This window comes from Vigna angularis, chromosome 3 (genome assembly GCF_016808095.1).
Source record: "Vigna angularis cultivar LongXiaoDou No.4 chromosome 3, ASM1680809v1, whole genome shotgun sequence".
Classification (NCBI taxonomy): Eukaryota; Viridiplantae; Streptophyta; class Magnoliopsida; order Fabales; family Fabaceae; genus Vigna; species Vigna angularis.
The window spans coordinates 8,420,631-8,477,203 of NC_068972.1; the positions used below are offsets into that span (position 1 = coordinate 8,420,631).

Consider the following 56,573-nt stretch of genomic DNA (forward strand, 5'->3'; position numbering starts at 1 on the left):
ATAATTTTCATATGTTAAATACTTAAATAAACTAAATATAATTTTACAATTAGTACTTAGATAATTTTACCATACTATAATTATAATTCAATATTAATTAAAAACTATTTACACACTTCGTACATTTTAATTAAATTTTGATAAAAATATAGCTTAATTTTAAGCTGAAAATATTTTATATGATCTGAACTTTTTGGTAAGAATTATATTACTATTAAAACATTTTCTATTTTTAAAAATTCCCATTTTCTAATGTTTTTTACAATAATAATTTATCTCAAAACATATTTTATTTTATATCTTTCTATGTTAAAAATAGCTATTTTGAATCAGGTATTATAACTGGTTTAACTTATCGATCCATGATAAGTTATAAAAGATCAATATTGCTACCAAGTAAACTAAATGGATCAGATTCAACCCACACTAATTTGATTCATTCTGACATCTATATAAAATAAATCTAAGATAACAAACATCAAATTAAGCAAAGTTAGTATAATTTTCTTTTCTTTTAATTTGAACTCACTTAAGTTTGTTTTAGCTGTATAAATTCTCTATAATACTTTTACTTAGACTTGAGTTCATCCTTATTTTGGTTGTTCTAATTTTAGTTAAAATAATATATAGGAATAATTAGTTTTGTGATATAAGGTAGGAATATTACCCCTAAAAGGTTGAAATCTAAAAAATATCAAATTAAGCAAAAAATAAATTTTTTATTGTTTGTTTCTCCATAAGGTTGGTGCAGAGTGTGGCGTGCCTTATTTTCATTTGTTCAATTTCTATTGTTAAAAAAAATAATAAAACTAATTTAAAAATAATTTTTGGGTGAAAAATAAAAGTGAGAAGAGAAAAGGATAGGAAAGAAGAGAGGATAGATAGGCCTGAGAAGAAGAGACTGAGAGAGAGAGGTCTCTCAAAAATGGCTACTGCCACTGTTTCAACTCTGTGCGCTACATTCGGAACCCATTGCGCCATTTCTCATAACCCTAAACCTCTATTTTCTCCACCTTTCAATCTCAATCGTTTTCCTTCTCACTCTTACAATTTCACATTCTCGCCTCGCTCACCTCTCGCACCCGTTCCCAAGTCCTCAGAATCTGCGGTTGCCCAAACCGAAACGGAAACCGGTTCGACCGAACCAGAACCGACCCAGATTGTCTCGGCTAAGGCACCCTCATGGGAGCCCGGTCTCTTCGCAGTCGTAATGGTGAGTCCTGATTAATGAATTGGGAATAGCTTTCTTTTTCTGAAGTTGGGTATGAGATTCAATGACCCAGTGTGGAAAAGTTGCAAGCTGCGGTTTAAAATTGTTGACCCAGATGAGTTTTCTGGCCAAATGCATTTGTACTCCAAGATTTGAGGCTGCTAAATGCTTTTAATTATTGCTTATATATGTTTTTGGTGCTATTGTAAAGTGGCGGCCATCGATTAAAACAGTTAATTCTGGTTGTTTGAAGTGTTGTTTTATTGTTCCACTTAAGTTTGATAGGATATTTTTGTGGTTTCTGCTAATATTATCTTCTGTCTTGTGTGATTCTGAACTTGTTTTTGTTGTATTGTCTAGATTGGTTCACGCCAATATATTGTTCACCCCGGGCGAAAGCTTGTTGTTCAGAGGTTGTCAGGTGCAAATGTTAATGATAAGGTGCATAACTATGATAGCTTGTTTACTTCTTAACTTCTGCTGTTTTGGAACAATATAAAACCTTTTCTTACTAGGTGGAGTTTGCTACATGGATCAAATGATGTTGTAATATTCTATTCTGAATTATCTCTGTAGACAAACCCCTGATTTCTCAATCCGTCATGCTGATGTTGTCTGTAATTTTTCTCGGTCGGTCTCCCTCTAGCTCAAGTAATAGATACGCTTTAACTCATCAGCCACAGTTTTGTATCATTCTTAAAACTCTTTCAATGTTTTTTTTTCTGTCTTTGATTATATGCTTCGCCAGCTTACTACCATCACTTTCTCCCCAAACATTATTGCTTTTAAAATTTCTGTGATTTGAGCGTGATGGCAGCTGGGTAATAAGCACTTGAATAGTGAATATCAGAATAGTGTTTATGTATGCGAAAGTGCATGAATTACAGCATGTCATTTTTTAAGGGCAAAATACCATAGTATGTTATTATTATTGATGTAATTGGTAGTCACAAGAAAATGTATCTGCAACAGACAGACAATATATTTGGAGAATGAAGTTCATTGACTAGTGTAATCATATATCGTGAAAATTTAACTGATTGTAGATTTAGGACCTATTAATGATCTGAACCATGGTTTAGGACATGTAGATTTAAAGGTTCTGACAAAAAAGTCTGTTTACGAAACTTGGCCTAAGTAAGCTGAATAAAGTTATTTTTACGAGTGGTTCGGGGTGATGTTGATGCCATCTCAAGTGATAATGCTATATGAACAACTTCTGTAATTTCCAAAAGATTATTTTATTATCAGTTTAATTTAGTTGTTGGTAACTACAGATTGCCTTGCACAAAGTTTTACTGGTTGGCACTGATACATCTTGCTACATTGGGAAACCAATAGTTACAAATGCTGTGGTATATGCAACGGTTGAAGAGCAGGTACACCTTTTTCTTTTCGTTTATCTTCTCTAGATAATATTTTTAAAAGAAATCTTCTACCTACCACTTTAATTTTAATGCAGGGTTTAGACCCCAAAGTAATTGTCTTCAAATATAAAAAGAAGAAGCACTATCGCAGAAACATTGGACACAGACAGGTACAACAGTTATGCTTTAACTTGTGCAATCAAATTATTTATCAAATATTTTGCAATTGAAATGTTGGTTTGCATGGCTTGGGAGAGTGGTTGGGAATTATTTATTCGTATGGGTGAATTCTCTCGTACTTATAGTCTCTTGAGGGAGCTTGAAAATGAGTCCATCTTCTTTGTGTGTACAATAGCAATAATGAGGTTTAAACCTAGCATCTCATGCAAACTATCACCCCACCTTTCTTAGACAGTTTGGTGGAATGATCTGTCCGAGCTTTTGAGGAATGTAGAAGTAAAATGACCAAGTTTGGTTATCATGAAAATAAAATTTCATGCCTTTGGAACCATAAATTTGGGAACTAGACATCTCCTTCCATGGCAGTCATCACTTCACCATACTTTTTAAGTGGCTATAACTAATTCCACTTATTATACTGAGTGGTGCAAGATTACCATGGCATTAATGTTATGCTACTTAAATCATACAGTGACTTATCAGAAACTGAATAAAAATTAAAAAATCTTGTGACATCTCTCCAAATAAAGCTTAGTTGAAAATATGATTTCGTCCCTGTTATTGAAATGCTTGACATTGTGTTGATTTCAACATGTGACAGCCACATACACGTATACGGATAAATAGCATTATGGGCTATGAGAACTACCCAAAAGTTACTATGGACGATATCAAATCGAAGGATTCCGAATCATGAACATCTTGTGAACTGTCCCTATACTGTAGCTTCTTCATCTCCAATTTTATGCAATCATGCCGTCTTTATTAGTGTTGCTTTAATTACAAATGTAATTGCATATTGTAATTTTGTATTATTGTAATCTCCCGTTTCCAAATACATTGCTATTTCTCTAGCTCCAAGTTACACGTTCCAATTTTAGCTCATAATGTGCTTTTGTTTGCTTGGAATTGTAGTCAGTTTTCTTCTTGCCTTCCATAGAAGAATGGCTGGAAGAAATTTAATTTTAAGATTATAAGTAATTGGCTTATCCTCTTTTAATTAGTTCCATTCCTATATGCAGGAAGTAAAAAACTTAAACACACGCCAAACATCAAATGGTTAATAAGAAAGAAAACTGTGTTCATTTTTTTTTCTGAGAAGAGAGTACGGGAAGGAAGTATTTATTGTTTCATTTGGTTGGTTAAAAAGAAAGAAAGAAAACTAAGTATACAAAACTTCGAAACTTTTCCTATTGTTCTTTTGAAAATCTAGAACTTCCTCACCTTTCTCGTATGCTCTCTGGAAACAAGTAATGCATTCAAATTTGTCAATGTCCTGTGGATTTTTCCTTATGTATTATGAATTTTGTTTGTGTGTGACTGACCCAAAGTGTACTCGAACCATGCAAAAAGAGAAGGGTTAGTAGCACACTTAACCTGATTAATATTTCAAGATGTCTTGTTATTTGGTAATTCTAAAAAGAATTTTACCAAATTAAGAAACTTGCCAGATTTAGTGAGTTTATGCGAAATTTTCTTAACACAAATTAATATTTCTCGTACCAAATTTTAGTAAGCAAGTTCAATGTTGATATTTGCAAGTAATTATATTTTTCTATACTCTAAAAAAACAGCAGGCAACATTTTAACTAGCTCCACATTGACCTTCAAATTGTAATGGTTCAGTGCCACATAAGCATATCATTTCCATACAAACATAGATTTCCTACCTCAAATATCAGTCGTATAAAAATAGGCTCAAATCTAAAACGATCCGTTGTTATGTATAATTTATGTCGTAAGGAAGATCCCAATGCCTATTAATACTATATTTTAATATAACAAATAATGGAACAAATTTTTTTATGCTCAAACTGTTCGTACTCATTTGATAGTATTCTTAATTAAAATACAAAATAAATGTCAGTTTTTATGGAAACATTCATTTGAAAATCGAAACGACTTAGTGTAAAATGCAATTGGTTCACAAGTAATTTTAGAACTGTTCTGACTTAACTATGCCTAAGCTTCGTCAGCTAATGCAATATTAACTTCAAACGTGATTGGCTTTTAGCGATATTGACATGAAATAAAGTTTATAATTGAAGTTATGAATGACGAAAGCAATGGAATGGAACTAAACACCAATTCTTTTAAGTGCAGATTGCAGTATCTAGCTGATTTATACAAACATCAGTCCGTTTCATCCTAAGTTTATACGCAACATTGAGATGACTTCCTGTTAGAGAAAGAGCATTAAATTGGATAACAATACCAGAGGTGACTCTAACGACAGGAAGAATAATGGTTGAAGTTCTCTTCTACAGATTGAAAAAGCAACACTAACGAATAAAAGTCAGATCCTATATGGTGCGGAGCAAGTATGCATACTGCATCGCTAAACAAACACCACAACCTTCTTGATGACGTTAATGTCAGTATGTGTAATTTAATGCTCCAACAAAGCCTGGTAACCGTAGCTCAATCGATTGTACACCACTCACTCAGCTATGTTTACCCTTGCTCTCTCCACACAACCAAAATATAAAAAGGGAAACATAAAAAACTTAGGCTCCACCACAGAAAATAAAATGGAGCACATGCTACTGTTTAAGTTAATAACAATACACCCTTTCTCATTGATATCTTTCTTCAATACTATCTTCTCTGATAACGTAACTTATCTTTTGACAAAATGTATAACGCAAGCTAGGCTCGCACAACTTCATTCGTATACTCTCTTTCTCTTCAGAAGTGTTGGAACTATGGAAACAAAACCAATGAGGAAAAGTACCGATAATGTCTTAAAATCATATAGATCCTTAATTGACTTTAGATCCCCAAGAGCAAGGCCAGCCTGGTTAAACAACAATAGAGGTTAGGAGTACAATAAAAGAAAAGCAGAAGATCATCAAAAGCATGAATATCATAGATGATATTTATCCTTTGCATCCATAAATTAGGAATTATATGCAACAACCATCCACGTTGATTGAAATCAAAATGTGACACGGTAAAAATGAGAAGAACATACTAACGTATGACCACACAGTCTGCATTAGCCTAGTTCAAATGAAAGGAGATGCAAAATGTACAAAAACAATCAACAAGGAACAACAGAAAATACACTCTAAGCAGTTAGGAAAAAGGATTTAGATGCATTTCTCAATGTAGCAGTTCTCAGTGGAACTAATAATGTGCCATTTCAACCGAAACATTGCTAGCATAATCTTTCAAATCCCCAATAGCCTTCAAGATAAATGCTGCAATAAATCTCTTAGCTTAATAATGATTTACTCTAGTTGTTCTAATAAGTAAAATATGAATGAATCATCTGTGTATATTCGCATATATGCATATTGGAACAAGAATTACTTCGATATATTATTGAACTGTTTCCTTAAGAATAAAAAACATCCCACTCCAATTTAAGCAGATCTAATTCACAAAGTTCCTTCATATTAAAAACAAAACCAGTAGATTGACATAAAGCTTATACCCCCGGAAGGTATCTTTAAGAAGCATTCAAGAAGACACTCCATCCCTGATTTCTATCTAAGAAGAAGAGTTTTCAAATGCAAAAGTTCCAAAATGCAAAAGCCGAAGTAGTCAAAAATCAAGATCTTATTCCAGTGTAGAATAAAAAGGGGGAGAGGGGGGAAACACTTTTATCAGAACATATGCACAGCTAAATCATACACAGAAAACAAAAATGCATTTAAATGAATATTTACATATTATAAATTAACATAAATAAAATAACCTTAAAATCACATTAATATTCAATAAAATATCTCAGCAATTAGTCATATGGTCCAGCTCCATCTAGCAAAATGTAGAGAACTTGCTGACCCAATAAAAAAAATTACCACAGAAATTGCAACCAAAATGAACGGAACAGAATTGAGACGGAGATAAAAAGAGTTCAAATGAAACCAAAATAGACAGGAGATAGATTTCAATGACATCAAGCGACAAGGAAAGAGATTTCAGGGCAAAATCTATGTTGTCTCTCAATTAGCTGGCTCAATCCAACTCACAAAAATAAACGAATCACGTGTTAGGTTTTGGGGCTCAAATTCACAGGGGTTTGCGATCTTCCCTAATGATCCTAGACTAATTCTACAGGTTGCAATCCTGCATATGTTCAAACATGGAGAAACGTGAGAAATAGTAGAGCAGTGCAATCTTAGGTGCAAAATCAGGATATCAACAACCTTGCAAACGCCTAGAGGCATGTATACGACACTCACTAACTAAAAGGAGCTCAAACAAAAAAATAAACAGACACACGTACAAAACAAAAATTTAGAATAGGAAAAAATATCTAATTCAGAGAAACCAGCAAAGCAAGCACACTGCAGAAAAACATCAACACCAGCACAGAAAGCTTACTCTGACAGTAATATATGCTGCCGGAACAAGACCAACCAAAGTAGCCAAAAAGAATACATGAAACGGAACATCAACAATGGGAGAGGCCAAATTGATGAACAGATTTGGCAATGTCGGGGTTATCCTCAGAAAAAGCATGTAATTCAGCAGCTTATCCCTACGCTTTGCAATCTGATTCAACCACCCAGAAAACAAAATTCCACATTAACAATACCCACCAAATTCAAAATGTTGGCAAAAACATAAAAAATAAAGGATACAAAAACAAACCTCAGCTTGGAAGAACCTTAGCTTCTCAGGCCACAACCAAGTAACCAAAGGCCTGCCAATTAACTTAGACAAAAAGAAACAGGAAGATGCACCGGCAGTGGCATTGAAAACAACCAATAGTATTCCTCGTACAACTCCAAAAAGCGCCCCAGCTAAAAGGGACATGAAGATTGTCCCAGGAATCATGAAAGTCTGCATGAAGATGTAGGTGGAGCAATAGCCAAGAATAAACTGCGCCGGATTGTTGCTCGCATACATCGAAAGATCTTCCCTTTAACACAATAAATAGACAAATAAACAAATTAATACAATAATGATTAATATATAAAAAGAAGAAACAGCATAGTTGTTATGGTTACGGTACTTGAGGAGACGAAGATCAGAGAGCGTGCGGGGGATTTTGAGGCTTGTGTAAGCGGCGGGGGGCATGGTGAGGTAAATGCAGAAGAGGCCCGTGGAGAACACGAAGAAGACGGCAACGGCGGCGGCAAATTCCCACGTGTTGAGCGGGAACCTCTCCAATTTGGGCTTCTTGGCGGAGGGTGAATCGTCATCCTCGCCCTTCTCTTCATCCCTCGTCGCCGTCACATTCCTCGGCGCCGCCATACTACGATCCAATTAACCAAATCTCATGGGAATCGAGTTGACCGGAGTTCTGGGAATTGGGGATTTTGAAGGGTCGATGCAATGGTCTTCTCTGTTTGGGTGAAAGCCCTTAGATTTGGGGCCAGGAAGAGAGAGACAGAGAGAGAGAGAACGGGTGAGGATCCTTCTGCGAAATTTAACTGCAATGCAATCGGATGGAGAGAGAGAGAGAGAAAGAGTTTTTTCAATTTCAACTTTGAAGAACATAAGAATTAACAAGACTGTGATTTTAATTTCCCCTTGTTGTTTTTATTTCTTGCAATTTTTCCTGGATGGCTACTTTGTTGCGGCATTTTTCTTATATTTTTAATAATGTTTTGTTTCTTTTTCTTTTTCATCTCAACAGATTTTAAAATGTTGATTTGTATTGTTGATAATATGGTTGGCTCGTGGAAAAAAAGAGAGGAGAAAATGTAAATTAAAATTAAAAAGAATAAAGAGAACAAATTTGAATTTTTTCAGAAATCAACTATTTTTCTTCCAATTTTTTAATTTTAAATTAAAAAAAAGGCAAAGGTGTTGATATAAAAAACAGAAAGACATATATCTTATCTTACTTTCAGTCCATTGATAAATATAAATGCTGTACTTAAAAAATATGGCATACATTTATTTGTTTTTATACATTTTTATTTATCTATTTAAAAATTGATATTGAAAAAGAATATAATTTATAAGGAGAACAAAAATGAAATTTAAATTATTTTATTTTACAATGATAAAAATTGAATTTAATGATTTCAAATATTAAATGTTTAAAAAAAAGTCAACAAAAATCAGAATTAAAACATTTAAGAAGATGAAGATGTCATCGTTATATTTATTATTATTTTATTTTACACAAAATATATCCATATACTTCATTATACTAACAGAAGTGATTAAAAAGAGAGTAGATTTTAATCAAATCAATGGATTAAATCAATATACCTTAATTTTATAATTATGGTAATTGTTGTTGTTGTTAGGGTTTTATTTGATTATCGTAATAAATAATAATTGATATTACCTTAAATACTAATATACTATATAATCTTAAATCAATAACAATCATTCTATTGTTTATACAATCACGTGTTTCTTGTGACACATTGTACTGTTAATTATTATTTTTATCTAATTATTTTATTGAAATTTACAGTAGATTCAAATCAATAAATTTTACTTGATATAAATTAGGTTGAATAAATAAAACAAATTAAGTTGATAAATGGTGTGGGAGGTGTCTTATGGTAAATATAATAGATTCCAAAAACAGAAGTATCCAACAAAAATTTGAAGAACAACTTTAGTAGAAGATGCAATGAAGAGACCCACTTATTACAATCATCATTTCAATTCTTAAAAATATATAAAAAAATTTTTTTATACAAAAGCTTTACAAAATTTCAAGTATCATTTTAATTTTAATAAATCTCGTGGTGCTAGATCATTTTTAAGATTCTCTTATAAATTTTGATCAAAATATTAAAATTTTCAACATTTTTTGCAAATAAAAATATTATTTTAATATGAGTATTATACAACTTTTTAAAACTAAAAAAATCTTATAAAAATAACTCGTAAATAAAAATTTGTAATATATATATATATAAATATTTCCTTTCTCTTAAATTTTAATATACCTATTTGTATATCCTTTAGTTGAAGTGTAAATCTAGTTTGGTGTGGTGAAGGTGATGTGTTTCATATATTGTTTAGTCGAACATGAAAAAGAAAATAATGCTTTGTGGAAAAGAATATTCGGAGCACAAAATTGATCGATCACAAAGACTGGATAAAACAAACCCATCAAAGATTTTATGTAAGTATACCCAACACTTTGATGTTTATGGTTTCTTATGTTTTCTCTAAGTATACCCCACCACTGTTTTATTTTTTACCAAACATACTTTTCATGAAATACGTTTTTGTCGTTCATAGAAGAAAATGGAAATACGAATGAAGGATGTGAGATCTTCCTGCAAAACAAAAACACATACTTCTTTCAATCATTTCATTATTTTTTAATATAAATTATTTAGTAAAAGTAATTAAGTGAATGATAACATAAACAATGTGTATATAATTCAATCTATTTTTAATTTTTAAATTTGATGAAAAATTAGAATTTGCTTTTGTATGTAAAATTTTGATATTCAAACTTTAAAAACAAATAAATAAATTTCTTTTAATCCAATTATGTAAAACTTTTTTTATGTGTCAAATTTTACAATTAACACATATTTGATACATCAAAAAATTTAATGTAATTAAATTAGAAAAATTATATTAATTCATTTTTAAAATTTAAAAAATAAAATTTATCAAAATTTCAAAAAGAAAAATTTTATGTCAAATTTCAAAAACTAAAAACTTATTTAATTCATATATATATATATATATATATATATATATATATATATATATATAAATCAATAAAACAAATTTTCCACTTGTTAATTTCACAACATAAATAATATATTTGTTTTATTATAATTTTTTTTAGAATTCTAACTAGAGTGAATTATTTCTGAAAGAATTATCAAATTATATAGATATTAGTACATAAAGCGAGGGTTTACAGGGTCAAATTATTGCATGCCACATTTTTTCATTATTAAGGCCAATTTAATTGAAAAAATTCGAAATAAATTAAGATATATTTCAAAATAGTGGAATTAAATAAGAAAAATTTAATAAATAAAGGGATATAAAAATTATAAATCATATTAAAATATTATTATAGTCTTCAATAATATATCTAACTCAACAGCAACTTTACTTTAATTATTTAGTTTATGGAGGAAACAACTTAAAATAAAACTTAAAGAATTCAGGTGCAGTCATTTAATAACAAAGAAGATCCAAGAAGTGATTGTATCTATATATTCATATATCTTATTTTTGGTTTTCTGTTGTAGAATTAGTTGAAACTAGTAAACATGCATTATCATCAAACTTAAGTAATTTTTTGTGATACAAACCTGACGTATACGACTATCGAGAATTAAATATAATAAACAAACTTTAGGTAGCAGAGGATTGGAAATATCATCACGGAAGCAATAAATAGAACTACTCTCTATTTCTAAAACAATATTAAATAGCTAATTAAGAAAGTTGAAAATAAGTGCCAAACAAATTCATGAAATTTTTGAAGTTCCAAAAAGAATATTGGAAAGTGATGTGTGTAAGGGGATGTAAATTTATAAAAAGGACCATTGGGCTTTATGTGGGGCAACTGGCCATCTCTCTAAGTCAATCTGACCTTAGAAAAGAGCTGAGCAAATTCTAATTTTCTGAGTTTCTCTCCCAAAAAATTTCAAGCCCTAACTCTCTCTGCCTTCTCTCTAAATTTCCAGCTCTTTGACCCTTTCAATCTTGAGTTGGAGGGTGCTCGTTCAAGGTTTCCTTTTGAACCGATCGCATTTTCGATTGGACCGGTGAGTCAACTTTTCCCTTTTCTGTCTCCATTCTCAAACCTAGAACATGCAATGCTACTGGTTGTATGTTACTAGGGGTTTTGTTTATAATTTTTGTTTGTTAAATCAAGCTCCAAGAGCTGTTACTGTCACCACCTTGGTGGTTTGTAGGGTTTGGTTGAGTTCTCATTTGGTAGTTCGACTCTGAGGTAAGGGGAGTTAGTTACAATTTTAGATGATGTATGATATGCTTGTCTGATTTATTTTGCTTTTTACTGTTATGCTGTTTTGGTGATGAACATGTTTAAATTGTGTTGGTTGAAAGTGAAGAAATTGTGTGATCATGCTGTACTGATGTTGATTTTACCTGGATATATTTGTTGGTTGTACTGACTGTTCTTGGAGAGGACTGGAGTATGTAATGTTGGTCTTGGGGTTAATAAATAGGTGTGCAGGTACTGTGTTAGCTTACGGTAAAGGGAAGTGAGATAAGGGAAATGGGGCAAGTAGAGTCTAAAACACTATAGGGCAGTTTGGATAACTTAGGTTACTGAATTGGGACTTGTTGAGAGTACTGTGTTGGTACCTGAGTTGGCACATCCCTGATCATAGAGTAGCCCTGGCCTGGTCCAATACGTTGTGACTAGTCATATGTGTTGGCGTCGAAGGTGAGACTGATGCGTTCAGACATCTGATTCTTCTTCGTTGACCAACTAGGTAGTAAAGAGTGGTTGGAATGGAATTGATGAGTTAGTCTTGTGAAAAGAGTAAAGGGTTAAGAGAGTAATGTTTTATACCTTTTGAGAGGAACTGAGGTAGAAGATTTGAGCCTAGGGAGTCTTGAGTGAAATTGGACAGTGGGGCTGGCTGGTATGAGTCTATTAGAACTGGTTAGGGTCATAAAATTGAGCAAAGCCATTAGCAACATGGTAGGATTGAAATTGGGTCCTGAGTTAATAAAATTGGGTTTGGGGTCCTCTACTTATTGAGTTTGATGTTTTGGAGTAGAAATTGAGTTGGTTTAGTACATCTAATTCCTATCCAAATGACCAATGCAATACTTTACTTTCATCTATAAACATGTTTCATATCAATATTAGTGTTACAGATTTGAAATTGTTCATTTGAATATGTCTAAGATGCACCAAAACTAGAAAAAAATCACGTTACTGTCACAGACTGATAAGAATAATCTATTATCTCACTTGATAATCGATTATTCTAGTCAGAGAGTTGTATCCTCTTCAAAGCTCTCGCAAATAATCGATTATCACATATGATAATCGATTATTGACGTCGAAAAATCATCCAAGACAGTTTTGGGTGGTTTTCGGGGCTCCGGATATCATTTTTGGACGTTCTCTAGGTCGTCTTAGGGGTTTTGGGCCTTTCCGAAACTGTTGGTGATGGTTTCAAAGTTATTTTCCTTGTCTAAGTATGATTTTATGGGGTTTTGTACTGTTTAGTGGTTCTCTTGGGACTATTATTGTCTGGTAATGTGTATTGGATTGATTAATGTTGTTTGCTTGGCAGAGTGTCATGTATGTTTATACATTTGGATTGTTTGATGTGGGTTGCTTAACAGATTATTGTGTACGTGTATGTATGATGATGTAAATGAATATGAAGAGGACATCTCAGGGAGAGATGACTGAAAGTGATGTGTGGGGTGATGATGTTGTTCTGTATAACTGTATGGAGCTTTGAACTGGTATGTCTATCCCTACACTCGAAGCACTGTTCATACTCAAATAGAGGAGAGCAGTGTAAGTGGTGAGAGTAGAGGGAGGTCCTCGTCTATAGTCTTAGAGTTTAGACATAGACAGATTGGGGGATTTACCTTGCATAGTGTTGGGGAGTGCCAGCTGAACTACGCAAGTGCAAAGACGACCAATAGTTCGACAGTTATACTAATCCGGATGAGTCGCGTGAGTGTTTGAGTCATGGTTTAAAGTGTTATGTATTAACTGTTTTATATGTACTAAGCATGATGATTATTAATTGATTGAACAGTATGATTATTGCCTGTTTATCTAGCTCACCTTTGCTTCTGTGTTGTGTGCTGCTTGTGTATGTTTTTTCTTTGCAATGATCATCCACTTGGATGGGAGCAGATGTTGTTGAGGAAATACCTTTGGAGCAAGAGCTGGAGGAGAATGATGCTGCTGCACAGTCTACTTAGGATTTAGATATTTAAACATTTGGATATTAAATACTCTAAACTGTCTAAGTTTAAAACTCTTGTATTATATTTTGGATGACTGTAATTCCGTATTTAATTGCAAGTCATACTCTAACTGTTCTTTTTATTGGGAATGTTGACTCCTAAATTATATGATGTGTTTACTATATTTTGGAATGTCACAATGTGTGAAAAGAAAAGAAAAACATATAAATAGGTTTGATAAAATATCTGTATCTCGATAAAAATATTGCAAATATTCATAGATAAAATTTGATAAATAGTTAATATTTACAAATAATATATCTATGATAGTGAGTAATAAGTATTTTAATATCTATTTTTATAAATACATCAGTATATAGATATTTATAATATATAGATATTTATGGGTATTTATTATTTATAATAAAATAAAATAAAATATATATTTTATTAAATTAAATTTAATTAAAATTAAATTTTAATTTATATTAAATTTATATTTTTTAAAATTTTATTTATTTATTTTAAATTTTATAAAATAAATATTACGAGTATCATATTTATAAATTTTAAAATACTTATAAATATTTTTTAAATAGATATTCAATCAATAACAAACAAATTATATATAATTCTTTTTATTGTAAATTAAATAATAAGCAAACATCCCACCGTTTTCATCTTATATATTAATGGATATATTCATGTGACAGTATATTAAAATAATCTATATCTTCATTTTCTCTGTTTCTTTAATTATTCTTTTTCAACGTTATTTATATTAAATATTGAAACATGTCAGATTAATGAATAATAAATTACTCACACTTGTTAACAACAAATATTAATTTTAGGTATTCATTTTTCTACTAGCAATAAATTTTATCCATAAATGTTAGTGTTAGTGTATTTTATTTTTAGTCGTTCGGTCCTCAATCTCAACACTATAGAGAATTAAAGTTTATAGCTAGCTAGGTATCTCATTCCAACGAAACTCAAGCCTGCGTTTTACAAAAAGAAAAATATTTATATTCATATCATAGTTTCGTTATTTCTACATAAAAATATTACTATTTATATTATATATAATTTGGATTAAATATGTTCTTCTCTAACTTATTATAAGAAATTTTGTTTTTTTTTTGTATAAACTAAATTATAAAATGTTTAGTCCTATGAGGTTAAGTATATTTTTCAGTAAACGACAAATAAAGTGTCTTTTATATATTTGAAAAAATATTTAAAATGACTTTCGTAAAATATACGAATGAAATACTTTATAATTTAATTTAAGAATAAAACATAAGTTTTTATAATAAGTTTTTGATAAAAAAATATATTTATCTCATAATTTTTTGTGTTATTTTTATATGAAATAGACTTAATTATGTACTAAGTTATTTATAAATTTAGATATACTATTTTATTTTTATAAAAGCACTTAATTTTTGTTTTTACAGTTTATTTTTTCTGTTAATTAAGCGAGGACACGGTTATCTTATTCCATTATTTTATTTATTTTTCTCTACTTAATACGAAATTTTATAGTTAACATAAAATAATATTGTTATTAATTAAAAATAATAAATGATTTTTATTATTTTAATGAAAAACATGTATAACAAGAAAATGTTGACGTTAAGTATATGAATGGTAGTGACGAATAGTATCTTCGTCAGATGATTAAAATATAAACAATCTGATATATTTTAATTACATTAAGTGCAATAATATAAACAAGTCTCTAACCAGTAGAAACTCATAAGATAGAATAAGGTCACATACTAGTTTTTTTTTGTTGTTGTCTTATGTATAACATTAATCTGTCTTAAAAATTTCACAATCACAACTATACTTGAAGTAATAATGCCGTCTAATCAAACGAGAAAAAGAGTAAAGAATGAAGATAGTGATAAACTGGAAACTCCCTCCTCTAATTAATTTGTATATATATTTATAGTCATATATTGATGAATTGCACACAATGCTCTCGAAAATCACTGACGAGGGCAATAGTTAAAGCAAAGAAAAAGCACACTATGCATGCAATTGAGAATGTACATTTATAGTGACATAACCAAGTAAGGACAATAAAAAGTTAAACTGGGGACCCAAAACGAAAAAAAAGAAAAGGTTGTGATCTTCTGAACTCTAAACAAAGGAGAGATTCACTCTTCAAGCGAATCTCCTTTATCACGAAAAAATATATATAATATCATCATCACCTAAAAAGCTTTTAGGTTCAATCTCCAGCAACTTCTAAATTAGCTTATGGTAAGATAACGGACAACTACGATATAATGAATATTTATCCATCATCTTACTTAGACTTTATTCATTAATTCACTATGGAGGATTATGGTGACACACAAGTTAACTATGAATCAGGGAAGCATCCTAGGATATGACTAGCTTGATCATGGTTATTATGGGGCATCATCAAGGGCAAGTTTGGATGTGAAAAATAAGCTGTGTCACTCAATTGTGACCCGAACAAGTTGTCCAAACTCTTCCAATCGATACCTTGCGCACTGCTATTGCTCCTTTCATCACTACAATATTCCTCATTTCTGAGGCCATTCTGGTGTTGTTGGTTACACTCCTTCATTGCAAAACTTGCAGTTGGACTATCTAGCTGAGGAAGCTCAATCAGCTGTTTGTCCATGACAGTTTGGTTTGGCAGAATAAAGTGTTGCTGATCTGAGTTGAAAGGAAGACTAAAGCTTGGAGCTTCTGCAGGGTGATGAGGCACATTTGTTTCATTCAAAATATCAGCAATTGATAAGGGTCTTGCAAAGCTTTGATCTTTGTAAAAGTGTTGTTGATGGCTACTACTACTGCACCATGCTTCATAACCTTGCCTGTGACTTGGACTAGGCTTTCGAAATGCTCGGCACACGACCCATCCTTCTTCCTGCAATACCAAATTATAAATTCTCACCTTCAGCTTTTCTCATGATTCTCAGATACTTCATTTTTTCTTCTGTATTACTTACTATATATCATCATCATCATCATCATTATTATTAACATACTCTAATGGACAAGCGTGTCGTAATTTGCGTTTGACTCGGCAAAGTACCTTTGGAGAAAGTGGATATCTTTTCAGTACATGTTTGAAATTGGTTTTATGTAACGATCTATCGATTCCTAAAGTTGCATGTATAATATATATATATATATATATATATATATATATATATATATATATATATATATATATATATTCATAACTATAACCCTAACATTTTAATATCCAAAAATTTACACTAACCTACATGGGGATGGAAAGAGAGCAAAAAAGAGTGTAATATAGAATTTGGAGTGTGAGAAAATAGTTTCCCTTTTTTTCTCGAAAAGTATATATTATTAAAAGGGATTAAAAGTAAAAGAAAAGGATTGGTCAGTATCAAACTTTTTTTCTCAATAAACAAAATTAAGTGTAAAGACAGTTTATTTACATAATTTTCTTATATACTCTTTCACATTTTCGCAAATAAATGTTATAGAGAAGTAAATAAATATTTAAAATAAATAAATAAATAAACTACGTTTTATATGATGTTAAAATATTAAGTTCACAAATAAAGAAGTGCTTCAAAAAGCTATCCTTTTGTTACTTTCTGTCATAGGAATAGCAGTGAACCACAGTAGTAATTACAGTTTGTCAAATTAAAGAACTGCTCTATGTATAATACAAGCTAATTGATATATATATATATATATATATATATATATATATATATATATATATATATATGTACGTACATACATGTTTTATATTGGAAAAATACTACTTTGAAACCTCTTAATAAAAATTACCTAACAACTCTTTTAATATTATAATAGTATCTATTTAGAATTTTAAGATAAAATGTAGAATACTTATAATTAAATATTATCATTTTGAATTGTTAAAGTGAATGTTTTTTTATTTGATAAATGTCAATATATCATTATCCTCTATATTGAAAGTAAAATCATAAGATGATGCCAACTCTAATAACTTTTTATACATAAATTATTAAGCCATGTCATATGCATTTTTTTTCAACGTTAAATATATCTTTTAATAAGATGAATATGGTATAAAAAAACAGTAACATGTCGTTGTTTGATTAAAGTTCAATTACAATAGTATTAAAAAACTGTGTTGGGTACAGCCTTAAAAGTGTTATTTAGAATGTTTTATCATTACAATTTAAGGCAAAGGTTTAACTCGTGCAACTACGACAATGATTAAGTAAAATAAAAAAAGTATTTACTAAAAGTAGAAGCCTTAATTATATTTAAAATAAAAGCATTGTACACACTACAAAATAAAAGTATTAATTTATTTCAAAATACAAAATGCATTTAATACTCGCTTAAAGTAATTACATAAAGCATTTAATGTAATATATTAAATATATTATTTAACTAGGATCCTTCGATACTCATTAACAAGTTTATTTACTGAAATCACCTAAAAATTCAAAAATTGATGCATTTATATAATTTTAATAAAAAAAAAGTAACTCTATCGACAATTAAAAGTTATCACATGAAAAGAATAAACAATTTCATATAAAAAAAAAAAGAAAAAGAGCGAGTTTACAGTTTTCTTTTTTGCAAAAATAAAAATAAAAATAGTAACTTGTCTAATGCTGTGTTTATATGATTGAATTATATTTACTGATCTTATTTAATAAGGAGTGAAAACCATAACATTTAATGAGAAGAATTTCAAACAATTCTAACAAAAAAAATGTTTTGGAAAGTGGCATATATGATTGTGAAATTTGAAAAAGAGTGTGTATGTTTGAAAATGAAAAGTATGAAACAGTAAATGTACTGTTTGGAGTGGTGAAGATAGTCTTGACAACCCTATTTACTCAAAATGACATGTTTGCCTTCTGCTTAACTTAATTCCAATAAACATATTATTGGAACCAACCATTGAATTATATATAGTTGATAACAGCCTTGAGAAGAAACTTGCCTGTGGAGGACCATGTTCAGAGGTTTGATGCCTATATTCATGCATAATCCAGTCCGTTTTCCTTCCATTAGGGGCACGTCCCTTGTAGAAGACCAAGGTCTTTCTCATCCCTATGATTCTATTTTTGGTCATAACAGCCTTGTCCCTTCCAGTTGCTTTCCAGAATCCAGCAGCAGTGGCTCTGTTAGTTCTTGTTCCTGTAGGATACTTCTTATCTTTATGGCTGAAAAAGTACCACTCATTCTGTTGCTCATATCCTAGCTTGCACCTATCTGCATAATTTCAAACAAGCACATCAACAACTTTCTAACTATAAAATGTTATAACTTCCTCCATATACAACGTTATGATATATAGTTAACAGATGAAGTTGATCAAATTTTCTGAAGTTGAATTGTAATTTCTTAAAGAATATTCATGTCCCTTTAATTTAAGAAAGCATTCGTGTCAAGACTAATTGCATTGTGCATATATATGACTAATTACCTTGTATGTCCCAGGGTTCGATTTTGTAGAGATCAATCTCAACAATAACATCTAGATCGATTTTTAGGGAGTTTATCTTCCTCTTGAGATAGTACCCCACAAGCTCCTCTTCTGTTGGATGAAATCTGAATCCTGGAGGCACACATGATTCCATATCAACTGATGATCTCTCCTGAAACAAGCAAAGGAAAAGGAGTCATTTGTGAAAGATCAATTTCACCATTTATGTTTCCATTTTAGACTGAATATTATGCATAGAAGTTTGTCTTGTTCTCTTTTACGTGAATCAAGAGAAAAACAAATGATTATGAAACGAAAAATAAGACGCTCAAATTGATTTTGCAAATTCCTGATGGTAAGGGCAGCATTGGAAGATAAGGAAAAAAATCAGTGGCCATTGGCTTCGTGTTGCACTTCATCAAAGTCATAATAGTTTACAACCTTATAGCTCTAAAAACCTCTAGGGATGAGATATTTTGAAGTAATGATGATGATGATGATGTATAACTTTGGTATTGGACCCAACAATTGTGCAGCATGTGCAATGACAAAATTGGCAGACCATGTGTGGAACCCACCATAATAAAGAAATTAACTAACAAAATAGGCCTATGATTAATCCTAAGAAGCTCTTTTTATGTGCCTTTATTTGCATGACATGGAGTTGGCAAAAGTATATTGAACACAAAAGTTGGCCGAAAAGCTTGACTTTGCTGTCACAAGCATGTCACATTTCTTTGAGTGCAGTGCACTCCCAACGCCTGCTGGTGGTGGAGAAAGACCTGCCCTATTGAAAATGTCGTGATCACAATTCACGACCACCAGGCACACATGTAGCCACCATATATGCTACAGATAAAGTTCCACTCATCAGCTTAAGCTATTTTTCAGAATTTTCCAAGGACACAATCACTACCCATGTACATGGTTTTCTTAAACCTTGACAAACTAGCTAGCCCTAACTAATTATAATACTACTGGATTTAATATTATTCATCTCTTGCTATTAATGGGGAGACTGTTTCATCGATAGTTTGAAAATTTTCAAATTAATCATATCACTCTCTTTTTCTATCGTTAAGATCATGATATTCACACGCTCTCAGTTGACAAAAACCAAAAGATATCATTCTGGGACTATTGTCATTAGTGTTTTCTTTCTTTCTTTCAGAAAACTAACAAATGTGAAGGAAAAGCAAGCTATAGATCCATTTAACATCTTCAGGGTTGTAGATGGACATGGATATAATATAACAAACATCAGAAAGCTGTAGTTCCCCTTGCAAAATAAATTTGAAAAATCTGGCTCCCTTGAGAAAAACTCTCCAGAAGAACATTATACCAAATTCAAGGAGGTTTCAGACTTCTCTTGACTTGCTGTTGAGAAAAGAAAAAAGAAACAATCGTCACATTTATGAACACTACAAATATATAGAATACTCACAGGAATTTGGGTTAATGTCATCTTCCTCTTGAGTTTGCTAGCTGTAGGCAGGCACTGAGATAAGATTAAGGGAAAGGATCGATCGATCGAGAGAGAGAGATGTGTGTGTTGAAGTAAGGTGAAGGTGAATGTTTGTCTAAAGAGAGGTAGGAGAGTTATATATATGTATTTGCAAGAGCATGTATCGAAAGGGATGAGAGAATGTTGTACAGAAAAGAAGCAGAAGAATAATATATATAAATATATACACATATAGAAACATATTGTAGATGAGGTTATTGATTGCGCGTGGGGTGGCAGATAGATGGAAAGGTCTTTGTTTGGACGGCGTGACACCGAGTTTTCACGCCACCCCCCTTCCACCGCTATATTGTACCCTAAGCCTTTTCAATTCCACCACTTTAAACAACAATGCTAGCTACTGTACAGTGCTCGCTTAATTTTAACCAAATATATTACTGTTGTTATTATTATTATATGTAATGGATCATTCATAGTTTTCATTAACTTGTATTATACTTGGCTAATGCACTAGATCAGAGGCTCTCTCACTAATTAGCAACAGACACGAATAGTGAGTACATGCATGTCACATTCTCCTCCTCCATCCTTCACAATTGAGGTTTCACAATTGTCTGTTTGGTGCGCCGTCCCTCTACATTTGGCACCATTGCTTTTTTGACATCTGGAAGCTATGTCAGACTCCTAAGCTGTCCATATCAATATGTTAATCATTCCTGTCTTCTGGCTTTAGTGTTTTCATATGCAAACCATAAGCCCTCCACCAATGTTTATCCGATTGTTGTTTAGCACGGTTGTCGTTTTGATTTTGCATTCTCTGCATACCATAATTCATCTTCTGTTCTGCAATTAAGACTATCAGACCATTTGGTCGATAAAAGAGCATGTATACTTGTTAATTAGTGCCATGTTTAACAACTACTAAATCATATTAATAACATGAAAGTTTACACTAGCAACCTGTTAAACTCATATATATAATACAATTATTTCATCACACTAAAACAGTCTTATATCAGTAACAATCGAGTTTGAAAGTAATTTATATATATTTTCATCTTTTTAACTCTTCAAACCATTCTTCAAAGAGAAATTAAAAGGTTAACCAGACATATTTGCATCACCCTTTTGTCTCTTATTTTGTCATGGTACACAAAACAAGTTTCACACAGCTGAGTGTCAACGAACTTAGGATAGGAACAAACATATAAGTTAATAAACATAAAAGTTTTTAAATTTCTTCTAACGGATTTGCCTTCTGTGCACCGGACAATAAGAAGAAACTTGGTTTTTCTCTTAAACATTGAAGTTCCAGCTAAATGACTTGATTATTGAGAAAGAATAGACTTTTATATATTATCCCTTGCAAAAGTAAGAGTAACTGATAACATGTTTCTTTGAGAACAATGCACTCTTTTGTATATATATTATAAAAAGGTAATGGATGTATATATTATACGCGGATTGAAAAGGCAATTTTGGGATTTGTATTATATGTCTGTATATATAAATACTCAAAGGATTAAATTTATTTGTTTTATACAAACACACATAAAGCCTAGATAAGTTGGGATTACCAACCTACCATTGTACTTTGCAAGGGTTTATATTGTCTTATTCAGAAGCATTAATTTAATAAATAAATAAATATGCTGCAAATCTAGTACAGAAATTGCATTTATTATATGAAAGAGTAGTGACCAAAAGCCGAAAGCTTGTATAGAAAGCTTGCTATAACCATATTATTATACCTGAGGGTACCCTTTACACCTACTGAATACAACCTTCTAGGGACTCTGTTGGCAGAACAGCAATATTTAACCAGCAACTTGTCACCTGCAAATTAAATAATTAATGATTTAATGTTGATGTTGACGTCATTTTGTTCCAACACTTGCTTACATATGCTTCTTATTTTTTTAAAATATGTGCTCACTGTTCATTTTCATTATAGTATTCTTCTGAAACATTCATTTGTTTATTTACATCATCGGTTTAAATTGACACTGAGATAAGTGGACCATGGTTTGCTGTTTTTGTGTCCAGCAATTCTATGTGCCCTTGGATATCTGTTACAAATGGAGTACTAGTGTTTATCATTTTTGTTGAATTTAAACCTTGTAATTGCTTTGTTTAAAGATTTTTCTTTCGTTTTGTAGTGGTGTTTGCTGAATGACAATTTCTCAGTAGCCGATCTAATGGAACCTAACTAAAGCTATACCAAATCTATTCACTATATATACATTTATGTAAATCTGTTTTTAATGTATTTTATATGATTATGTGGTTAGGTGTCCCACTATTTTATTAAACGCATGAAAGGTTATTATAAATTGTAGTAATAGGTTAATTATGAATAATTAACCTCAATGAAATAACAATCATTAGTGACTAACAAAAGCAGAACTTGACTTTTTTTGTTTTTAGTAATGAAGGCTGAAGATTAAGTTTTCTTAGCAGTGTAGCATAACTGTGTTCTTAATCAACTTGCCGGAAAATCAAAGCTGCTCAGGAACCTTAATTGCAAAATAAGATTTTAATTTGACTGAAAAGAATAAATTTTAAAAAATAATATTTTGTACTGTGCATGTGTTTATGCTAACAGCAACACGATTTTAAATTAAAGAAGCCACCGAAATATGATCATTTTAATAGCGTTTCAATTATAGTTCTATGATATAATTATATTATTTTATTTTGACCTAGACTTAGGAAGAATGTTTAGACCAAATTATTGTGTCTAAACTCTAATGTAATTAATTTGTCACCCTTGCTTTATATTAGGGCTATAATAGACCCGTGGCTTGATCATATACATTATTTAACATCTAGGTATTCCAAGGAAAAAGAAGTTCACAAGCTGAAGCATAAAGTGAAAGAATAGTAAAATTACAATTACGATGTTTATTATTCTACTGACACAAACATTCATAAAAATAAAGCAAAGCAGATTAAAAACAGGTTACTGTTTGCTAGTTTAATTTTAAGCTTAGGAAGAAAAAGAACTAAGAAACATAATCTCAAAAACGACCAAAGAGACAAACTTATAATAAGTTTAATTCACATCTATAAACCTTATTTTAGGTTTACATATAATGAAACAAGATTAGGTTATAGTTTTTGTTTGAATGTAGTTTTCTGAAATGTATATTATATGCACCACTTGAACAGAAAGACACCAGCTCTCTTTCACAGATTAGGGAAGAAGAAGTTATAAACAAATATGGAAAGTATTCTTTGCTTCTAAATATATCTGTTGTATATTTTATGTAGTGGTGTGGAGCAGATTGCTTGTGTATGAGCCCTGAAATTTTGTGAATTCGTTTATTAGCTTACAAACAACTGCACTAAAAGCTTTAAAGCCTGGAATAGGAACACTACACTGCAAATTGGTTCGTTCTAGAATCAAATTGGCTTATTTTGTTTAATCTTTCAGGTAATTTACTTTGAAAAGAAGAAGCAGAAGGAAATTAATAAAAGAAATTCAGAATTCATATGATAGTTTTGGCCCACACGTGAACTTTTAGAGGACCCACTTAGGGGTTCAAATTCCTATTTCGGACCCACCTTCAAAAACCAATTATCTATGATAAAGAAGAAGAAACAAGAATAGAAGAAAGTTCAATAAGATAGACTTTTGATGGAGGAATGTTTTTATCCCATAGAATAAATTTGATAGTGATATGCTTTGGTATAAAAAAGTTTATGTTGATATAAAATTTAATGGATCAGGGGTTAAAAATATTTTTATTCTAATATTTCATAAATATATTAATTTGATCCGTACAATAACCACTGAATTAACTATATATTGATTTATAAAAAGAAACATATTCCTATCAATGTCAAAATTAATATATTTATGTTGATAATAACAAATATCATTTTTTTAAAAAAGATGTTAATTTTAATATAAATTATTTTGAAGACATCAAAAACTTATTTAGTTAATGAAATAATTATACATGATATGCTATGAAAATACATTATAAGAAAAACACATATTATTGAAAATCTAGTCAAAATGATTAAAAACAATCACTAATATGTTCGTTACTAATCCATAATAAATTTGTGACCGAAATCAATGATCGAATTTATGTCCAGATTTATTATTGAAATCAGTATCCAAATCAACAACTAAAATCAGTTATCGAATATGTGACGAAAATTAGTGATTAAATCTGTGATTGATATCAGTGATCGATCTAGTCATTGATTTTAAAATTTTGTTTTACTCACTAAATCGGTTTTAGATATTTTGTTTTTCAATTTTCTTTTTTAAATGATTTTTTTTTTCAATTTCCAATTTTCTTTCCTAAATAATATAAACGTGATAAATTTAATATATAAAATTATTGTACACAATTAATATATAATGTTTTTTTCTCTTATTTATATTTTAATTATATTTTAGGATCATTGTACACTACAAAAAAACTATTAAATAACAGTCAGTTTTAGAGACGAAAAATAATTACTTACTAAATTGATTAATTTATATATCAATTTATAAACTAAAATATTTTGGTTTTTAAAATAGTTTCTATAATAAAATTAAAATCGGTTTATGAAGTACATTAGCTTCTACATTAAGAAATTAGTATCTAAATTAGTTTTAATAGTAACATAAAATTAGAGATTAATTTAAACATTAATTTCTTTGGTAGTTAATATTAGATACTTTTAATTAATAATTTTGTATTAATAATAGAAATCATTTTAAATATCAATAATTTTTAGTCTATATATTGATATTTAAATTAGTCATGTGACTAATAACTTTTTTTTTTCTAAAAGGGATTGCTATTTAATGAATTTCTTCTAGTCTTATAATTCATTTTTTCATTATAAATTTGGTCATATATTTAACTTTTTGATATATGATCCATAATAACTTTTATCCAAATAGAGTTTATGATAAATTTAATATATGAACTCATTTTAACCGTTTAAGGTGAAATTTTGAAATTTTTATGACATGCAAAAGCTAAGGTTAAATGAAAATATTGATATTTATTTTAAATTGTTTTGTTAGTTTTGATTATTGGGATGAAAATTTAAAACAATTTGAGAATATGAAAATTTGAGAATTTTCCGTAGAAGAAAATTTATGGCGAACAAAATTGATTGAGATTTAATATATATATATATATATATATATAAGGGACTGAAATCCTACGTAATCAACTCAAACTATACTAAAAATATCATGATTTTTTTTTCCAACGTAAGAAGGTTATTCCTTTCTCTTTAATTAATAATTATTCTAAAGTTTTCTCTAGAGTTGTTTAATTACCTATTTTCCTGCTTTTTACTCACACATGTTTAAGAAATTAGGTGGGTTCAAAATTTTGAGGAACTTACATGTTACGTTGCATATGGGTCAAAAATCTGGGTCACACCTTCTTTTCATATATGACAAAATGTCAACCGTAAATTTGCATAGATATAGGTGATAATAAGAACCTAGAGATAGCACTAACTTGAATACACAGTAGTAACATTAACCACTGATTGTAGCAGTGATACAGTCAAGAAGCTATGACACGGTGACATAGTCATGCAGAGGTCGGAAAATGCTCCAACGACGTAGGATACAACTAAGACCATTAGAAGATGCCTTGTCACACACCTTTAGACTAAGTCTATTTCTGTTAATTTTTATTTTCATGATCTATACAGAACAGACCTGTCACCAGACAAGGCATTCATTCGCTAAACATGACGTAAACATCATGTTAATCTGCAATACAAATAAAGTTAAAGATATGTGAATTGTACATGGACTAAATTATCAAACTTATGGCCCCAAAAACTTTTACCACTTCCATAATTGTCAAATCAGTATCTTCAAATCTGATCGTCTTTCTCTTTTAAGATTAACCTATCCACATCTTCTTAGATAGTCGGTGCTCCATTTTCAACGAAACAAACAAAAGGTCAATCTAACGTTCAGGAACTTCTATCACTTTCTACACTAGTTTTTAACTGTAATAAGATGAAATGAAACACTGCTTTAAGTACCAAGACAACCCTCTTTACTTGGTCTTCAATTTTAGTTTCACCCCCCAGAACAAAGAAGGAAAAACCGTGGGTCCCGTTTCAATTCTCATAGATCATAGAAAATCATGAATCCAATCTGAAAAAATCATCACAAACAGATATGATCTACCGACTTTACGTTTTCAATGATATTTTAATGCTGTAATTATTGGCCAAGATATATATTTTCCGATTCTTATTGGCTGAACCATTAATCTTTTTTTAAGATAGGGGGTGCATCTATCAAGTATGCCAATCTTTGATTAAGAAATGCTGAATGGGTTTGAAATTCTATTTTTGTCTTTAATTATTTCAGATAGGTAAGAATTGAATCGATTAGTACTAAGGTAGCAGCAAGTGAACAAAAAGAGTAATTATGTTGGAGAATTAATAATCAAAAGGAGCAAAACAAATGTCATTATTATTATGGGCGCGTGTGGTGGAGCTTAACATCTGCGGATCTTATGCTAGATACTGTTCTTGTTTTTGATTAACTTAAACTGTCTGAAAGTGACCCTAGCCCTTCACACCTCACCATCAGAATTGCTTCAGTACCATTGAGGTGGGGCAAACATTGGTCTATATGTAAACATTCTTCTTCCATATGAAGCTTGTTAGACAAACCTTGCTCAAATACTATGATGCAGACACTGCATGTGCAGTACTATTATGTTTTTTCTATCGATACATTACCTTTTTTTTTTTATATTACTATATAAATATATCTGCTTATAAATTTCAAGTCCCTGGTAAAGCTCGAGTTGTGCCTGTGGAATTAAAATTCTGAATTTCATATGAAGCATTTCAGGCCAGGCTTTGTCAGAAAAAAGTAATATTACTCCATGTCATATGATCATATATTCATATGTATGTTTTAGAAATTATATATGTTGTCTCTTGTGGATTATGATGACTGTTGTCATCTCATTCTCACAAGGGTATTTTGCAAAAGCAATTATGAACAAAATGGCCAAGATATGTGTCCACCAGGTCCACCACTAGATATATTTTGGTTCAATGAGTATAGCCATAATTTCGAGTTGGGGAGAAGGGAAAAGGAAAAAAATCCGGAATCTAGTTTTCAGTGCAAGCACCATGAGACTTGCGTGTGAACAAGATACACAGTTCATTGGTTGAGAGAGAAAAGGCCCATTATTATTTTAGCATGCAACATAAGGAAGAAGGGATAATCATTGTGATATGTATGTATCCTGTTCCCTGATTTTATTCATTATATATGTAGTGTAACAACAGAAAATATCTTACGTTTTCCCTTTAGTTATTTCTCTCGTCCACTTTTTCATAGACATAAGGATTCCTGTAATAAATTCAGTCATATATTGTGGCCAAAAGCATGTAACGTACTATTCACACTAAACTGAAGAGCTTCAATTTGTGTAGTAGTAAGCCAGCCGTGTAATTAAAGCCGCACCAGACTAAAAGAGAATTTTCATCTCAGTAATCACAAAACTCTAACCTCAGGTCAAAAGGGTGGAATAATCATTAAAACCCCATCTATGTTCATATTTAGTCAACTTCAAGCAGTAAACAAAGAATGAGGTTTAAGTCAAAATCTGTAGTTAGTGAAATTGATCATCAATTTGTCATTATCATGGCCGGTAACTAAGTTGTGTCTATGGTAAGCAGACGGCACCAGTGACCAGTGATATGTCACCAGAGTGGTCTAAATAGGAACTAGCAATAACCTTCCTTCAACTCAATTTGACTTTATATATTCATTGCTTGTTTTCGGTAAAAATATCATGTTAGCAATGATGCTCATTCGTGGTATTATTGTAATCTCTAAAACATGGGGCTGGCATTACTTAAGTTTCTCAACACAATAGTACTTAAGTTTAGTCGTGCATGATATTTATAAGACTGATAAATTTGAAGTTTAAGAGTAAAAGAGAAAGAGAAAGGTAAGTAGGCAATAGTTTTTAAAGTGAAGAAAGAGAATGATACAAACCTTTGAGGAGAACTATTTGAGGTCTCTTTCAATGAAGCTGAGAATAGATTGTTGGGAAAGCAGCCGCAGAAAGAAAGTAATTTGGAAGGTGAAATGGGAGATGATGGAGCCTACAAGATTAGAATGAAATAGTGATGATTTTGATAAGGGGTGTGTGGTGGGGTTGCTTCATCAAAGAAAGAAATAGTGCAAATGAAGCAAGTTGAGAGAAGCATTTGGGGCGGTTTGTGGGACTGCAGAGGAGGTTGGGCTGCTCAGTCCCACACACACATTAAATGTATTCATAAAGCATACATTTTCAACTCTTCTCATTATATTTGGATTATCTTATCACTCAGTACTTCTTTTCCTTTCCTTTTATTTTCTTCCTTACACTACGTCTTTCTCTTTAACAGCAAACCTTCTAGACACCAAATTTCAAGCTTAAACCAAGTTTGATAATGACATGCCTTGTGTCGCAACCCAACTTGTCTCCCTTTATTAATTTCTCCTAAGATTGTCTCAATACATCCATTCATCATTACTTCTGCTCATTATTCCTTTTGTCTTTTAGTGTATCTTTTTTTATTAATATATTCTTATACATTAATCATTGCTCAAAATTAGGTTTAATATTGTTAATTAAAATGCTGAATAAACCAAGTATCTGATCTTTTCCTGATATATAATTTATTTCCTATCTAAAATGGTGTTATAAAAGTTTATTCCTTAGACCAATCAAAAATACTTTAAAAATGTGAATTTATTGATCAAGATTTTAGTTTAACCAATTCTGAATTCGAATTTAAGAATCTACTTTATTTAAATATTTCAAAGAGGAATTTTGTTATTCACAATATTCTTATAGTAAAGAAAATTGTTTAGAGTAACATGTTGTATACATAAAAAAAGTATTTAAATGACTTTGAGAAATATTTTATTTCCATTTATGGCCACCGAGCTCTACCTGAATTATATATATAAACATTTACATATTTTTTTTCCAATGTTAAAACTTTGTTGCAACATTTAATTCTTAGACAGAACTAAAATATAATATTATAGGTTTAGTAATAATCAACATTAACTAATTATTACATTTATCTTAGTAATTGTTTTCCGACCTTAAATGGCACCATTACATTGATAGCAAAAATTAACATTTCAATAACTAGTTTTATACTTTTATGTGTTGTACTTTTTGTACAGAATTATAGTAATGACAATTACATACTGTATCTAACATTTATTTTAATTTGATTTCAGTCGTGAACCAATTTTGAGTTTTACTTAACTTCTACATATATCAAGACTTTTGAATTATATGTAACAAAAAATAAACTAACAGAATCTTAAAAATTTAGATTTATCTGGCTTTTCTAGAACGAATTTAAGAATTATCTTGTTTTTTTTTTTCACCTAGTTTTTACAGGAGAAGACTATAGATGAATAACTAGTAAGCAAATAGACAACTTAATTCCAAAGTTAAATAATACTTTCACTCAGTTTATATAGGAATGAACAAAATTTAGTGTTATTCAAATTAAAGATGATAATATGAATTCAACCCGTGAAGCTGACCATCATGATCAGCTAGCTCACCTTATAATTAAAAATTAGAGAAAAGAGAATTATCTTTCTTTTTCTTTTAATTCTGACAACAAAAATAAATTTTAATGTCAATTAAGATTTTTTTAAAAAAAAATAATTTGTAACTCATGAATTCACCTTGAAGTATGGATGGTGAATATTTTAAATCCATTTTGGAAAAAGAAAATATTGTGTTTTAAATGGGTTGAGTTTTTGACAAATGGTTAAGAAATAAAGTTGGATTGAGTGAGTTGTAGCATGTTTGATTGGAAATATGTAGCAAAAGAAGGTTTGGTGAGAGAAGAAGAAAAGTGGATTATGGAAGGACATCATCCCAGGTTAGGTAATCTTAATCATGATCGCATCAATTTTTAGACTTACTTCCAACTTTTTCTTTTCTATACCTTTCACCATTTTTGGGACGTCACAATGAGATAGCTAACTTTTTGTTTTTTATGAAACCCTCTCTTCTTATACAACACAAAATTCTCTCAAATACTTTTCATTTCAATTTCAATATATGAATTTAATTCATTGAAACCTTTAAAATGATGCAGAGATCTCACATCCATTCAAAAAAAGTTAAATCAATTAAATATAAATAATATAAACCTCTCGTTACAATTTAGTTTTACAAAATTGAATTAAACATAAAATTTAGTTTCTTCCTATGAATCTAACTTTTTTATTAATTTATGTCAAATATTCTATTAATATCAAACGATTAAATATTATATTAATTATAATTTAAATATTATTATAACTATGTTATCTACTTTTTAAATAATATAATTAAAATTATTCTTTAAACTTTTTTTATCCTGAACCTGTGGGTTATGGGATTTGATGTATCCTGTGACCTAGTTTTTAAGTTCTACAAGTTTAATATTAAGAGCTATTCAAAATTCTAACATCATCACAACCAAGTGGTAAAGACTGTTGTTAGTTTTAAAATGGTAATGGAGGTAAATATGAAGGCCAATCTGGCACTCCCAGAACTTTTCAATGAATTGTTCCTTTGCTTGTAATAATGAAAGTGACCTCATTTTAAAAAAAAAAGTTACAATGAACTTAGTAATAATTTAAATAGAATAATAACAATATATTGAAATAAAGAATGAACATTCAAGATGGGATTGGTGCACTTCTTTAAACTTGGATCCGAGGGTCTGTTAAATGTGGAGTAAGGGGTGACACTGGACCAGCATGAATGTGGTTGGGATGATTGATAGAACAGTATTGGGTATACAACATTTGTACAGGAGACCAATATATGCAGGGATGCCTCAATGCAACATTAATTCTCCTAACTATGGACCATTGCCTCCTAGTGTTGCCCCGAAGGTCTCCTAAGTTTAGTGATGGTTATTGTTACTTGCTTGGTTGGGTTGCATACACTTCATATTAAATAAAAATAAAAAAATAAAGTATTATATAAATGTGAAAGATCCGTAATTTATTGTCTAAATTTTGGATAGAGAATGATCTTATTTCCTTATATAACTGAATTCAAATTTTATCAATGTTTGTATCTTTATCAAAACCATATATCTTTTCTTACTAAAAATTGAGACAAATCAACATAAATTGAAAGTCTAATAATATATTTAAAAAATTAATATTTTTTTTTGTTTAAAAAGAAAGTTCATAGATTTAATCCACAATATTTTTTAATTTTGTGAACTTTTTCAATAAAAAATTTTTACTATGAAATTTTTTCCCCAACAAACATGAGTTAAGACCAAATTTGGTGGACCAAATTGATAGCTCTAGTCACAATTTTTTAATAAATAATTTATAGATTTAGGTAAGTATTTTGTTTAAAATAGTAAAGGACAACTGAAAGTGATTAAGCTGGTAATTGAAGAGATTCATAATCCAAGACTGCATTCAAAATAATGCACATAACACGTGTTTGGTTTATTCCCTGACTTTTTTTTAAAAGAATCTCCTGCGTTAAGGATGTTTCTCTTACTATTTCTTCTTTCAGTAGTACTTAATCTCAACTTAATTAATACTACTAACACATCCAGTTTCCCCCCTAATGCATTTTTGGTTTCTTATAATGAGTGATAACATCAAATGGGCTGGTCGTTAATACTTTGCTCAAAATTAATTCCTCAATTCACTTTTATAACTACTCACTAGTTTTGACCTTATTTGAAGTTCTTATTCATATTTCCTATTTAAAAATCTCGCAAATTAAATTAACTAGCCTATTTCAACCTTTTTTTTATGCACAAAGTTTATCAACTGGTGCATAAATTTTACATAGAATAGAAAATTTTACGTAAAATAGAAAATTTTGTTTCCAAAAATTTAACCTCGATCCATAGAAAAATTGAATTTCATCAAAATGAGTTTCTATATCATTCCAATATTCATATTCAAAATATCCCTCAAGCCCCTGATTGAGTAAAATACGAAAATTGTAAAGCTTCAAGTAGATGACTAAAAAAAGAACCAAAAAGATTATTAGTTCACACATAACCTAGATAAAACCCTCTTTTGAAAAGATGACACTGCTAATGTAACTTAGATATATAAACAATTCTTAAACTTTTACCGCGGATGCCGTACTACCATCTCCACTATTTCTGAAGCTATAACTACATGTGCCACAAAAAGCGATGCTTCTGACAAGCATGCTTGATAGACAATTAAATATACAGGGTTAGAAAAATACGCACAGGGCCATTTATTATACAAACTCCTTCAGATAATATTCGCCAGTGGTGCAATTGCATAATTAGAATTCTCCCTAGAAGAGCACATGACTGTATTCAACACCAAGCGGCTACTGCATGCATTTGTAGATAAAAGAATCAGTTAGCCTGTGATAGAGTTGATCAAGAAAAGAAAATCAAAATAATATTAGTGTAAAATGACAGGAAAACTAACCATCAGGAAAAAGAAAAATACAGATTCTCAAAGAAGCTCATTGAACAGTTATTGTCCAGGTAAAAGAGGTCAGCAAACAGAACGCGAACTCGGTCAAATCAAAGGAAGTTCCTCTGAAAGTTTCCAGAAGAAAACCTTGAAGATAAATCCTTAGTCATGCTTTCTGAATCAAAATTTATACTTTTCCTTCCAGCTGTCAGATCCTTTTCACGGTCCCATGGCTTCCATGGATGTTGACCCATCCACTCTTGCTTCCCTGGCTGTTGCTTCACTTGCTTAGACTTTTTCTTGGATTTGTTAGCCACCTCTTCTTGATGTTTCTGCACCAATGTTTTTGACCGTTTTGCTTTATTGTATTTGTCCACCAAGTCTGCATCCTCACTGGCCCTTTTCTTATCCTCATCATTTGAAGCTAGTGCAGTAGCTTCATTGTATGCCTCCAAATAACTGCCATACAAATATATCTTTTTGGTAAGGCTCTCGATTTCACGGAGTGGACTATGCAGGTTGCAGAAAAAGAAATTAACCAACCAAAGCATTCTGGAATAGAATGGAAGATACATACTTCATCTTTGCTTTCTGGGCCCTATCCAAAGGGGTGTCTGTCCAAACACTAGTATCACCTCTACCTTCCTTTGGGCCCCTACTAAACTTGGTTGATTGCATAGTCACACCACCAGGCTGAAACACAGATATTTAAATAAGTACGTTTAGCATAATAACCGATTTCTTCTTGATTAAATAAATTGCTCTAAAGCTCAAGCATATTTTAGAAAATTAGAATAAAATTTAAAGAAAAGAGTACCTAAACAGGTTTCAATGATAAAAGAATTATACCATTCTCATAAAACCAATAAAGAAAGTAGGCTATAGTGTGGGTTGAAACAGAAGCACACTTCATCCAGGTTGATAATGCCCCACATCAGAGTTTAAGTAATTCTATTAATATCAACCAGATTTTGCAGATTCAAAAGCTACAAGTTGGCGTTTAACTTGTTTTTAATGTTGTAATTTTGATGTTTGTTGGTCTGATTGCCTGTGATCATGCAAAAATTAGGTAGAGGAATCATATATTATAAGTTATGCAAAGATCACCCAAAAAACAAAACTTTTTAATTGATTAAAATTGTGTCTTAATCCATTAATTTCGCTAAAAGCCACTTGAGCTTTTATATGCTCTCCATTTAATAGATTAAAACTAGCTTTAATTGAATAAAATAACTTAAAACACTTTCTTTACTGATTTTAATGGATTAAAACTCGAATTAATCCATTAAAATGTTCTTTTCGGGTGTGAAGAACATTGTAATGGATCAATTCTATCGGCTATATGAGTTATCTCAAGCTATTTTCATTGAATCAAATTGAAGAAGTTCCAGAATATTTTCAAACACCTAAGGAGAACTCTATAGTTGTGAAAAAGAAAAATAGACCAAAAGTTTAAAGATCATTGACTAAAGATATCTTGAAGATCATCCTTTGAATCTTCTTTCTTTTTCATTTCACTTCCAAGAGTTTGTCTAAGTGATTTTGTTCCTTTTCACTAAATTTGTGTGTATGTATGTGTTTATGATCGGGTTTCATAAGAGAGGTTGTAAAAGATCTTGCCGAGTTTAAGATCTTGATGTGTGTGTGGTTGTTTCATTCTTGTTTTCTTGAGAGGTTATTTTAAAACATTGAATGATAGTCGATTGGTCTATTCAAGAAGATTAGACAACCAAATGTTGCTCTTGTGAGAGAAAACCAGTATTGGCTCTTCTTTTCTTCTCCCTATATTTGCCTATTGAAATTTGAATTAAAATCAGTTCTTATTATAATGGAAAGTTAAAGAACATTATCTTGGCATTTCTTTTGAGGTTAACAACTTTCTTGAAAATGTCTATCTATAATTTAAAGAAAACAGTTCATCCATTTTGAAAATTTTTTTAAAGTTCAGCTCACCCCCTCCGGAACTCAGCCTTTGTTTCTAATAAGATAATCATGGATATATCCATTACTAATGACTTTTTCGGCAGAGAAAAGATACATAAATTAAATGAAAACACAAATTTTTGGAATTATATAAGAAATAAAGTGAAAGCTAAATATGTCTAGTTGAAGAGAAATAAAGAAGAGATGGAAACGAGATAGACAGATAAATAGAAACAAGTGAAAAATAATACAATGGGCCCACCATTAAAAAACGTCCTCTCTTTCTCTCAACCAAAAAACCTTTATTACTTTTATCCTTTTTATCCCCCATTTCTCCCCAACCAAACTGACCATAAGAAAACAGGAAGGCTCCTAATGTAGATATGTGGTACTTTGAAGGGATTTATAATGTTAAGTTTGACGTGTTAAATATGGCAGAGCTGTAAAATTATAGTAAAGCACGTAGAAATTGAACAAGGAACCAGGGACTGTGTTAAGGTCTCAACTCGAGACCTACATTGGATACCAGAAGTCAGAGTTCATTGATTTCATTGTCGAGCAAGGGAAAGTTAATCAGAAATAGAAACAGCATTCATGAACTGTGGTTTCATAGTATCAATATTTTTTAACAACAGAATGGATTAGTGATTTCCAGAATTACTTCAAATGTAGGCCAAAAAATATGGGCCCAGACTGAGGTTTTACTCAAACAAAATCCTAAACACAAGATATAATTCTTTAGGCATTACATAACCCAAAGAAAACGGTATTACAGATCAATTAAATTCTTAGAAATTCATTTCAAGGCTTTAGACGTGTGCTACTACCAATAACCTCAATCAATTAAGAAAACCAAATATAAACACTATACCCAAATATAACATAACCCAAGCAAGTTTACAATTTCTAACTGGTATCTACAAATTACAAACCCAACGAAAATATATCATAGATCATTCATATAGAGAGCTAAAGTGACTCAATATTATATCATTGTATCACGATCATAATTAAACCACATTTCAATGTTACTCTACTTTATATCATATAAATGGATTACATTTTCTCAAGCACAAGTGTCCAAAATATCAAATGATTAACAGGACTTACTTTCCTTTCCGGTGGCAGTGTTGTCATCCACTCATCCCTTTTAGGCTCCACTTTAACCTCTGTCTGTGCCAGCAGTTCTTCATCACCCTCCATGGAAATACCTGCCAAAGAAATCCTAAAAATAAGATAACAGTTCAAAGGTAATAATAGTACCATCTACATGCCTTTTCCTTCCACGAAAGACAAGTTAAGCTTAAATATATTTGTGGGTGGGTTGGGGCTGTTGACTGTGCTCAAAATGAAACCAAGAGGGTTAGAGATCAATTTTACAACCTAAACAGTTACAAAACTACTCAGTACCAGCAAGGCAAAAGTGCATGCCACACACAACATATTAAGCACAATATCACTAAATTAACCGGCAATGACACTTTATGTTGGTGTATTGGCATGCATCAGTACATTACCTTTTGTTGTAATTTGAGATAATATCTTTAGAAACTTTTTAATTAGAAGAAATAGATATATAATCTTTTATTTTATTTTATTTTCCTAGTTTCCCTATTTCCCTTTTTAGGAGAATTAGATTATTACAAATAGAGGGTATCAAAATGTATTTTTTATGATTGAAAATAATAAATCAGTCTTATTTTCAACTTGGTATCAGAGCTTGTCTGATCCACTTCTGCTGTCTTTGCTGTCCGCCGCCGGCCAGCCGCCATGACCGCCGCCGGCCCCTAAAAGCTCTTCTTCAACCTGTGCCTTTGTGCTTCATTGGGCTGCAATTGCCCCAGCTAAGCTTTTAGACGTGTCTCTTTCAGCCTAGATCAGTCTTGTAGTGCCTAGTCTGACATTTCTCCAGCATTACCAACACGTCTGTCTTTCTGATAACAGCTACACAAAGTTGTGCTTCCATAATCTGGAATGGGATTCGAACCCATTCCCTTTCGGACCAGTAGCTGAAACTGGCATTTTAAGCGATGTCCGTATTCTCATTGGCTCCCATGTGCATTGTGTTTCCACCAACAAGCTTGTTCAGACTTTGGCCCAGAATGGGTCTCTCCGCTAATGCCCAATAGTTGGCATCTTCACTGGCTTTCAATCATTTACAGAGTTCTTGTTTGTTGTTCTCTCTGTTGTGCACCGCTGCTCTCCGCCGTCGACCACCGCCGGCCACCGTCTGCCGCCGGCCAGCGTCGCACTTTCGTTCGATGACCAACGAATCTGGACCGCCGCCGGCCAGCGTCTCACTTCGTTTCTGTTTCTCAAGCAACAATGCTTCGTTCCGCTGCTACCACAGTCAGCGCCGGCGCAGTCAGCCGTCGGTGCAGTCAGTCATTGTCACCGCAGTCAGTTGTTATAACCTCTGCAGTTTGCCGCTGCCTCATTTTCTTTGGTCAAGATTAAGAGTGCCTCGTGAAGTACACTAGCTGTCGTTCCCGCTGTTTGCCGTGAGGGGAAATATTTTTCAGCCCCTGCAAAGAACTTTCTTCTTGAGCTAGAGTTTAGCCCATACTTCTTGTGATACAGTGCTAAGTATCACCATTTAGGAGTAGTCCAGCAGAGAACTTTGGACCTCCAACCTGTCTTTGGCCTTTTGATGCCATCATAAGTCCTAATCTTTGGTGTTTTTGGTTTCTGCCAATGCTTTGTTATAATAGCTCACTGAGAGTTGTTCTTTGAGACCGCCCGCTGAATTGACTCTTTCGTAGTTATGGGATTCAGATTTGTCCCTCGTACGGATCGGTTCTCACCAATTCTTCCACCTTCACGTTTTGTCGTTCAGTCGTGAGGAGAAAGTTTCGGCCGCTGCAGGGTAGTGTAGTCCCTGCAGGGCTATTGTTGTTAGCCTCTGCGGACAGTTGTTTCCTGAAGGCCTCCCATATGTTCAGGGCAGTTAAGTCCCTGAAGGTTTGTTGCTACTCAGGGCAGTGAAGTCCCTGAAGGTTTTTTGTTGTTTAGGGTGGTTAAGTCCCTACAGGTTTGTGACTGTTCAGGCCTTCATCCATTCTTGCAGTTTGCTGCTGCAAGTCATCATCCATTGTTAATGGAAATTGTTAGATATATTATCTTTTATCTTTTAGTTGGTTTGTTATTATTTCTCATTTGTATTTTGGGCTTAGCCCATATTTCTTCTATTATAAATAGAGAACCTTATGTGTGTATTTTACACAAGGGAGATTAATCTAAATATAGTTTTTCACTATATTCAACAGAAATCTCTCTTGTTCATTGTTGTCAGTTTCATGGTGCTAGTTCGCTCTTGTCCATTGCTGTCCAAGTTGAAGTTTCATGGTGCAAGTTCATGGTTGTCCATTATTCTCCATATGATGCTGAGGAGTCTCTTGGGCTACACTTGTTTGTGTGTGCAATTCATTGGGCTGCAATTGTTTGTGTGTGCAATTTGGTTTATTGACATTATCTCTGATTAAGTTTGTCTATTCCAAGCTTGTGTATGATCCAGCTTGAGGGAGAGTATTGTAATTTGAGATAATATCTTTAGAATCTTTCTAATTAAAAGAAATAGATATATAATCTTTTATTTTATTTTATTTTCCTAGTTTCCCTATTTTTCTTTTTAGGAGAATTAGATTATTACAAATAGAGGGTATCAGAATGTATTTTTTATGATTGAGAATAATAAATCAGTCTTATTTTCAACTCCTTCTCCCAATAAATGCTAGATCATAGCAATTAAGAAGAAAATAAGATAAAAAGAGGCTTCTGAAATGATTTTAATGATTATGTACAGTAAAACTAGAACGTGAGGTATTACTTAAAAGTTGAAACAACCTGCAAATTTTCTCCTCTACTCCACTTTAAATACAAAAATATTAACAATTTTTCTTCGGCTAACATAAAAAAGATAATATGCTTTATGAATGTTAAAAATGCAATTCCCACCATTAAGCACTAATGAAGTGAACACATTTTCATTTTGCTCTGTGTTCTTCCACGTCCCTTCCCATCACCTTTTCTTGTATGACTCATAGTTATAGCAGTTCATGCAGAAAAGTAACTCGAACAAACTAGACAACAATCCTGTCTGCATTGCGGAACTCACCTTGAGATCTTCTCCACAATGCAGCTTCACGCATGGTTTTAAGTTCAGCCTGCAGTCACATGATGATATTAGTGCTTCAATCACTGATATTATAGCGAGACAAATAAGTTCAAATTACCTTCAATTCCTCTTGTTCTTGCTTGAGCTTGATTTTCTCATCCATTGCTTTCCGCTACAAAAAGCACACAACACCATCTTGTTAATAAAAAGAATTCAAATATATTGAAAAAATATCTAATCTATCATATGTTGAACATGAGAACAAAACATCTCTCTAGAGAAAAAAATACATGCCAAAACCAAACAGCTTTCTTAATAAACAAAATTCTATCGGGAAAAACAAAAGGAAAAGTTAAAAATACAAGAAATAAATCAAAAGTCCTGTGCTGAAAATTATATAATTACCAAGTTTCATGTGAGACCACTAACTCATCTCACTTGGGGTCAAGTTTGTTTGTTCTATCTTCTTTTGGGGGACATATTATTACTCTTTTCAATGTATTCTCTCAAGAAGCAGCAAAAAACATACTATTTACCTTAGAATAAGATAATCCAATCATACCTAATCAGCCCCCAATGATTGTTTATTCACTACCAACACAACACATGAATGTCAGCAATATCGTAGGTCAAATAAAAGAAATTGCTAACTTTGGCTTTTTCAAATGACTTCAGCCATGTCACATTAAATTATTCACTATTCAAGTTCCTTGATTGACAACTCTGCTTCACACTCAAATTTTTTAAACACCTTGATTTTGACAAATCTAGGGTCCTTAAAGTGCTAAAAAATCTTATCAATATTTTTCTTGGTTGAAAATAAACAAGTGTTTTCTGTTGTTGTATCCAAACAGAGGAAATAAATTCCCTCAAATCACAGGTAAGGCTCTGAACTCAAATCAAAATCACTTGTAAGTAAAATAAACCCAAAATGCCAAGAACTCTGCCCCTCATAACGTTCCCATTACCCAACTCAAGAAGGTTTGTCTTTAGTTAACGGTAGATAGATAACTATTACCCGATTCACATACTATCTTTTCTGTGAAAAAGGACTTTGTAATCTATTTTCTGTACAATTTAAAAAAAATAATATTCTTTACTTTCAAGTGAAACAATCAACTCATAAAACAAAAAGGCAAAAGAAAACCCATATATAGGTAAAACAATTAATCAAGTGTATGTCTAAAAAAGAAAAAGCTTCAAGCATATAGCATATAAAGAACCCTTAACTATGATCATAAACCATCCTTCTAGCAGGCTTACCTTTTCTGGATCTTGTAACTCTTTGAAAGCTTTATTTAACTTAATGAAAGCCTGGTGGGCTTGCGGATGAGAGCATTTATCTGGATGAACCAATAGTGATATCTTCCAGTACCTAAACGACATTAATCAAGATGACATTAGACAACCAAATAATCTCGATCATATGCAGTCATCTGATGGGAAAAAGATTGGGTATTTTTTTATTATTGCATAGAATATAGAACTTAATATATTTTAGAGGCATTGCCCTTTTAGTTCCCATTATAGATATAGAATGCCTTGAGTTCAAGCTTATGTTTTGAGTTCAGAATAGACCGTTATAGTCCATTTTGTTTATAACATGATAATCCAATGATTTGGATCATAATGATTTACAAAAGAACTTAATGACTTCTTTGGAGCAGTAAGGCAGCAAAGTAGAACTGAAAAATCATTCCAACAATACCCATTTTCTAACTAATTCTGTTCAGGGAGGGGGAGCAACACAGATGAATTGGTTTTTAAAATAATTAATTCAAACACAAAATTAAGCAGAAATTGTTATTGCTTTGCTCAATTAAAAAACCACATAAGAGAACATACCTTTTCTTTACATTTGCATCGGACATATTATGATTGACTCCTAGAACATCATATGGGCTATCAGCCTCAACTTCCATTATTCTGGTCACCTGAGAAATAAACAGACAAGAACTTGTACCTCAACATTCAATTACAAATAAACATCCAAAATCTAATTCAGAAATAAAGTAACAAGTAATCTGAGAATTAAAGAGTTTCTCCCCTGATAGAAACTTTTAAAAAAAAGATAGAAATTTACAAACCAGTATTAAATGGAAAAATATAAAGATTCCTACGTTCAAAGAGCCAAAGTACCACCATCACCACCCCCAAAAAAATCTCAGAATAAACAACTGGAGCTTCCCTAGAGACTCCGTTGATCAGAGGAAACCAAGCTATCTTTATCCCATAGCAAAGCAGACAGTTAAAGATTAATCCAGAAGTTCAAATACAGCAAACGTTAATGACTAGTCAGATTCAGACGACAGATTGTTCAGTTTAGTTGAAGGAATCTACAATACATAATAACCAGAGGAGACCGTAGAATGCATATGCCGCCAAATTGAAGAAGTTATTTCTCATGTTCCCTAAATAAAATCCAATCTTATAGGTAAAATACCAATATATCATACATCAATCATCAAATCCAAGTATTTTATTTTAATATTTGAAGAAAGAAAAAAATCCTGATTAATGACTACTGGGATTAAGTACCTCTTCAAAACGTTCTGCTTCATTAGCTGATTCTGCTTCAGTAACCATAGCTGGTGGTGGAGGTCCAATAAATAGTTCACTATCATCATCCAATTCGGCCTCTCTAAAGTCATTGGCATGAAAAAGCATCCATCATCATATGTGAATCGACTCAATTGAGCCAAGAAACAGAATCAAAAGCAACTTAAATGGGTTGGCACCTGAGCTCAGTCTGCGCCTCTGTTAATTTGGCAGCGGCAGCCAGTAATTCAGCTGATGGCATTGCAGGGCCAATCATCCTGCACAGTAAAGTAAACAATAACTTCAAATAAATAAATAAATAAAGTCAACAAAATGACAAAAAGAATTGTCACCTTTTCCTTGGACCAACAGAATGATCATCTGGTGATGCGATCACATGGTCATCCACCATCTTTTCATTTCCAGCATCCACTGGAACTGAATTGGATGCAGGCACCACCGGCGCAGAAGCTTCAGCTTGCTCATTTATGGGATTTGTGTAGGAGTGAATGAGTGGGCCAAGAACATCCAAAGTTGGGCGACCTTTAGAAGATAGCAAGAAAACCCTATCTCCATTCTCCTTGAGGTTTAACGAAAGAAACAGCTTCTTCAAATGCTTCGCCAAAGATCGTTCTGATATACCCTTTATGTCAACAGCTTGTCCGTTATCAATCATTTGCAAAAGCTAAACACAACCAAAACAGCAACAAGACCAATAAGAATCAAGCATGTATTGTGAAATATGCAATATGATGTGACCGATTTCAATTTAAAACGCTATTTTAGTGTTAAAAAAAACACTATCAATGAAATTGGCAAAGTATGGGAAGAGAAATTAAAGTGAAACCTGCTTCAAATCGTTGCCGACGTTAGGGAACTCTCTCATCATTTCAGTTATCACAGTTTCGGGCAGAACCCTAGGTTGCTCGTCTTCATCCTCCGAAGAGTTGGAAGAGTCATCCGAATCATGGAGCCTCTTCCTCTTTTTCCTCTCTTTGTCTCTCCTCTTTCTCCTTCGCTCCTCCTTCTCCCCGCTCTTTCTGCGCCTCTCCTTCTCGCGCCGCCGTCGCCACCGCCGCGAAGAGTGGTCGGAGTCCGACAAAGACGAAGAGGATGAGGAGGTCGACGAGTCCTGCAGACGACGCTGCTTCTTTCTCTTGTCACCCATTTTGGGAATTCTTTCTCGGGTCACCCTAAAGAAATGGCAAAAGTATAAATATGTTAAAAAATACTTGTTATGTGTGAAATATTCGTAACACACAAACAAGTTTTTTTTTATTTTCTCTTGATAAAAAATTTACGATATTTTTATGTGTAATGTGAAATGCAACTTCCCCTGTATCAAGAATTCGTGATGCAGTCGAGGAATCGGTTATCAATATCTATGTGATCTTAAGTGATTATTTCTTTGAATTAAAGTATTTTATTTAATTATGTTTTTAAATTTAACAATTTTTTAATTATAAAAATATTTACAAAATAAATAAAAATTATTTATGATAATAATTAATTTTATTATATTATCATAAAATATGAACACGTATTCTTTCTGCATGTATTTTTACTAATGTATAATTTTCACTAATATATAATATGTATGTGATTAAATTTTTTTCTTATATTGTGTGTGATTAAAATCTAACTTTCTTTTTATAATAATTTATGAGGGGTATAAAATATTTTAAAAATGCATATTTAAATTATTATTTTAATTCAGTATCTCTATAAAATCTTTTATAGATTTTAATTTTATATGATTTAAAATAATTAAAAAGTAATAATTTTATATTCTATACAAAGTCATTAGTGTATGAAATACTTTTTTAATATAACCGTCGACCATAAATGTAATAATATAATTACATCAATAATATAGGAAAATATTATTTATTAGTACACTAACAAACCTTCTAGAAAAATGTGGTAGTTGTTTTATTAAATTAAAAAAAAAATAACATGTTTATTATTAAAAACACAAATAGTTACTTATTATTAAAAATATATCAAGTTATAATTTTCTAGAGAAGGTTATGTTAATTATTATGAATTTTAAAATATATCTACATTCCAAAATCTAAATGTAGAATATCATAAAATTATTATTTTAGAAGTGATAGTAGTCTAAAATAGGATGAGATTCAATTATTTTAATATTAAATGGTTCTATTATAAATAGTTTTGTTATAATACAAATCATTTTTCTAGAGTTTTCTACCTTCTCTCTAAGAGTTATAACTCATGGGTCATTTCTTTGACAATCAGGAGGTACCTAATCGATCACGGCAACGAGGTCTACGTTTCTATCCGATCAGTTTCTGCAATAGAGCAAGTAAGTTTCAACTTTTTTTTCTCCTTCCGTTCCCAAATTTGTTTCAGAGGAATCTTGTACTGTTGCACATGTAATCATGGCTCTCCTACACGTTCTTGGTTCATCTAGAGTTCTAAGGACTTTATCCGTTTGTAATTTGGTGTTTCGTAGGTTCGCCTAGGTATTTCTTGCGGTCCAAGTAATCTGCGGAACATTCTTTGAGTTAGGTTTGTTTCTTGTAAGGTAAGGGAAGTTAGGATTATTGGTTTAGTTATGATTATATTAATAATTTGATATCTCTATGAATTGTTGTTGATTTTGTAGAAGTTACTATGATTAGGTATTTTATACGTTTGTTAATTGTTAATTTGAATGGTATGATGTTGAGTGTAACTGAAATTGTGTGATATTGATGTGTTATACTGTTATGAAGGTGTTTGATGAAGTTGTGTTGTTATTAGAAATTGAATTCAAAATGGTTGTGATGAGAAATGGTTACATTTTTAGTTTTAAGTCTAAAAAGATGATTTTGCATGAGTGAGTTTGAGAAATAGAGGCTTTTGAGTGTGAATTATTTTTTAAGTATTGTCATGAGGTAGATTGAGACTTGTTGGGTGTATATTGGGGGTTGAAATTTGAGTTATGGTGAAAATGAAGTTTATAGTTGAAGTTTGAAAGTGTTTTGATGGAAAAAATGAGGTTTTAGGTTGTGAAATTGTGAGAGAAGGATTGTGAACTGGTTTTAGGCATTTGGGGACGGCTATGAGATATTTTGTGCCTTGTCTAAGCATTTAAATAGAGGAAATCTGATGTAAGGGTGTTTGGTGGTTGATAAGTAGAGTTTAGTTTGGTTTGGAACTAGTTTTTAGGGGTTTGGACTAGTGAGAATTTGAATTATAGGTTTTGTGCTTAAATGGTCTTTTTGGAGGGTGTTAGTAAGTCATTTGGGACTTATTGGAGTCCCTAAGTTGTTTGAAATAAGCCATAATTGGTGGAATTCAATTTGAGTCTCTAAAGTGAGGTTTTAATAAATTTTAGTTTGAAATCTTGTATTCAATGAGTTTAGAATGTGTTTAGGTTGGTTTAGAAACATTTATTTAGGTATATTTGAGTATAGAATACAATCTAGGGGTGTTAGAAGTAGAAAAAGATGCATAGGATAGGTCATGAGGGGTGCAAATTCTGCAGATTTGATGTTGCAGAATTATGCAGTCTCGCTGATTAAGCTCCCCATTAAGCGAGCAAAAGACTTCTAGCTGAGCGAGAGTTTCGTTGAGCGAGAGGTGAGTGAGCATAACCCATTGTTTCTATTTTCGCACAACGAGCTAATGTCCGCTGAGCGAATAGAACACTTCTAGCTGAGCGAGAGGTGAGTGAGCAAAACCCACTGTTTCTGTTTTCGCACAACGAGTTTGGTGCACTAAGCGACTAGTTTAGAATATGTTCTTATTCTTTCTATCTTTTTTTTTTTCTGATAACCTTGAGCTATATTTTGATTTTTAAAATGGTGTAGAAGTATCTATGATATTATATGATTATTGATGTTGTATGTTGTGATTTAATGTGAAAGTATATGGGTATAATTATGGTTTCAAAGGTATGGAAGAGAGTTCAAAGGAGGAATTTCTCAGTGGTGGTTTCAAGTGTTGTAAGTATGAATATGAGAAACTCGGTCTTAGAGTTTATCCTGACATTCTAATGATAATTCATTCTCAAGTAGAGAGGGGTGAGACATGTCATGAGAATAACAGGAAATCCTAGTCTAAGGGATTTACCTTGGTCTAAGGCGAGTGATAACGGACTAACCTTGTGTGTTAGCTTGGGGTGAGCCAGCTGTTTCACCACAACAAATGCACAAACTGTCATAACTCGACATTCATACTGTACCATAGGATACCTGAATTCACCAACGGTCGACCTTTAACATTATAAGCGTTTACAGGTTGATGTCGAGCACCAATGACACTCACATATTGATGTTGATCACCTGGTGACCGACAAATCAGTGACATTCGCATGATGATGTCGATTACCTGGTGATCGACAATCAATGACTTTCTCACAGAGATGTCGATCGTCTGGCAATCGACAACCAGTTATGTCGCGACATATGCGCTCGCACGACAGCCAAACGGTTTAGCAGATACAAACGAACAGTTTCGAATATTTAGTCAGATACCACGAATCACGGGAATAACTGACCCAGTATCAAACACGATCTAACAGTTACAACTCCCAGGTAGTCAACTTCGGTAACTGACCGAATTTTCAGGTAAACGGTTTATTTTACTGTTTTAAATACACAAAGCACACCAGAAAAAAGGTACGTTTTTCCCTTTAGAGAAATTAAGAGAGAGAAATTATTCCTTTTCTTCTGAATCAATTTGAATTGAAAAGATTCAATAAATCCCTTTTCTGACTTGAGCGTCGGAGTACCTTTGCAGGTACCCAGCCCAATTTCCCCTCAGAGAGCATAACACAGGAAGAGAGGCATCACAGTAACGGCGTCACAAGAAGAAGCAGTTGAGGTTTGTTAGGTTCGTATCTCGGTTTCACATCCATACTGAAACACATACTAATCCGAATTGTCAAGTCAAAAGGGTTGTCATGCATAAAGTGTTTGGTTGATTGGTGTGAGATATATATATTTTTATAGTAAAATGTTTAATATGTTTTGATGTATTATGAAAATGTTTTGTATCACTAGCTTACCCTTGTTTTTGTCTTTGTTGTTTGTGTGTGTTTTCTTTTGTAATAATCACCCTTGTTTTTGTCTTTGTTGTTTGTGTGTGTTCTCTTTTGTAATGATCACCTTAAAATGGTGTGAGCTTATATTTTTCAATCGTTTCAGCATGAGGTTAAAAGAGAGAGCATCAACAACATAGATAGAGTTTTATTGTCCAAATATAAAATTTTCTTCAATTGTAATTTATAATTTCTATAACGTTTTATTTACTTTCAATTTAAGAGGCATTTATTAGCATTTGAACATAATAAAATTATTGGTCTAAGTAGACATTGATAACATAATACGTAAACCTTTCAAGTTATTTCAATTTGAACATCATAGAAAGGCAAGGAAGAACACTCTTGAAGTTTAGGGATATATAAAGTAAATGTTTAAGGGCACTTGAGTTTTCCTCCATGTGTGGTGAGTGTAGCATAGCAAGGGCAGAAATGGGTGTTCCCAGAAGTGCCTGGTGGCACGCAGTTGCACCTCTTGCAGCAAGTACTGCACGCCCTTATGCACATTTTGTACCTACCAGCCTTCCTGCACCTGTTTTTGCACTTTCCATCGCAGTCTGCACCATTTAACCACATAATTATAATTAAACTTCAAACAATACAACAGAATATACTCTCAATCTTACCTATCTTGTTGGCGGCGACCATGTGCTCATTTCCATTGTAGATCCCCAACTGAAAATTTTCTCATATTTAATAAATAATAAATTAGAAAAATGATAAAATATTTTTTTTATATTATTCAGAATCTTATCTGTATAACGTCTGGTCAGTCCAAAAGTAAGATGATTATTCAGGTTACAATTTTATAGGAACCAGTTAAAAAATCAAATGGTCAAACTAAAATTAGAATTAAAAGATTATTATGTTAACCTTAAGTTAGGCTATTAATTGAGTTGTGATTAAATTATCATTAATTAATCAGAATTCCATCTCAAAATTTATAAATACACATTTGTGAATATAGTAAATTAGTTATATTTTTGCATATTTATTGCTTATACTATTGGATACTACTAATTTTAGCATGAGAGTATTTTCTATATATAACTCTCCGTTCAACCGAAACTGTGAAGTGAGGAAGAATTTTAATCTGTGCTTCTGAAGAAGTTCGAATGTTCTTCCTAGCCAGCCCATAAGACAACATTGAATTATTGGCTTTTCCAACAAAATATGCTTTTGATTGGAGTTTGTTCTCCATACAAGGCTTCATAGGCTTGTATAATAGATACATATAGAAAGGAAGTCATATTACTGTGAATAACACATGAATAGGGATGACAACGGGTTGGGTTGAACACGGGTAGTGTCTATCCGCAACCCGACCTGCCAGATAAAATCGTATCCGTTACCCGACCCGCTATCAGTCGGGTACCCGTTTAAAAAATACCCGCGGGTACCCGCGGATACCCGCAAAAAAAAAATATTTAATACATTTTAAAAATAAAATTTAAATAAAAATACAAATATATAAATTAAATTAAATGTAAATTAAAATTTAATTTTAATTAAATTTAAACTAATAAAATATAATTTTATTTTATTTTTAATTAAATGTAATTAAAAAATATATAAATTATTTCTTTTTAATTTTTGCGGGTAACGGATATCCGCGGAACGGATAGTATACTACTCATACCCGACCCATTTAGAAACGGATATTAAAATACCCGTTACCCGTTACCCGCGGATAATAAATATCCACGTATAGTTATTACCCGCCGCAGATTTTACCCGCAGATACTCGTACCCGCGGATAAAATTGTCATTCCTAATCATGAATGAACCACTTTACCTCTTGTATAAGGATGAAGCAGAAAATAGCCATGACCACTGTGTTTCTGGTGAGGGCCATAGTTCTGGGTCTGAAGCTTTGAGTGTAGCTCTCAATATTTATATGGAAAAGAAAAGGTGATTTTTGAGAGAAGAGGTTGCAGCTGAAACAAGATAATTATGTCACCCCAACAAATTAAACACCCCATACCTATGCATGCGCTTTGAAAGTTGTATAGCCGTGAAAGAATTCACAACCAAACAATATTTTTATATATTGATTCAACCTTGTTGTAATGTCTCATGTGTTGAAAATTCTTATTAATAAAGAAAATAAGGATGTTATTAGCTGTAACTTTTATTTGTAAAAAGTTTTACATCAACTAAATATAAGACCAAATTATAATATATTAGTAAAGTGCAAATCTCATCTTATAAATTAGTTTTGTGAGATTAATAGCGTTTGTCCAAGGATACGTAAACCTTTTTGGCTAACCTATTTAGCTTTGTTATTAAACTATTTTAAAAATCTAATTCCACAAAATAAATTTAAATGTTTATGCATTAAAAAGATGTATTAAATTCTTATATATATTAACTAGACAACACTAATTTACAATATTCATATTAACAAGCTAATATTATGGGAATAAATTCGGTTTGTAGTCAAAAGATCATTTAAATGTGAATTTTTTTGTATGAAACTAAAACCTGACACTCAATATCCAGGTAGCCATTTAGTGAATGTAATTACGTGTTGTAACTTCTTATGAAATTTCTGTAGTAAGAATTCTTAAAGATTTTACTCTCTTACGTTATTTTTAAGATTACTTTGTAAGGATTTTATAAAATGTTTTAATTAGTTGTAAGTATAAATATATGTTTCCAAATCAGAGTTTTTTTTTTTTAAGTTTTATTTAAGATCCAAATTCTTATTTAAGACTTATGTTGGATGAAGAAAAATGTAAAAGTTTTATGAAGAGACACTCGCAAATCTTTTAATCACAAAATTAATGACAATCAAACTGGTACTTATAAAGAGTGTAATATATTTTTAGTATATAAATTTGGATACGAATAGAAATTTTTCCATATTTTAAATTTGATATATTTTAATACTTAAATTTAAAAAATAAATAGATATTACTTTTTTTATTTTAATGTATTTTTTTAAAGTGTCAAATATATTTAAAATTAACGTTGTTGGAAGTCCCCGACTAGAGATAAGACCAAATTATAATATATAAGTGAGGTGCAAACCTCATCTTACATGCCAATTTTGTAGTATTGAGTTAGGCTTAAAATTCACTTCTAACAAAGTTTAAACTATTTATATTGTTTAATTTATAAAGTTTAGAAACTAAAATATATTTTAAATTCGTATCTAAATTTAAAGATTAAAAATATATTTAATTATTTTATAAAAAAAAATAATTGTTTGTCTGTTGAATTAATCTTTTCAATAAAAATCTTGTTAATACAATAATATTAGGTTTCTTTAAATTCCAAATATTGGCGTAATATTATTATCTTGCACCACTTTATGTAACCAAGTCTCTTTTCCTTCAGTTTGTTTTTTTTTTTTCAGAAAGTAATTCATCAATCTTCTTTTAGTAACAATTGTTAATGGAGGTATAAGCTTACTTTATAATAAAAGTTCAAAGGAAAAATACGAGAGATTATACGTTCAATTTTCCAGTAATATTTGAGAAATATATAAGACGAGAAATTTGAAAGAGAGAATAAAAAAACTTGTGAATTGAATTTTTTTCTAACAAAATTAACAATTAATATTTATGGAAAAAAGAAAATTGTCAATTAGAGATAACTAACAAATATATATCTCTCCACAAAATCAACCAAATTCCTTGTTTTCTTGTCTAAGAAATAACCACCACCAACTGTGTATATATTCAGACACGATTTAAAAAAATCACAATATTTCGAAATTTGTTTGCTCAACTTGTAGTCCAGGAATGGGCAATGAATTCACATTTTAAAAATAAGTACCCAATTTAAATACCTATAGTTTTCTTAAAAAAATGTATATGACCAAAAGACTAAAGTAGAAACTAAACATAGAAAAAGAAGAAACTAAAAGGTCCAGTAGTTATTATCTTAATCACCAAATTCTGACATCAAAGCAAAAAATCCAAAAATTTATAGCATTATAACAAATGTTACATGTTATATTGAAGATTTGAAATAATTTACTATATATATGTTAATGGATTATAATTATTGTAATTTGATATTTGCATGATTTAATGACATTTTAATATCAGTATATCAATATTACTATATCTATTAACAATTAAATCTAAAAATATAACTTTATTGAAAGTACCAATTTCAGCATGGATGATTATAGACGTAAAAAACTCATTTAATCCTTAAAATAATGATCTGTTTTGATTGCGAACAACCAGCTGAAAATATGATCCAGGAAACCATTGCAATTAGGTTCGATGATGTATTAAAAATCAAGAGTGGTTACTCCTTTAAGCTTTCTTTGACACAAACTGATATAATTAACCTACTTACTGCAGGTGGTCATAGATCTAGATCCACTTAAAACCCAGGTCAAAATGAAGAAGAAAATTCTTTTTCTTTTTCTTTTCTTCATTGTTGAATTTGTTAAAGAGGAGAACAAGACAAATGACTTGATTGTGTTGTGCTAAGTCGATAAACTCAAACACTATCTATTAAGTTGACAAACTAGAGATTTTGCCTGTTTGGTCTGATATTTGTAAGAGAAAATGTTAATAGCATTTTTATTACACTTTTATTAATTGTCTAAAATAAGTTTAAAATTACAAATTTTTGTGAGGTTCACTTCTTATTTATAGTAAGTCTAAAATTAGTTAAAAGTTACAAACTTTAAACTTTTCTCATGATTTTATAGTTTCTAATACATTTTATCCATAATGTTGCAAATAAACTCTTGCACAAACTGAACACCAATACCTGCTGATAAAAACAAAGGTGTAAACCATCCCCTTTATGCTATCTTTCAATATTTAACGATGAATAAAATTATGAGATAAATTAAGGTTACCATTCAATATTTAGATATTGTAATGATAGAATAAAAGCAAATCCACCTAACACCCCAAATTGGAAAGAAAGAAGAAGATAACTATTAAATAGAATGGGATCCCTTACATTCTTCATGTTCATTCCTTCTTCTTGCAAGCAATCCAAACAATAAAACCTATGATCATTTTATTTTATACCACTTTATCATATCTCTTTCTATGAATCTAAAAGGAGAGAAAATTTGCATTGGAGTTGTAATTTTGTCAACTTCGTATCAAATATTATTTATAGCTCGTCAACCATATTGAACATCTTCCAACACAAGAACATCATTTACAAACCACCTTATCAGTCTGGACACTACTACAGCAATCAACAATTCACATTAGTGTCTAAATCATAATTTCTGAGCAAACCACTTCAACTTGAGAATGAATTAGTTATTGGCATCCTAGAAAAGTGAGAACATTTCTTCATATACAATCCATTTATGTTGGAGAGGGTGGATGAATGAACCAAAAAATTATGCACCAGTCAACAAAAAGATACATCTCACCCAATCATCTAGAAGCGAGCCCAGCATCTAGTGCATTGTGCTATACAGTCTCCCTTGCAATCAACATTATAACCCAAAACTTTTGGATTTCTAAGGAGAAGTTTCCTAAGAGAATTTCCGTTAATACTCCATTGCTCCTCCAGGATCTTTACATTGCCTTTCAACTCTTCCTCTAAATTACATCCAAGAATTTCTGGAAACTTTTTAAGCAACTTAGACAGATCATCATCAGAAAGATTTAAACTCCTAAGATAGTCTAGTATTCCATTTACTGTCTCAAATTTGGGAACTTCCATCGTACGTTCTTCTCCCCAGTAAGGGGAATGAACAAGACCAAATGCTTTCCCAAGAATCTTGTCCTTTTCTTCATCACTGAAGTTAAATGCAGAAAGAGCTTGTTTACATGCCTCCCACATGCTTTGATCTTCATTACTTGTGATAATACTTTCTATCTGCGCAGTTGAGTGCAATATCCAATGTTTGGTAGAAGGATTTGAGGTCCATGTTGCTGTTGCTACACTTGGTGAATATCTACAAGAAAATCTGATATTTGGCAGTGGAATACTTGATGATGCAGCAGAAAGATCAGCCTGCAAGATTATATGCAATTTTCAGACTTGGCGAGCATTATTAGCCTTGTGTATGATATATTCCTGTTAAATGTTGCATTTCAACTCTGTCCATTGCAGATCCAAATACCTTTTTAGGAATGATGGTATGCATAAGGCATAAAAAATGAAGCTATGTGTGATGTTGACCGTGAAGACAGAATCAATAGCCCCATGATTAAATTCAAACCTCTACACCGTTGTAACTCAAGGAAAAATGTCAGAGCCCGGGTTTAGTGTAGTTTAACAAAAGGTTCAAATATACAGTGTGTGTGTGGGAACTCGACGCTTCGTCCTTCAACCCTCTGATATATAATTCTTCAAGAAGGAGGATAAGGATAGGATATCACAGAACAAGGAGCAGTGAACTTTACTTTTCTGGAGTTCTACTACAATACTTTTAACTGGTTTAGTTGTAAAAAATTAGTATTCTCTAGCAGCATATCAAAGTCTTCAATTTTCAGTTCTGGAAGATCTTCATGCATTACTGATTGCGAAAAATTATAAAATAAAGTTCCCTGCTGAATAGGGAGTAAAAATGTAACATGCTAGATAATCCAAGCATTTAGTATCAAGTCAACCATAACAAAATCCCCACCGGTTACAGTAATCAAATTGTAAAACTGTTTTTTTTATGTTTTCTACTCAATTCTATTCCATGTTTCTTTACTAAAGTAATTTTAGTACTCAAAGTCAACCTTCAAAACAAAAAAAAAATAGTTTTGCAGTTCTGGCAGTTGAAGACAGTTAATACATACGGTAAAATTATACCTTCTTTAAGTCAGTCCAATTCCACCAACAAAAGTACAAAACCATGAAAGCATTCTAATACACTTCTATCCTAGAAGGCTTATGAGAAACTAAACAGGTTAGCATAGTAATACTTTTCAATACCACAATCCCCGTGATGATAAATGAATGCATACCGACAAAGATGTCATTTTTAGGACAAAAGAGCATTCACTCTTCAGTTTATAGCATAAACTAGTACCCATTCTTTGAAGAAATTACTGTCTAAAAACATTGTGAAACCCATCACTCGGCCCCTTTCTTGGTCCTAGAACAGTGAAAAGCCTAACACGGTCCTGTCTAAAAGATGGCAAACTTTACACTCTTGATTAGCTGACTGCAACATTTTTCCATCAACAGACTTCTCTTCAGTTTCCACAGAGCAAGCAAACACAATAACCAATCCAACAAAACTTACATGTAGTTTTTAGTGTGGTTCCCAAATCAGAATTGAAGTCTCTTCTCGGTATTTTATATTAACCTTTGTTGTAAAAATTAATTAATCACGCAGCTTATCAATATGAAGCTCCAATTTTTCTAAAAAAAAAACACCAAAAGTGCTTACGGAACTCCATCTAACTTTTGTCCAAATCGCAATTCAAACACGATGTCTTCTTCAATTTCCTATATCTTCACTATTTGCATTTTCATAGCTAAGTGCTGAAAACAAGAGAATCCCTCAAAACTTTCTAGATGTTCACTATTTGACTAGCACCGATTCTTAACTTTTTATTACACGGATTGCAGCCTTCTTTGAAAAGGCCGATGAAATAAATGTAAACATGAATTCTGTTTTACAAATCATTCCGAACAAACCTATTTCTGGAAAACATATTCATAAAACTAGAAAAGTGTTAAAAAAGCATTTACCTTGCAATACCAAAACTGTGCTGCAGAATCAATGGTAAGTAAAGGGGAATTCAACCGGTTCCCTAACATCCCTGCAATCGCAATATAACACATAAACATCTTATTGCAGTAAACAGTAGTAAATTGTAATATGGGACAGAGAAAAAGGTGGAAAAAAAAGGGTACCCAAGAAAACCAAAAACAACTTTCCCACCTACACCATTAAGTTAAAGCAAAGTTCACGCTCCAAAAGAGTCACAAAAATCAAGGACACTCAAAAAGCAAATTCCTCGTATTTCTCGTGTTGAGTTGAGATATTGAATGTGATAATAAAACCAGAATTGCCCATTTTAAACGAAAGGGACGAGAAATGAATGAATAGCAGAAAAGAGGAAGAGAAGGATTGAAAAATTAAATGTACCAGAGCGTCGATAAGGAGACAGGGCCAAAGATGCAAGCTTGAGACTCTCCATCAACGCCCTATGCTTCAACGCTAATTGGCTTACCCAACACCTTCACTGAAAAACACTGTTTTTGTGGAGACACAGGTTCTACATTTTGGTGGTTGAGAAAATTGCAAGTCATCGAATTTTGAAAATAATTTTAAGATTGAATATCTACAAAATTTATGATAATATAGTTCTTCACTAGAAAATAATATTTTATTTTGACATATTTTCATCCCAGTCTTTAAAACATATAATAGTTAGTTATTGAGAAATTTTGGTTGAAAAATAGTAGTAACATAACCTCTTATACTGGATGCAATGTTTTTTCTATAAACTAATCATTACTGGCTTAAAAAACAGGTTTTTAAATTTACTACTTTAAAAGAAATAAATAATTCAAAAATAAAAAATTGCAAAAACGTGTAGTGGCCAAATATTGATGGATAGACCAATATGAAATTATTTTAATATAATATGAAGTTTTAAGTTCAAATTCTAAATTACCAATTTTTTAAAGGAGAGTATTATTATTATTTTATTTATAAGATCTACTTTCTTACCTATTAAATTTATATTGACTTGTGTCATAATTTGGGATTAAGAATTTTCATCATATATAAATCTACTACACTTTATATATGTCGGTTTTTTCGTAGGAAAAAAATGTGTAATTTTATCCTATTTAATCCAACACACCGTAAGAATGTAAATTTTTTTCATCTATTCATTTCTAAACAAAATATTCTTTTAACAAATTATTTTCGTTCTCGTGTACACAATAAAGAGAGAGAAGTTATATTCACGGTTTCCTGTAAAAATATTTGAAAACGGAAGATAAATTAAAAAAAGAAAGACAATTTTTAATCAAATTAAAAATAAAACGTAAAAAAAGTCCTTCAACTTTTAAAAAAAACGTTAAAAAATATTCTCACTGGTTAAAAAATAAAAGTGTCTTTTACTAAAAGTGTCATTTTTAATTTCTAACTCATCCACTAAAACTTTTTATATTTAGCAAGTCCTTAACTCGTCTTTAGCAGTATAAAGCTTTCAATTAAAATAATTAACTGGACTTAATGTTTTATCTTTATTATCAGGAGAAGAAGTCCGAAAAAGAAAGTTTAAGTATTTTTTTAATAAATGAGTTAATATTTTGGAGAATATTAATTGGTGATTAAGATATAATAATGATTATTGATTTTATTATTTTTATATTATCAGGAATAATTAATTTTAATAATTAAAATAATATAAATTTATAATTAATTTCACTAATTATATATTAATAATTAATAATTTCAGATATTAAAATATTATTTATTTTTTATTATATTCGAAATTTTGGTGAATTAACATAAATATTGTAAGAGATCCTTGAAAAAAAAAAGAAAATTCAAAAAAATATTAAACTTATATTTTAATTATTTGTTTTTGTAAAATTTTTATATATTTAACATTTTATTACTTGATAATGACTTATTTACTTTTGTTTGTTGTTTTTTCTTTTAGTTTAATAATTGTTTACGTTTAATTATATTTCAATTTTTAATAACATTAAAACAAAAAACAAACGGTTAAAAAAATACAATAAACGCTAAAATTATAATATTATTTAATTAATTTTTAATTTTTAATTTATCAAATAAATTATGAATTAAAACTAAATATTACTTATAAATATTTTTGTCATTTAAATAAAGTAAAACTATATTAATAATTAATAATTATGTTGATAAAAATTACTTTAATATCATATTTAACTATAAAATTTTGTAAAATTCGATTTTTATTAATTATTGTTAACCGTTTTCTTAAAAACATGACTCTATTTTATACTGCAAATTATACATTTTAATAAAGTTTGAATGAACTTCCTCTGAAAAAATAAAACAAAACAACTGGT

At 31.2% G+C, this 56,573-nt stretch overlaps 6 protein-coding genes across 8 annotated transcripts; 1 reads left to right on the plus strand and 5 right to left on the minus strand.

Moving 5' to 3' along the window:
* The first annotated feature begins 842 nt into the window (after positions 1-842).
* Positions 843-3,611, plus strand: LOC108324993 (50S ribosomal protein L21, chloroplastic). The gene is made up of 5 exons (XM_017557965.2): positions 843-1,213; positions 1,571-1,651; positions 2,488-2,589; positions 2,673-2,747; positions 3,359-3,611. Exons 1-5 carry the CDS (start codon positions 926-928, stop codon positions 3,452-3,454), a joined length of 642 nt encoding a protein of 213 aa, XP_017413454.1. The 5' UTR covers positions 843-925; the 3' UTR covers positions 3,455-3,611.
* A 1,328-nt stretch (positions 3,612-4,939) lies between these two features.
* Positions 4,940-8,228, minus strand: LOC108326617 (uncharacterized membrane protein At4g09580). Its single transcript, XM_017560214.2, has 4 exons — positions 7,727-8,228; positions 7,363-7,633; positions 7,093-7,263; positions 4,940-5,554 (listed from the first exon to the last, which is right to left on the minus strand). Exons 1-4 carry the CDS (start codon positions 7,966-7,968, stop codon positions 5,423-5,425), a joined length of 816 nt encoding a protein of 271 aa, XP_017415703.1. The 5' UTR covers positions 7,969-8,228; the 3' UTR covers positions 4,940-5,422.
* A 7,394-nt stretch (positions 8,229-15,622) lies between these two features.
* Positions 15,623-20,783, minus strand: LOC108325420 (NAC domain-containing protein 30). Of its 2 annotated transcripts, XM_017558488.2 has the most exons (4): positions 20,490-20,783; positions 19,046-19,217; positions 18,560-18,831; positions 15,623-16,492 (listed from the first exon to the last, which is right to left on the minus strand). In XM_017558488.2, exons 1-4 carry the CDS (start codon positions 20,739-20,741, stop codon positions 15,956-15,958), a joined length of 1,233 nt encoding a protein of 410 aa, XP_017413977.2. In that variant the 5' UTR covers positions 20,742-20,783; the 3' UTR covers positions 15,623-15,955. The 2 variants fall into 2 exon arrangements, with proteins under 2 accessions (XP_017413977.2, XP_052730896.1); XM_052874936.1 differs by lacking the exon at positions 20,490-20,783 and having other exon boundaries at positions 19,046-19,500.
* An 11,772-nt stretch (positions 20,784-32,555) lies between these two features.
* LOC108326363 (uncharacterized) lies at positions 32,556-42,769 on the minus strand. Of its 2 annotated transcripts, XR_008247836.1 has the most exons (12): positions 42,405-42,769; positions 41,911-42,242; positions 41,758-41,835; positions 41,558-41,660; positions 40,865-40,953; positions 40,283-40,394; positions 39,138-39,191; positions 39,020-39,068; positions 36,016-36,116; positions 33,560-33,675; positions 32,995-33,441; positions 32,556-32,893 (listed from the first exon to the last, which is right to left on the minus strand). XR_008247836.1 is itself a non-coding variant. In XM_052874937.1 (11 exons), the coding sequence occupies exons 1-11, from the start codon at positions 42,723-42,725 to the stop codon at positions 33,093-33,095; spliced, it is 1,704 nt and encodes a 567-aa protein (XP_052730897.1). In that variant the 5' UTR covers positions 42,726-42,769; the 3' UTR covers positions 32,556-33,092. The 2 variants fall into 2 exon arrangements, 1 of the variants encoding a protein (XP_052730897.1); XM_052874937.1 differs by having other exon boundaries at positions 32,556-33,441.
* Positions 42,770-46,884: 4,115 nt separating this feature from the next.
* On the minus strand, positions 46,885-48,461 carry LOC108324728 (gibberellin-regulated protein 2). The gene is made up of 3 exons (XM_017557658.2): positions 48,406-48,461; positions 47,237-47,285; positions 46,885-47,167 (listed from the first exon to the last, which is right to left on the minus strand). The coding sequence occupies exons 1-3, from the start codon at positions 48,436-48,438 to the stop codon at positions 46,986-46,988; spliced, it is 264 nt and encodes an 87-aa protein (XP_017413147.2). The 5' UTR covers positions 48,439-48,461; the 3' UTR covers positions 46,885-46,985.
* A 3,064-nt stretch (positions 48,462-51,525) lies between these two features.
* LOC108324308 (uncharacterized) lies at positions 51,526-54,809 on the minus strand. The gene is made up of 3 exons (XM_017557228.2): positions 54,646-54,809; positions 54,246-54,316; positions 51,526-52,568 (listed from the first exon to the last, which is right to left on the minus strand). The coding sequence occupies exons 1-3, from the start codon at positions 54,695-54,697 to the stop codon at positions 51,987-51,989; spliced, it is 705 nt and encodes a 234-aa protein (XP_017412717.1). The 5' UTR covers positions 54,698-54,809; the 3' UTR covers positions 51,526-51,986.
* Between the last annotated feature and the right edge of the window lie 1,764 nt (positions 54,810-56,573).

Bases quoted from the DNA above. Each gene is read 5' to 3' on its own strand.
- LOC108324993 (XM_017557965.2), top strand. From the start codon at position 926: ATGGCTACTGCCACTGTTTCAACTCTGTGCGCTACATTCGGAACCCAT. The intron at 1,652-2,487 runs GTGCATAACTAT...TGGTAACTACAG, and splicing joins GTGCAAATGTTAATGATAAG to ATTGCCTTGCACAAAGTTTT. The intron at 2,590-2,672 runs GTACACCTTTTT...ATTTTAATGCAG, and splicing joins ATGCAACGGTTGAAGAGCAG to GGTTTAGACCCCAAAGTAAT.
- LOC108326617 (XM_017560214.2), bottom strand. From the start codon at position 7,968: ATGGCGGCGCCGAGGAATGTGACGGCGACGAGGGATGAAGAGAAGGGC. The intron at 7,634-7,726 runs GTACCGTAACCA...ATTGTGTTAAAG, and splicing joins TCTGATCTTCGTCTCCTCAA to GGAAGATCTTTCGATGTATG. The intron at 5,555-7,092 runs GTAAGCTTTCTG...TTGTTTAACCAG, and splicing joins CAGCATATATTACTGTCAGA to GCTGGCCTTGCTCTTGGGGA.
- LOC108325420 (XM_017558488.2), bottom strand. From the start codon at position 20,741: ATGTGTATATATTTATATATATTATTCTTCTGCTTCTTTTCTGTACAA. The intron at 19,218-20,489 runs GTGAGTATTCTA...TGCTTGTTTCAG, and splicing joins TGACATTAACCCAAATTCCT to GAGAGATCATCAGTTGATAT. The intron at 16,493-18,559 runs GCAAGTTTCTTC...TTGGTATTGCAG, and splicing joins CTGAACATGGTCCTCCACAG to GAAGAAGGATGGGTCGTGTG.
- LOC108326363 (XM_052874937.1), bottom strand. From the start codon at position 42,725: ATGGGTGACAAGAGAAAGAAGCAGCGTCGTCTGCAGGACTCGTCGACC. The intron at 39,192-40,282 runs GTAAGCCTGCTA...TGCTTTTTGTAG, and splicing joins AGTTACAAGATCCAGAAAAG to CGGAAAGCAATGGATGAGAA. The intron at 39,069-39,137 runs GTAATTTGAACT...ATGTGACTGCAG, and splicing joins AAGAACAAGAGGAATTGAAG to GCTGAACTTAAAACCATGCG.
- LOC108324728 (XM_017557658.2), bottom strand. From the start codon at position 48,438: ATGGCTATTTTCTGCTTCATCCTTATACAAGAG. The intron at 47,286-48,405 runs GTAAAGTGGTTC...GAAAATTTTCAG, and splicing joins GCTTCATCCTTATACAAGAG to TTGGGGATCTACAATGGAAA. The intron at 47,168-47,236 runs GTAAGATTGAGA...TAAATGGTGCAG, and splicing joins GGTCGCCGCCAACAAGATAG to ACTGCGATGGAAAGTGCAAA.
- LOC108324308 (XM_017557228.2), bottom strand. From the start codon at position 54,697: ATGGAGAGTCTCAAGCTTGCATCTTTGGCCCTGTCTCCTTATCGACGC. The intron at 54,317-54,645 runs GTACATTTAATT...TTGCGATTGCAG, and splicing joins GTCTCCTTATCGACGCTCTG to GGATGTTAGGGAACCGGTTG. The intron at 52,569-54,245 runs GTAAATGCTTTT...ATAATCTTGCAG, and splicing joins CACAGTTTTGGTATTGCAAG to GCTGATCTTTCTGCTGCATC.